Source organism: Piliocolobus tephrosceles, chromosome 5 (genome assembly GCF_002776525.5).
Source record: "Piliocolobus tephrosceles isolate RC106 chromosome 5, ASM277652v3, whole genome shotgun sequence".
Classification (NCBI taxonomy): domain Eukaryota; kingdom Metazoa; phylum Chordata; class Mammalia; order Primates; family Cercopithecidae; genus Piliocolobus; species Piliocolobus tephrosceles.
This window is the reverse complement of record NC_045438.1, coordinates 19697689-19766303: the sequence shown is the minus strand read 5'-3', so window position 1 is coordinate 19766303 and position 68615 is coordinate 19697689. Positions and strand designations below refer to the sequence as shown.

Genomic DNA, 68615 nt, shown 5'->3' with positions numbered 1-68615 from the left:
GGTGGACCTGAACCCGCTGAGATGATCGTGCCTGCCCCTCTGCGGATGAGGCCCCCTCTCCCAAAAATAACGTTCCTCGGGGTCGTGCTGTGAGCATGGGCAAAGAGAACGGACGACAGTTGTGTCAGACACAGGAAAAGGATTTTCCATACACTTTCGTAGGCGACTCACCCAAAGGTCCCAGCGCTGGGAGCCGTGGCCCTGGCTCTACAGCTGAGGGGGCGGGGAACTGAGTAACGGGCTCCAGGCCCACAGTGCCCCCAGTGTGTAGCGACTGGCTCCAAAGACTTGTCTGTTTGCGAACTCAGGCTGGTGCGTGGCAGGGTCTGAGTTCAGGGACTGGTTTCTAGGAAGCTACAACCTGCGTGTTGATGGAGGCAGGCCTCAGAGGGGAGGCTCCATCTGGAGGGCAGAGGACACCTGGGACGAGGAGAGACGATGCCTTCTGGGGGTCTCGGCACAGGTGCTGCTTGTACCAGTCCATGCACTGTTCTTTATCAACTAGAGCTTTGTGTAGACTTTGCTGTATGTTTGCCGTATCCCAGTTGGAAAAAGAAAAAAATAGATTCATCCTCAGATTTAAACTTGGGGGTAGAACAAGCCAGCTTATCCCGTAATGAAAAGAGTTTCCTGACTCCAGCCCAGTTTCCGAGCAGAAGTGGCAGTGCATGTACTGTAGAAATGAATTCAGCCACGAAAGACTGAATGACCTAATACTTGTAAAAGGCTTGGAGCAAGGCCTTGGAACATATTAAGTATTATATGCCTTTATAAAAATTGCATTAAAATAACTGCGAGTGGATGGAGAAAGCCACTGCTGGTGATAAATGTGTGATGAGATACATCAAGAAACAGGCAAGTAGTACTAATGAATTTTAAAAGAAAGTAGAAAAGAAATGGAAATGGATGGGAAAATAAAATAAGCAAGTTCTTTTTTTTTTTGAGAGAGTCTTGCTCTGTCGCTAGGCTGGAGTACAGTGGCGCCATCTCGCTGCAACCTCCGACTCCCCGGTTCAAGCAATTCTCCTAAAATAAGCAGGTTCTTTTAAAAGTATATAAAACTTACAGCGGAAAACTGCTGTTCAAAACGTTTTGAATCAAAATCCAACCCTATGTAATTCTGCGGTAATGACCTCACCAGGGAACCCTATATAATTGTGATATTACGTTGTCTGAAACACGGGTATGAGGCAAGTTCTTAAGTGAGATGTTCTGTTTTAAAGCAAGCTCTGGAAAGAGGAACATGAAAATATCATTTCTTACTGAGCTTGCTGAATAAAGGTTGTCGTGGAAGAATCGCTTTGATGGAAAGGTGATAATAGCAGGGCTAAAGTCCTTCATTGTTGCAGCTAAAGATCAACTTGTCTTTATTCTGTTTTTTCAGAAGCTTCAGTGGCACCTTGTACCTCGAGCTAAACTTTAAAAGCAGTTCAAGTAAGTGTTTATCCTTAGTCCGATCTTGGATGAACCAGAGTTGGACAGAAAGGATTTTCTGTGCCCAGACATGAAAAGAATACAACCAACTGAAATTATCTTTGGAAATAAATCTCTCACCAATGTCATTAATGAAAGAATGAGAGCTCCTATTTCTGGGAAAAACATAACTTCAAGTAAGTTGCAGGGTTTGAAATGTCATTGTCACCCTCCCTTCTGTATTTTAGTCTTGTGAAGTTACACTAGCAGAAGGCCTTTAGCCTGTGCCGTGTATGTATCTTGAGTTCCTGCGTAACAAACTGCAACCTAGTTTAGTACTTAGGCACACAGACATTGAACTTGGTAGTATATTGTTTTGTAACAGCCAGGTTTTAGCCAATTGCAAGCAGTTGGACTTTAGCCGATTGCAGGCAGCCAACTCATCACAAGATAGTGTATTTGATGGGTATTACAGCACATGAAAATGAGAAGTATTATCAGTATTTTTACAAAGATTTTAACATTTTTAAACAGACTTTTCAAAGCAGTTGTGGAAAAGGGAGAAAGCAAGAGAGTGCCAAAGACTGGGAAAGAGTGAATTTGTGGATACGGTAAGGAGGGAGACATCAGCATTTGAGAATGTACTGAGCTGAATCGAGCCTATGGGAAGATGTTTGCAGACAATTGTGCTAATGAAAAGAGGAGCAAAATAAAACACACTGATGAAAAGACTGGACCATTACTACTGACATCTTGCTAGATTAAGGCTTAATTTGGCTTAAATTTTACTCGGTGATAATGGTCATTTTCCCCTCTGGAAACCATTTTCAAAAATTTGTGAGTAAGTAAAATTTTCTGCTTAGTAGCCCAAGTCTCTCGCCCCATCTCCAAAGCCAGGGAAGGATGGAAGTGTGCTGGCAAGCACTTTCAGATTCTGCTCAGAGGACACGACACTATTCTTAGTACTGCTGACTTATGAGGAACATCCATTGAAGTGAACCGTGTTGAACAGTTTTGAGACCAATGTTTCTTGGAGCCCAAGACCTCTAAAGTTCTGAGTATTCAAAATTTGTGCCCTGGGGATTGCATTTATCCAAAAGGAACCACCTTATGTGACTCCCTGCAAGGCTTCTGAAATAAAAAGGAGGCCTGTCGCACCAGACGCCATCAGCCTGGAGTGAAGGGGTCACTCTCAGGCCAGGTGGTCCTGACTGTCATTAGTTCCTTTGAATTGATCAATTACCCACATTAATGTGGATCTAGGAATAAAATTGTGACTGAGTATTTCTCTTGCTATTTGGCAATACGATTGTTTATCAGTTTAACAAAAGCCACTTCCCTGAGTCTATTTATAACTTTGAACCTTGGAATCTCTATCTCAGGGCCAACCTCAAATAAAATGGCTTCCCACCAGGTTTCCTCTCCTGCAGCCACTGGCAACATGAATTTATGCTGCCACCTGAGGAATCCAGAGAGTCAGTGCTCATGGTGCCATTACCAAACACCTGGGTTTTGGTTTTCCTTTGCTCGTCCTCAGACATGTCAGAAAATTTAATAATACAGGAAACATTGACAGTTGACATGAACTATAGCTATGTATTATCCATTTATAATAATTTATCACATGAATGTGGAATTCACAATGCTCTTTAGTTTCCCACATTCAAATCTTTGATTTATTTAATTTTTAAAGCATACCATGAAATAGGTATTATTTTCTATATTTTAAAGATAAGAATATTAGAACTTGTATCTATGCAATGCCACAAAGGCCATAAAACAGCCAGGACCAAATATGTATCTCATAACAGAGTAAGTGCTCTGTTCACGTCACACAACTGCTTTTTCCCTCAACTGTCCGAATGATGCCATTTAAAAACATTATAAAACTACTATTTTTAAATGTGAACTTTATAATACTGGTGCAGCTAGATCAGTGGAATGGACTAGAAAGCTAAAGAATACAGTGTGAGCTTGCAGCACGGTCAAAATTCTGAAGCAAAATTATCTCATTACAATCGTCCTCAAATAAATTCTCACATGTCCTTAATAAACATGTTCACTAAAAATTGACACAAATGCAATGTACCACTAAACTACATGTACAGATGCACATGTGATGCATGCATACACATACAGGTATGTGCACAGAGACACATGCATACACACATGCACAATAACACTGATCAGACAAATATAGATGGAAGAGAAATGAATCAGAGGGGAAAAGCATATAGAAAGCAACACACCTTCTCTCCATGAGCTTTCTAAATGGGCCGTTTCTCATCCTAGAAACGTTGCTCTCCTAGAGTGAGGGAGGGCCATGACTTTGGCGCCAGGCAGCCCAGGTTTGAATCCTGGCACTGTATTATTATTATTATTATTTTTTGAGGTGGAGTCTCTCTCGGTTGAGCCCGAGTTTCGCTCTTGTCACCCAGGTCGGAGTGCAGTGGCACGATCTCGGCTCATGGCAACCTCCGCCTCCCAGGTTCAAGCAATTCTCTTGCCTCGGCCTCCTGAGTAGCTGGGTTTACAGGCGTGCACCACCATGCTTGGATAATTTTTGTATTTTTAGTAGAGATGGGATTTCACCATGTTGCCCAGGCTAGTCTCAAACTTCTGGCATTTTATAATCTTTATTGCTATTTACAGCCATTGTAACCTTTTGGAAAGTTAACCAATCTGTGTTTAACGGCATCAATTGAAATATTGAAAAAATAACCACACCATCTCCTAGGGTTTGTAATGATTAAATGAGTGAGTGTTAGAACAGTGCTCAGAATAAGAACTCAATATGGATTAGCAATATTGTATTTTGGCAACACTTGAATATTTAAAAAATAGAGTTTACAAAATAGGAGAAATTAAAGGCAATGAGCCTGGTGTTAGTGAGACCTAAGTCCTACTCACAAACCCTACACACTTTAAGCACATCAATAACTCTCTATGAGCCTATTTTTCTAATATACATGAATAAAGATATTAATCACCTCATTATATTATGAAACTTATAACAAGAACAAAGGCTTTAAATGGTAAATGTGTGCTGGTGATTTTATTTTCATTTCTTTTTTTTCCATCTTACATTAGTATGGTGCATGTGGCAATTAATGGACCAATATTGATACATTCTTAATAACTCAGGTTGTACTTCATTCGGATTTCCTTGGTTTTTACTTGAGGTCTTCTTCCGTTTCCCGACCCTGCCCAGGATCCCACATGCTACTGAGTCCTTAGGTCTCCCAGCTTCCTCTCAGCTGTGAAAGTTTCTCGGGCCTTCCTTGTTTTGATGCCCTTGACAGCTCTGAGGAGCACTGGCCAGGTGCTCTGTAGAATACCTCTCTATTGGAATTTGTCTAGTGTCTTCTGATGGTCAGACAGGGCTTTCAGATTTTGTGTGTGTGTGTGTGTGAGGAAGACCACAGAAGTGAAGTGACATTTCCATCCCAGGATAACCCGGTTATGTACAAACAACATGATTCATCACTGTTGAGGTTCACCTTGATCACCTGGTGGAGGTGGGATTTCCTGGGCTTCTCCACTGTCATGTCACTATACTTGCTCCTCTCCATGTGCATTCTTTCGAAGGAAGTCACTATGTGCCATCCATACTTAAGCAATGAGGGTTGGCACTTCCCCCAATTGAGGGTGGGTTATCTACCTGTTATTGAGAATGCTTCTGCAGGGAAATTTGTCTTCTTTCATATTTATTTACTTATTTAGTCATTTGTTTATATTTTTATGGAATCATGGATATGTATGTTATACTTTGGGTTATAATCCATTACTACTTTTGTTTTGGCTCAAATACTTCTAGCTTAGCCACTGGGACCCCTTTCAATTGGCTCCTGTCCCCCTTTAACAAGTCCCTATCAGTAGGGTGCTGAGAGATAATGGCCTCTGGTTTCCCTTCTGATAATGTTTTCATCTGGTTTTGGCCTTAGCGTAATCCTGATCAGATAGAATTATGAGAGGTAGGAAGTGAGATCTCGGTTTCTATTTTCTGAAAGAGATTACAGAGAATTGGCATCATTTCTTACTTAAAAGGTTGGTGGGACTCACCTATAAAACCATCTTGACTTTGTTTTCTTTGTTTGAAGAGTTGTTAATTATTGATTGGACTTTTTTAATGGATATATGCATATTGAATCATTTATCTTTGAGTAAGTTTTGGTAGTTTGTGTATTTCAAGATATCAGCCCATTTCATCAAAGTGGTAGATTCACTGAGTATAGTTGTTTACAGGACTCTTTTACTATCCTGTTACTGTTCGTGAGATCTGTAGCAGACTACTCCTTCATTTCTCATGTGGGTAACTTGTGTCTTCACTGCTTTTTTTCTTGGTCAACTGGCTATAATTATATCAATTTTATTGATCTGTTCAAAGAAATGGCTTTTGGTTCATCATTTTTCTCTATTGTATTCCTGATTTGAATTTCACTGATTTCTGCTTTGACTTTTAAAATTTTATTTTCTCCAGTTGCTTCATGTTTAAATCGCCCATATTTCTCTAGTCTCCCAATGAAGAAAGTTAGATTATTAAGAGTTGTCCTTCTTTTCTAAGGTATACAATCAATGCTACAAATTTTTCTAAGCACTGCCTTTTTTTCTTCCCACAAAATTTTGTAATTTCTATGTCCGTTTTCATTGTTTAATGTTTGTCTTAATTTCTCTTGGGACTTCATGTTTAACACATATGTAATGTAGTAGCACATTGCTTAATCTTCAAATATTTTGAAGCATTTCAGCTACCTTTCTATAATTAATTTTATTTTAATCCCGCATGGTTAATACTCTGCTGCTACTAAACAAAGGCACTTAAAATCGCCAACATAACAGTGTATTTGTTGATTTCTCTTTGTTGTTACACCAGTTTCTGCCTCACATAACTTGAAGATCTTTTATTAGGTGCATATTTGTTTTCTTTGCAAAGAATTGATCATTATATAATGTCATTCTTGTTTTAGCTTTATTGAGACATAATTGATAAAATTTATATATACTTAATACATACAAGGTGATAATTTAATACGTATATGCATTGTAAAATGATTACCACAATCAAGCTAATTAACACACCCATCACATCACATAGTTGCCATTGTGTGTGTGTGAGTGTGGCAAGAACACCTAAAATCTTCTCTCTAAGCAAACCTCAAATATGTAATATAGTATTATTAACTATAGTCACCATGCTATACATTAGATCCCCAAAATGCATCTATCTTATAACTGGAAGTTTGTACCTTTTACCAACATCCTCCCAGTCCACAGCCCCCCACAACCAGCATTATACTCTTCATTTCTATGAGTCTGACATTTTTACATTCCACACATAAGTGAGATGATACAGTATTTGTCTTTCTGTGTCTGGCTTATTTCTCTTAGCAAATTGTCATCTGCATCTAGTCATGTTATTGCAAATGGCAATATTTTCTTTTCTTTCTTTTTTTTTTTTTTGAGGCTAAATAATATTTCATTGTATAAATCAGGTTTGCTTGTTTTTTTTTTATTGTTGTTGTCAGCATGGCCAGGCTGGCTGAAGTACAGTGGCAGAAACATGGCTCACTGCAGCTTTGACCTCTCAGGCTCAAGTCATCCTCCTGCTTCAGCCTCCCAAGTAGCTGCGACCACAGGTGCACATCACCATGAGGTCCTGGGCTTCTCTTTGATGAGAGACTTTTATCACGGCTTTGATTTTGTTACTTCTTATTTGTTTGTTGAGGTTTTCTATTTCTTTATGGTTCAATTTTGGTAGGTTGTGTGTTCTAGAAATTTATTCATTTCTTCAAGGTTTTTCCATTTTGTTGGCATATAGTTGTTCAAAATAGCCTGTAATGATTGTATTTCTGTGGTCTCAGTTGTTATGGCTCCTTTCTTGTTTCTAATGTTATTTGGATCTTCTCTGTTTTATGGAAGTCCAGCCAAAGGTTTGACAATTTTGTTTATCTTTTCAAAAAACCAACTTTCTATTACGTTGAGCTTTTGTATTTTACCTTAGTCTCAACTTCATTTATTTCTGCTCTGATTTTTATTATGTCTTTCCCTCTAGTAATTTTGGATTTGGTTTGTTCTAGATTCTCTGTCTCCTTGAGGTGCATTATTAGGTTGTTTATTTGAAGTATTTCTAGTTTTTGAAATAAGCTTTTATTGCTATAAACTGCCTTGTTAGTACTGCTTTTGCTGTATCCCAGAGGCTTTGGTATGTTGTATGTCCATTTTCGTTTGCTTCAAGAAATTTTTAAATTTTCTTCTTATGTTCTTCACTGACTCATTGGTCATTCCAGAGGACGTTGTTTAATTTCCATGTGTTTGCAAAGTTTCCAACAAGCGCCTCTTGTTATTGATTACCAGTTTTATTCTATTGTGGTTGGAAATTATTTTTAATATTATTTCTACTTTTAAAATGTGTTCAGACTTGTTTTGTGATCAAAGATATAGTCTATTCTGGGAATGTTCTATGTACTGATGAAAATGTTCCATGTGCAGAAGATTTGGGTGCAGCCTTGCTTGTTTATTTTGTTTGTGATGCCTGCGTTCTTCGTGACATAGCTAAATTCATTGCCACCATTAGTGTCAAGAAGATTTTCCCTATGTTTTTGTCTAGGAGTTTTATTATTCCAGGTCTACCTCTAAGTCTTAAATTTGTTTCATTTTGAGTTATTTTTTTGTGTGTGCGGTGTAAGACAAGGGTTTAATTTGTTTTTGCTTTTGTTTTGCATGTGGATATTCACTTTTCCAAACACCGTTTATTTGAAGAGAATATCCTTTCCACATTGTGTATTCTTGGCACCCTGACCAAAAATTACTTAGTAGTTTATGTGTGGGTTTATTTCAGTTCTCTCTATTCTGCTCCATTCGTCTGTGTGTCTGCTTTTATGACAGTCTCATATTGCTTTGTAATGCTGTATCATAGTAAGGCTTTAAAATGCTGTTCGTTATCAGGAACCCTAATGCCTCGGGCTTTGTTCTTCATTCCCCAGAGTGTCTTGGCTATATGTTTACATACTTAAGTGTTCCCATGTTGAGTGCATATGTACTTATAGTTGTTATAACCTCTTAATGAATTGACCTCTTTATTATTATATAATGACTACTTTGTGTCTTGTAATATTTTTTACTTAAGGTCTATTCTGTTTTGTACAAGTATAGCCACCCCTGCTCTCTTTTGGTTACCATATACATGGAATATCTTTTTGCATTTTTTCACTTCCAGCTGATATGTGTCATCAAAGTTAAAGTAAGTCGCTTGTAGGTACCATAGTGTTGAATTTTTAAAAAGTACTCATTTAGCCACTTACGTTTTTGATTGGCGAATTCAATCTGTGTGCATTTAAAGTAGTTATTGACATGTAAGGACTTACCACTGCCACTTTGTTGATTGTTTTCTGTCTATCTTAAAGATCTTTGTTTCACTTTTCCCTCTTGCTGTTTTTCTTTATGATTTGATGATTTTTCTTGTAGTGATATGTTTGCATCTCTTCTCTTTTTCTTTTGTGTATCTACTGTGATTTTTTTTAAGTGTGTGATTACCATGAGGTAAATAAAACAACTTGTAAATAGTCTACATATAAAATCTCTACATTTCACTTCTCACTTCACATTTAATGGTGTTGATATCACAATTTGCATGTTTTATATATTGTATGTTTATTAACAAATTATTATAGTAGTTATTTTAATAATTTTATCTTAAACATTTTTATTACAATAAAAGTAATTATACACCCCCATTACACTAACAGAACATTCTGATTTGACTATACTCTTTCCATTAAAGTGAGTTTTATACTTCCATATGTTTTCACGTTGTTACTTGGCATCCTTTCAAAGCAACTTGAAGAACCTTTTTTAGCATTTAACCTAAGGCATGTTTCGTGGTGATGATTGATCTCCCTCATCTTTAGTTTGTCTGGGAATGTTTTCATGTCTCCTTCATTTCTGAAGGTCGGTCCTTTTCAGGTAAAGTACTTTTGGTTAGCAGTTTTTCTTTAAATCCAACACATTAAAGCGATTATGTGTTATCCCTTTTCCCCTCACCTGCAAAATTTTGTCTGAAAAATTTGCTGATAACCTTGTGACAGTTCTCTTGTATGTGGATGAGTAACTTTTCTCTTGCTTCTTTCTAAGTTATTTTTGTCTTTGAGTTTCGACAGTTTATATATAAAGTGTCTCAGAGTAATTTTCTTTGGATTTTTTTATTGGCAATATTTGAGCCTCGTGAATTTGGATGCCCATATCTCTTCCAAAATTTGGGAAGTTTTCACCAATTATTTCCTTAAATAAGTTTCCTGTCCCTTTCTCTCTCTTATTTCCTTCTGGAACCTCCATAATGTTTATGTGTGTTGGTTTGATGGTGTTCCATCGCTTTATATGCTTTCTCCAATTTTTTTTCTATTGTTTCCTCTAACTGGCTAATGTCAAAGAACCTGTCTTCAAGAGTACTGAGTCTTTCCTCTACATGACTGAGCCTGCTGTTGAAGGTCTCCATTAAATTTTCAGTCTGTCATTGTATTCTTCAGTTCCAGGATTTCTAATTTGTTCTTTTTATGGTTTTGGTTTATTTATTCCATTTTATCCATGCATTGTTTTTCTGATTTTTGTTTAGTTGTATATATGTGGTTTTTATACCTCATTAAGCTGCATTAAGGTGATTATTTTGAACTTATTGCCAAATAATTTCTAAGTCTCTATTTCTTTGGGATAGGTTACTGGAACTTTATTAGATTCCTTTAGTGGTGCCTTATTTGTCTGATTTTTTGAGATTCATATAGCCTCTATTGGTTACTGTGCTTTTGAAAGAATAAACACCTCTACCAGTCTTTAAAGATTGGTTTTTGGCAGGTAAAGACCTTTCTCTGCCAGTTTCCTGGGTGGATGGAATTACTTCTAGGATTGCAGTAAAGTAGAGTTTGAGGCAGGTTTGGTGACCACCGCTAGGTCTGAAGTAGGTTCTGCAGTTTGCAGACCTGTTATCAGGGACTCTGGCAAGCGTGGATCCTGCTTGGTTTATGGATGAATCGGACTGCTTCTGGCACTTTGGTCCATAGGGCTGGTGGACAAAGGTCCATTTCAAAGTCAACGGTTAGGTCTATAGATTACCTGCCACCAAATGCACAGGCAGATGTAGTTCCCACTGGGTTACTGGGCAGATCTCTGAGTGGGCAGGTCTTGCCCTGGACTGTAGCTAAGTAAGACTGAAATTGGGTGACAGTTACTCTAAGATCTGCAGTGGGACTAAGTTTGATGAGCCTGTCTTCAAGAGTACAGAGAGGCATGTCTCCTGCTGGGTCACTGGGCAGGGCAGTGCACCTCTTTTCTTTGATAATTGTCCTTGTTCTAAAGTCTGTTTTGTCTCAATTTAATGTAGCTACTCCAACTTCCTTTTGACTAGTGTTAGCATAACATCTTTCTCTATCACTTTACTTGTGCTCTATGTAAGTTGCTGTATTTAAAATTGGGTTTCTTGTAGACCACATATAGTTGGATCTTGCTATTTTCATATACTCTGACCATCTCTGCCTTTTAATTTTATGTGGCTAGGAGTCAGAATATGTTAAATATTTTATCTAATTGTAGGTGTCTAATTGTTTCTAGTTTTCATGTTTTGGTCTGCAGCATATACTATAAGCTTCTGTAAATGCTCCTTCACAGAGAGAGTCTGCTCCTTGACACTCTTTCTGCTGTAACCCACTGTTATTATACCAAATCCCTGTTAATGTGGTGATAGAGTATGGGCAGATATTCTAAAATAATCTAGAATAAGTTATTTTATTCTAAAGTAACTGTTTCAGGAGGCCTCTGTTCCTAGACTGTGACTTTTCAAGTGTTTATTTGCTTCCTTTCTTCCTTAAGTGAAACATAAAAACTAAATTAAGCTGAAGTTGAAGAATTGTCCTTCCTTTAGCTCTGGAAAGGCTCTTGCAAAGGCCTTACCCTTTTGTTATGTAGAAGGCTCCAGTTGTGTTTATAATTGTTACTCTTTCCATCCCCCTGTCTGAGCCAAGAGAAGGTCTTTCCTGAGAAGACTTTTTTCAGATATTCGCCAGGAGAAACTGGTTTTCTTCCTGGCTGTAAAGCCCAGGAAAATTTTGAGGTCTCCATTAGAATACAGCTCCTGGAGTCTCTCAGTCTCATACTTGTCCAACCTCAGCCTCCAATAATTCATCAAAATGCCATTTAAGTGTTGCTACCATTGATAGCACCTGCAGCTTCTGCTGTAGGTAAGTTTATCTCAGCTGTGACACCCTGTATTCATCTCTCTTGAGAGAGATTTGAAGATAGCAATTTTCTCTGCAAACTTAATTCTCCGATTCATCCAAGGGAAGTCAGTGATTTTTAGTTTGTTATGCTTTTTTTTTTTTCTGTAAAAATATGACAGTGTCCAAGTTCTTTATATGTTGGGGCTGACATGTTATCTTTTTCTTTTTAGGGAAAAAATTACATTTTAAATCTTTGACTTCTTTTATTCAGTATTTTGGAGCTCTGTTTTATGACCTGTCATGATAAAAATGTATTAGCCCATTGTCAAATTATGAACAATTCCTTTCTAGCTGTTTCGTATGCTTCTTTCTATTTTCACAAAAGTCTCGTTATTGAAATAGTTAAGTTTATGCTAAATAATGTAAAAGTGATGAAATATTTAAGAATGCATTTCCTAAAAGGGCTGAAATAGAATTTAAATAGTCAAATGTTTGCACCAAATCTAATGAGGTGTTTCTATCTAATGGAAGCATAAAACATTGTATGTATTTCTTTCATGCTGTTTGCTTTGCTAAGTGCTTTTCATGTATTTTCTTATTTAGTACTAAAATGTTCTTGAGTTGTAAACTCTCATTAGCTCACTGTATAGAAGATTATTATCTCTAAATCAGCTAATTGAAAATTTAGAGGAAATTTCAGTGAGATTTATGACATTTGTTCTCCAACAACCCTTCAATAGTCAAGTTGTTTAAAAGTGGATGTGGCTATTAAAAACAAATATAACAAACCATGGATCCCCATATGGATTGTCTAAACATGTAGAGAATATATGTATACATACATATGCATGTATATATGCTTTGGGGGATATAGATTTGGGAGATTCAAAAACAGGTTATAACTGAGATCATGGGAATGCATGAAATCAAGTGGTGTAGAGATTGCAGAGTGAGAAAATGTGTTGGGTTTCGAATCCTCAGATGTACCTACATTAAACATGTTTCTACAGCCCTCTTGCAGTGAAAGGCCTAGGATTGGGATTTAAAGAAATATTAAAGAAACAAGAGTCTCCACCTGTATCAAACATGTGTGACCCGAGCCAGAAAGGACATAAAGGACAAAGTTAGGAGCATCATACTATCATTTTGAGGTTCACCAATGATTTGTATTTATCACTTGAGAAAATAATGCCATTTATCTTACTTTCATCCAAAACATACAAAATAAATTATGCCGTATATTCTATATTGAATACGTTTATTGATTCAATTCAGTAGACATAGTACTAATTTCCATTTTCTTAAAATTAGAAAAAAATAGATAGTTTCATTTGATCAGGCTTGGATATTCCTAAAGCGGATGAGTGGTATCTCTAGATCCCTTCCATCCCTAGTCTTTATATCTTCACTCTCCCACTTTCACCATTTGATTATGGCAGCCAATATTACAGAGTATGTATTACAAGGCCAGTGATTGTCCTATGAACAAAACAGATAATGAAAGTTGCCCATGAAAAAGTTGTACTTTATCAATTATCTTTAATTAATCATGGGCAGGGAAGATAGTCAGAAGAGGCTGAGAGAAGAGCAGGATAGGGCCAATGTCCATGGCAGCCTTGCTCAAATTTAGGTCCTGTTACTATAAATGGAATGCCAATTAGAAATGTTTAAGGAACGCCATTTGTTCCAGAGACTCAGTGACACCTCAGGAAAAATCTGGTCATTTTCCTAAATGCTCAGTGCAATGATCTAAATTCCTGTAAAATGTTTCAATGGACTGTGTCCTGAAAAGGCTCTTGAATATTCTAACATGTTACAACACTAGAGAGGCTTTGACGTTCCTTTAAGAGTGGAAAAAATGTTAATACTCATTTTTCTGGTTAAGAAAAAAGAAACCAAAATTTATTTATGGGAGTGAACTGAAGACAAAATTGTTAAGCAAAATGGAACAATATACATATACATATACGTGTGTGTGTGTGTGTGTGTAGAGAGAGAAAAAGGGGGGAAACGTTTGTGTTTGTACATATATGTGTGTATGTATATATATATGTGTGTGTATATGTGTGTGTGTATGGAGAGAGAAAGGGAGGAAATGTTTGTGTTTGTATATATATACGTGTATGTGTATATATGTGTGTGCGTGTGTATGTGTGTGCATGGAGAAAGGGAGGAAATGTTTGTGTTTGTGTATATATACGTGTATGTGTATATATGTGTGTGTATGTGTGTGTATGGAGAAAAGGAGGAAATGTTTGTGTTTGTATATACATATGTGTGTGTATATGTGTGTGTGTGTGTATGGAGAGAGAAAGGGATGAAATGTTTGTGTTTGTATATACATATACATATGTGTGTGTATATATATGTGTGCATGTGTGTGTATATGTGTGTGCGTGTGTGCATGCGTATGGAGAGAGAGAAAGGAAATGTTTGTGTTTGTATATACATATATATATGTGTGTGTGTATATGTATGTCCATGTGTGTGTATATATGTGTGTGTGCGCATGTATGGAGAGAGAGAGAGAAAGGGAGGAAATGATTTTGTCTGTGTCCCCTTCAAAATCCATATGTTGGTTGAGGTTCAAATTGTCAGTACCCCAATGTGATAATATTTGGAGGTAGGGCCTTTGGGTGGTGATTAGGGTTAGATGGGATCATGAAAGTGGAGCCTCCCTCATAGGAATTAGTACCTTTATAAGGGGATAAAGAGATCTGAGCTCTCTCTCTCTGTCTGCCATGTGAGGATAAAGCAAAAGGGAGCTGTCTACAAACCTGAAAGAGGGCACTCATCAGAATCTTATCATGCTGGTGTCCTGATGTCAGATCTCCAGTCTTTAGAAGTGTGAGAAATAAATTTCTATTGTTTAAGCCAACAGTCTATGGCATTTTTTGTTACTGCAGCCCAAATGGATTAAAACAGAAATTGGTATCAGATGAGAGTTCTGCTGTAACAAATATCTAAACATGTGGAAGAAGCTTTGGAACTGGGTAATGGGTGGAGGCTGGAAAAGTTTTCACGCCCATGCTAGAAAAAGCTGATACTGTTCCAAAAGGATTGCTGAAGGCAATTCTGGTGAGAGCTAAGAAAGAAAAGAAGGCTGCGGATAAAACTTCCCTCTTCTTAGAGATAAAATGTAATCATGTGTAGGATGTTGATAGAAATATGGCTAATAAACACTCTTCTGAGGAGTTCTTAGGAAGAAAATGAAGAACCTGTTATAAAGGGGATCTTTGTTACAAAGTGGCAAAGAAATTTGCTGGGTTGTGCTCATGTTCTAATGTTTTGTGGAAGGTAGAACTTCTGCGTATTGGAATTGAATATTTAGCTGAGTGGATTTCTAAGAAAAGTGTTGAAGGAGTAGCTTAGTTCCTCCTGACTGATGATAGTAAAATGCAAGAAGAAAGAAATAAAGATTGAATTGTTAAGCAAAATGGAACCAGAATTTAAAGATTGGGAAATTCTAAACCTGTACATATTACAAAAAATAAAAAAGCATGTCAACAAGAGAACACTCGAGGTGTGGCATACTGAGTATTTGATATGAGATTAGTGTGGACATGAACTCTGGACTTAGTCAACCACACTACCAGGAAAATTGCCAATTTTAACTGAAGGAGACAGAGATGGAACAGAACGAAGGAAGACCATTGAATTTGCAATCACAGGACAAGGCTATAGAGCTGTTTAGCTGCCAATGTGCATTATTTGTCAAGCAAAGGGAAGAATGACCCAAATAGTAATTCAGAGATTACCAGGGCTGCCTCTTTAGCTTTAAAAGAGGGGGGATATTACCTGGGTCTTAAGAAGCAAAATAGTCTATACCCAATGCTGTGGAGATTAGGTCACTTGCAGCCTAGGGGCAGGGCCACCACACACCGGAGTCCTGGGAGCGTGGCCCCTGCCCAGCAGAGCTGTGGAGATAGGTCTGATGCCCCAGTGGACCAAAAGTTGGGCCTCTACTTCACCAGGTCCTGCTTGGTACCCATGACTCCATTTTTGTCTTCTGTTTGTCCCTTTTGGAAGGACAATATCCACGCTATGTCTGTTCCACCACTGTGTTTTGTAAGCACTTAGCTTATTTGGTTTCACATGTTCATAGTTGGAAAGAAATTTTGCCTGGAATAAATTCTACCTCATGTGTCACCTAAATCTGATTTAGAGTTTATTTATTTGAAGCTTTAGACTTTGGAATTTAGATTTCTGATAAAACAAGTTCAGATTTTTAAAGCAGTTGAGATGAAATGAATATATTTTGCAAGTGAGAAGATGCAAAATTTGGAGGGACAGGGTGAAATGCTATGAACCGAAAGCTTGTGTCCCCCTAGAATACAGATGTCAAAGCCCTAATCCCCAATATACTGGTATTTGGAAACGCGGTCTTTAGGAGGTAATTAGGTGTACATGAAGGCATAAGACTGGAGCCAAGCCCCCATGATGGGATCAGTGTGTTTGGAAGGCAATCACAGCTCTCTCTCTCTCTCTTTCTCTCTCCACTATGTAAGGTTACAGAAAAAAGGCATCCCTTTGCAAGCCAGAAAGAAGGCCCTCAACAGACCCTGGCCATGCTGGCACCCTAATTTTGGATTTCTAGCCTCTAGAATTGTGGAAAATAAATTCATGTTTTTGTTATAGCAGCCCAAACTGACAAAGATTGTGTGTGTGTGTGTGTGTGTGTGTGTGTGTGTGTGTGTGTGTTGGGTATATGTCTCCCCAACCCAATCTAGTCTCTCTCAACTTGTGTTTATATAGATACATCTCCATGATCTGTCAAAATCACAAGGGCTGACCCAGTCAATGGCACAAAAGGCTCTTCATGACCTGGTTCCTCCCAAACCCTTGAATGCCAGCTCCACCACTTACTGCCATGCTGGGCTCCACTGATCCAATCTACTGTTGACCTTAACATCCAATGCTCAGTGCTTTCATCACTCTGTCTCCTGTCTCTGTAATATATCACCTCTTTCAAAACCTTGATAACTTCCTATCACACTCTATTTTCCTGTAACATATGCCCATTACAGACTCATCAGTGGGGTGTATTACAGCCCATGATAACTTCCTAGCACACTCTGTTTTCCTATAATGCACGCTCATTACAGACTCATCAGTGGGGCTGTATTACAGCCATGATAACTTCCTAGCACACTCTGTTTTCCTATAATGCACGCTCATTACAGACTCATCAGTGGGATGTATTACAGCCCATGATAACTTCCTATCACACTCTGTTTTCCTATAACATATGCTCATTACAGACTCATCAGTGGGGTGTATTACAGCCCACCTGAGCAGGTCATTAAAGCTGGATATTTTAACACTGAATAGCAGACCTCTTTGCTCCTAGAAGTAAACTTTTCCTAATTCCCTTTTCAAAGTGGAATGTATATGATAATCACGTACTGGGATTCCTTGCCTTTTAACTTCCTCCAATGTCCTTTCCCTCAATCTTTAAAATTTCTATTTTTCTCTTATGCAGTGCATTTTAACTATCTCTTAATCTAATACAGGTTCCAGATGATACTTAGGAAGCCTCATAGTCATAACAAAATGCATCAGTGATAGAATGATTTTTAAAATATCAGTTATTTTCTTAAACATATTCACAAGTTGCTCCCCTTTTTTTTCAAGACATGGGAAAATATACTATTTTATCTCCCAGGATGATGGAATTTACTAAATTACCTAGTGACAATTACCGAAAAAGCTAACTGATCACTTCTTATCTCAAAGATTCGTGTAAGAAAGGCCTTACAGTGAATTAAAAAGTGTGCAGTGTTACTTCAGAAATGGTAACTTTGATATGAAAATTGGATGTGTACATCATACATTTTACAGAAACAAAACAAAAAATTCATGACATCAAAAAGCAAAGCAAAAATTTAAAAACAAATAAAGCCAAAGGAGCCCAAGGAAGAAACAAAAACAAAACAGGACTCAGTGGAAAATACTCAATGGAAGATAACAGTCTCATTTTTTATTCTCATTTTTGGAAAAAGCTTTGGGAGGTGGGTTTGATTTCTCTCTTTGCCATTTGAGTCACTTGCAGAGCCATTAAAGCTACAGTCTAGTCTAAGGATAATCAGTTCTCAATGAACTTTTGCAAATATTTTATATGTAAAGTGTATAGTCATTTTTTCAGGGTTAAAGTTTGGGACTATTTCTGAGTATGTCTGCATAGAATATTTGTTTTTAATTTTAATGATAATTACAATACACTAAAAAGGATTATTTCTATTTAATTTAAAGTTGTGTGTATAGAAGTGTGTCCATGTGTGTAGAAGTGTGTCTATGTGTATGAAGAGAGAAAGAGATACCATTAAGATGTTTAAAAAACCACAGCAGTTTGTGAGCTTCTATCAGTCTTGTTGTGCAGCACTTAGCGTCTTCAAAAACGCCAAAGATGAGGTGGAAAATCCACCCCTATGTCCATTCCATTCTAAGCATAACAGGTATTCTAAATTTCTGCCATAATTTTTTAAGGCAACGTTCAGTTGAAATATCTGCATGTTGTCATTCTTGAGGGATTTTGCAGCACATGAGTTATGCTAGCTTATAAGTTATAGTAACTTTCATCATTTTGGTTCTAATCAAGTAAAAATCTCAGCAAGTATTTTAAAATAACTTTTCAAATAGAAATAATTACCTCATCATAAGTGTCCATGTTTAGAGACACAACATCAATTCCACAACATGTGAGGAAAGCCTACTATGAATGAAGCTCCGGGCATTTTAATACAAACATGATTTGACAATACAAAAACATATTGCTCTGGACTAAAGGACTATATTTTGTGTCACTGAGTAGTTTCCTTGCCAACCATCGAACTTCAACTAAATTTATGTAGCAATAATATCTACATAATACCAGTATTTATATAAACGTAATCATTTGTATGAAGACACATACATGAGCAGGCATGATTCACAGACACACGTGTGCCGACGCACGAGCCACAGACACGCGTGTGCCGACGCACGAGCCACAGACATGTGTGCCGATGCACGAGCCACAGACACGCGTGTGCCGACGCACGAGCCACAGACACGCGTGTGCTGACACACGAGCCAGACACGCGTGTGCCGACGCATGAGCCACAGACACACGTGTGCCGATGCATGAGTCACAGACACATGTGTGCTGATCTATCTGCATTCTGTCACCCAGTGTCTCTTCAGTGAAGTCAGCCAAGTGAGTAGAAAGGGGAATGTCATGTGCAACTGGAGAACAGGGTGAAACTAATTGGTCCCACGTGATGAAACTGCAATCTCGACTTTATCACCATGGCGACCTAACAAACGGAGTTACAGCCACAGCTGCTTTGGTAAATACTGACACACTCATGCTCACGGATAGTTATTTAGAGTCTATTTTAATAGAAAACAACACTCTGTTATCACCTGCCAACCTCACAGAGTCTAGAGCTACTAACATTGTACAGACAATTCAAAACGTATTAAAGTTTGCTCAGTACTCTGAGTAGTAAATATAAAACAAGATGAATAGAACCATCACCTATATTCAAGGTCAATTTTATTATATATAATTTTTAATGTTAGTATATGCTCTTATGTTACACATTGATATTGTAAAACAATATATACTTGTAATGCATGATTGTGGAAAGAACAACAAACATTAAAAGAAGAATGGATGTATAATAGCTATCCTTTTCTATGAGAATATTCATGGATGGTGAAAAGAGACAGGCATTGTTGAACTGATTGAGACAAGAGAAACGCTTTGTAGATTATCAGAGATCCATGGCAGTTCCAGGGGACAAAACACAGGTCTCTCAGTCATGGAAGCAGCATGAGAGGCCTTTTAAAGAAGACTAGACTCTCCAAGGTCAAGGTAAGTTCAGCCAAGCTATTAGCAATGGTGGACATGGTGGGATGGATTAGAATCTGGAAGATTACCAAAGGAAACAATAATTTGTTTATGCTGAATATTATCCATGGCACAACATCAACTTTATGGAAAAAGGAAAAAGAAAAAGTAAGTAAAGCAGAAACTGAAAATCAGAATTTGCACAGTCTTGCTTATTCTCATGGTGTGTGGAATTGAGGGCCTGATACAGCTGAACCCAGCCTCTTTCTGGATCAAACACTCTACGATGAAAATATAATAGACCAGTCCTTCCACTGGGGCCACAGTGGGGATGTGGAAGGCTTGAGGCTGGCCTCAGTGCAGGCAAATTCATTCTTATGAAAGTAACAGCGTAGCACTGGTTCAACATGACTTTTGGTGAAACCTGATGATTACTTCCTCATTTTACTCCACAGACACAGAAAAGAGCTCACATTCTCTGGAAATAAGATAAACACAAAACATTAGAATATTTCAATGCCCTTCTATATACAATGTTTTATACACCATGAAAAATTCGGAGGGTGTGCAAAGTGACATGAGGCTCACAAACGAGAAAAAAAAAAAGACACAAACAGAATGTTCTTCTGGTTCCAGAACTGGAGCTAGTAAATAGAAGTTTGAAGATAATGATCATAAAGATATTCAAGTATTTATAGGGGGAAAAGAAAGGAACAAGTGAACAGATGAAGAATGAGAACAGAGAAAAGCAGGTTAGAAAAAGGAACCAAATGGACATTCTAGATCACAAAATTGTAACATCTGAAATCCAAAAAACACATTGATAGGCTTGACCACAGAATGGAGAATGCGGAAGAAAGATGATTCAACTTGAAAGTCTATCTGTAGAAGCTGTGTAAATTAAAGCTTAGAAAATAAAGATGAATAAAAACTGAGCTGTGTGCCAGTGTCAAGAGGCCCAACATACGTGTAATCAGGTTGTCAGGAGGAGAGAGTAGGGAAGAGAAAACCATCTGAAGAAAGAAAAGTGGAAATGTCACAAATCTGATGAAAAGCAACGGACAGGTACAAGACACCAAAGCCCCAAGGGGATAGATGCAAATAATTCCACAACTATGCACATCATAAACTGTGAAAAACGAAAGATGAAAAGGAAATCCTGAAGATAGCCAGAGAAAATATCACTTACAGACAAGGAATTTTTTTTTTAATGTGAAAAGAAAGGGAGAAAACATCTGTCCATTTAGAATCTATTGCCAGGAAAATTATCCTTCAAAATGGAGGAATGCAAAGTAAACCATTTTCAAATAATGTAAGCTGAAACAATTTCTTGCCAGTAGACTTGAATTTTATGAAGTGGAAGAGATGATTCCCCAGGCTAAAGGGGACTCGTAACAGGTAGAATCCAGAATCCTTAGAAAGAATTCCAGAACTGGTAAATGCATGTATAAATGTAAAAGACTGTTTTTTCTCTTATTTTTTTTTTAAAGTAAATTGACTTTAAAAGCTAGGACACTGTATTGCAAGGTTTATTTTATATGTACTGGTCAAATAAGAGTGAATGTATGCATAAATATAAAAGATTGTTTTTTCTCTTTCCTAATTCTTTCTAAAAGTGAATTGACTTTAAAAACTAGAGCACTGTATTGGAAGGCTTATTTTATATGTACTAGTCAAATACATGGAAAGTCTGAAAACATCTTGTGTAATGCCTACATTTCATAATACCGATTCAAGATTGACTGAGACAAGTTGAGGTACACCTTGTAGTCCTAGAAATATCTATAACATAATTCTGCCCAATCAGTTTATAATCAAATAAGGGAAATAAAATGGAATACAGCTGACCTTTGAACAACACGGGTTCCCACTGTGCATGTTCCCTTGTGTATACATTTTTAAAAATACACATATTAGAATATTTTTGAAGATTTGAAATAATTGGAAAAACTCACAAACTGTGTCACCTAGAAACAGAGAAATTTAAGAAAAAGTTAAGTATTTCATGAATGCACAAAATGTGTGTAAATACTAGTCTATTTTATCATTTACTACCATAAAATATACACAAATCTATAATAAAAAGCTAAAATTTATCAAAACTTATGCATGCAAACATCTACAAACCATACATGATATCCTTCACAGTCAAGATAAATGTAAACAAATGTAAAGATGTGGTATTATAACTGCATAAAATTGACTCTAGTAAATACAGTACTGCTGTAATAATTTTGTAGCCACCTCCTGTTGCTATTTGGGTGAAATCAAGTTTTGCCAGTATCTAAGTATCTGCTTAAAGCACCATGTAACACTAACCATCTCCATGTGGGCAGTTCATTGCTCCTGTAAATTGCACAACACAGAAAAAGTGATTTCTTGCAGTTCTCACGTGTTTTCCACTGTGTTTAGTGCAATGACATAAACACTGAATAACACCATGAGACTCATACAACGTGCCACTAGTGATCCCAAGAAGCAAAGAAAAATCACTTTATTACAAGAAAAAGTTGAAGTCTTGATATGTACAGTAAATTGAGCTCCACACTTGTGGTTGCTGCTGTTTTAGAGATGATTCACCTTGTAAACGATAGGCCATGAGTAGTTAACATTTTTGGAGGAATCAAAAGTTATACATAAATTTTCAACTGCATGGAGTGGTTGTCATCCCTAATCTTGCATTGTGCAAATGTCAACCATACTTATAATTACTTCACTAAATCAAAAGAAGACAAAAAACAAGTATAAAAACAAAACAAAACAAAACAAAAGATGTAAGATAAAAATACAACAGCAAGATGGTAAATTTAAACTAAGCTAAATCAATGATTATAATAAATATAAATTGGTTAAAGTATTCAGATTAAAAGGCAGAGATTGTTAATGAATTTAAAAAATTGAGACTATTGTCAGGAGGTTATTCCCATAAAATAACTTGCTTTGGATTTAATATCTGCTAATATTTTACACTTTAAATTTTTATTAAACATTTTCCTGGGTGTCGTTTTTCAAAACATTAACATAAATGTTACAGATAATGTACTTATATAATATCTGGAATAATTAATTCAAAGTTAGAGAACTAAGTATCTGCCATAGTCAGTAGATGAAGCTGGTAAGTAATAACTCCAAAGGACAAAGAACTTTATTTTAACAAAGTTTCACCGGGCAAAATGGCTCACTCATTATTCTCATACTCTCAGAAATGAGACCTGTGTGACGAATAACATATTTAATAGGTCTTTTAGCCTGTGGTACTTGGTCCCTCTCTTGCACTGGGAGTCAAAAACTATGTTTCCACTTTGTGAATTTTTTCCCAAGGAATTGACATAACCAAGTATGGAGGCTGAACTACAGCTGACCATGGTTTATTCTTGTCTTAATTTAATGGGGTGTCTATATGAAAGACCTTCCTGGGAATGTATTATAGAAACTTCTCTTACACTTTATTAATACTTTTATGGGGATTAGCAGAGAGGGCACTAGGCTATTCTTTTAAATTTGATTCATTTAAAATGACTCATTGACCATGTCTAGTTTACAAAGTAGTTTATTCTCATCACAGAATTTGAAAATTTTATAGAAAAAAGTCAAAATCATTATCATGATGTTATCACATTGGTATGATTCTTAATGTTTTATGTATATATAAATATATACACAAAATATATATACACACAATTATATCACACTGTATATACAGCTGCATATGCTTTTTATGCAAAGTATATCAAAGTATATGCAAAATATAATTAATTGAAAACATAATTATAAAATTTTTATATGTGGATAGACAATACTTTGATTACTCTTCCTTATTCTTGCACTTTTAATATGTTACCAATTTTAACTCTATTATTTAACATAGTTATGAACATCATTGTACTTAAAGTATTGAATCTCTCTCTGACATATTACTTACTTTTATTATTCTTAGTACCATATTGCACATGTAAAATAACATATAAATGTGCAGTTTGTAAAATAAAATAAAAAATAATATGCTCAGCACACAGCTTAAGATATGTAGTAGTTTTGGTACTTATGAGGCTCACACTGTTCATCTTTCCAAATACGTTATCTTTCCTCCACTTTCTCCTCCACCTTGATAAAAGTGATTCTAAATTTTGCATAAATCATTCCTTCTCTTTAAATAACTTTGTTATATATATGATTTCTGAGTAATTCATTATTCAGTTGGTTTTTGACTAACAAATAAAGATACACTATACACATTCTTCTGGAACTTGTTTTTTACTCATTTGGTTTTTGAGAAACATCTGAGATAAGTACACCTATAGTTCACTAACTTTCCTTCATATTTAACATTCCATTTTATGACTGCTCCTTTTAACCATGTCATTTGTGATAGTTCCACTTTTCTCCTCTTGCTGACATTGCTTTGCACTTTTTTGTGTTTCTCTCAACGAGCACAATTCTTCTTCTCAGGGAGCATTTTTCAGATTAAGAGTTTGATCCATTAGTGGATCATTAAATACATTTAATAGGTGGTGAAAGTATTATTTAATTAAATAAATAAAATTCAGTGGAAGAGAAGGGAAGGGAAGACAGTGGAGAAAAGAGGAGAGGAGAGGAAAAAGAAAAAAAATAAAACTCAGATTGCATTCCACAAAGTAAGCAAAATTAATGTTTTCCAAAACTTTTATATTATATAACTGTGTTTTGTCTTATGATACTAAATGTTTTCTGCTTTTTATCACTAAAAAAAGGTTGAAAGCTGCGAGTTGAATTTATATACTTTGGAGTGGGATTTCTAGCTTTCAATAATGCCAATTTAGTTAAATAAACTAATTTGGTTAGATAATGCAAGTAACTTTGCTACATAATGGTATCAATTTACATCCATAAGAGGTGTGTGTCTCAGAGCTTGCTTTATCTCCATTCTCAACAACTATCTTGTAGTTACAATAATAAAGTACCCTAATAATAACAATAACTGTTTTTTACTAACTTCCAGAAATTTTCATGAGTGAGTTCACCTTTTTGGGTCTGTTTCTTCACCTGCAATAAGTAAAGTCTGCAATATGAGAACTTCTAAAGTCCCTGTGTAAAATGTTTTAATTACAAAACACTTGTAAAAGAATCATATTGGTCATTCTCAAGAAACAGCAGATGTGACTATTGGAGAGAAGGGCCATTGTGGTTTCACTGTTCTAACCAGCACATAGTAGTTGTTCAATTTGCCTGGATTAAATGAATGATTATGCGCTTTTCACTTGGTAAATACTTAGCATATAAACGTAGTCCTTTCCCTAGCAGTGGGAAAGGTGCCAGCTGAGCTTATCATTATCCTTGATCTGATTCAGTAACAAAGGTTTGTAAAACTTGCTGGTTATATGTACGTTGGGTACTTAACTGAATGCAACATAATTCACTAAACATAAGCAACTTGTAGTTTCTCATGACCATTGAACAATTCAAGTGACTTGAAAAATATCGATTTTCCACCAACTGCCAGATGGCTGAGGATTTCACCATGAAGATTTGGCCTGAATACACGAGTGAATAAATCTAGAAACACATTTACGAATGGACTTTTCAGAAGCATTCCGATTGTGAAGTGAGGAGAAGACTCATCACCTTGCCCCAGTGGCTGGCTGGCCTGTGTTACGTGTGCTGTCCACGATGCACCTGGAGCAGGCAGTGCCTCTCTCCTGAGCATCCTCACCCCCAGAGCTCTGCGTTCTGCAGTGATGGGCTCTCTCTTTGTTCTCCACCTTCAGCTATATTCTAAAAGCACAAAGCCACCCAGCTCTTTTTAAAAATGCTTGAGGCTTAAACCACCTATTGGAATGCTCACTTTATTCATGAAAGATCATGTTGATTGAGCATTCTCCTGTGCCATTATAAATACACAACCCACCAACGAATCAAGAAACCATCCATGAGTGAGGGTCAGAGCCTTGTCAGGAGCTGTTTCTGGAAGATGTGAGGGTGGCAACGTTGCTTTCGCCAGTGCTAGTTTCTGTCCAGATGGCAACTTTGCCTCAGTGTAATCCCAAATGACACGTCCAATTTCCCTTTCTCAACTCTTGAGTTTTTCCAGGAAGAAAATGTGGTTTTGCCCTCCTTTTAGAAAATTGATGTTTCTGTGCTTTTGCTTTGCTAGTGCATCTGAAAACATATAGACGCTTCTGGCTAAAAAAAGGAAAAAAAAGTCTTTTCTGATTCATCTGGCTAAACACATGAATTTTCCAAATTCAGTAAAAAACCCTTTTATGAGACACTTTTGTCTACCGTAGATTCCATTAGACCACGGAGCAGAGCTTCTCCCAGTACACACAGTCATGTTGTCGTCACAGTTCCCAATGTTCCAGAATGGTAGACACTTCCTGACCTTTATGTCTGATACATTATTTGAGAGAATGTCTCTACTGACCCCATCACCTGGATTGGATCACCAACCTCTCCCAAGAGGAGCCTGGCTTCATCTTAGCTGGGGAAATGGTAGGGAGCTCCCCCAAGTAAAGCCTCTAGGGAGAGTGACCAGGGCCCGGGTCAGGAAAGGTTCTGGTGCCCAGAGGGCTGCCCACAGAGCCTGACGTCCCTGCAAGCGCACAGGGAGGAGAGGTGAGATCAGATTCCAGCTAGTCAGGCTTCCATGTCAGACTGGGTGTGTTTATGCGGAGGTACAACTTAGGAATTACTGAGGAAAAAGTACAGGGCCAATTTAACCACCTCTGAGAGACCTCTATCCCTGCTCATCACCACTCCTCGCTAAAAAGGGCCCTCTCCAGGGAAGAACCCAGAGGGAGAGCGGGAATTCTCCTCCCCTTGGAGGAAGAGTGCTTCCTCTACCCTTAATGTATGAACTGACAAAAATTCAAACAGAAGGAAACTGGGGTGTGAGAAATAAAGGAAGCCGTTTCATGCTCTATGTTCACTGGCTTCGGGCAGGTCCCGGTGGAAGTCCAAGAAAAAGAGCCTAAGATCCAAAAAGATGGTTTGAGCCAAAGTTCTAAAGCATACCAGACATGAATTAAGGTATGTTAATTCTAAAAGCAACTTAAAGAAAATAGAAACATGATATGGTTTAGTCTCAGGTATTAAAAAATGAGCCGTCTCAGAGTGGAGACCAACTGAAAATCTTCCTGTATAACCTCTTTTATAACTCTTTGATGCCTCTATGTTTGATTGATTTTTATCAGTTTACCCAGTCTCCAATGAATCTGATTCTATAGGCAGTTACTCTGTGTTCTTATTGATGGGATTCTAAGAAGTGAAGAACAGCATAGGAAACAATTTGCTGTGTAAAATCAGAGAGAGCTCGACTCACCATGGGTTAGAAACGGAGGGAGACTCTGCATTGAAAATAGGCTCCCTGACAGCAGACTCAACTATAAACTGGTTAGGAATTTATTATGAACTTCCTCTACATTCTAAAGCAGAAGGTTTAAAATTAGGCTGTAAGTCAGAGCCCACAGTACCCATTTCCCACAGTATGACAAGTTTATATGGGCAACACATATATTTTAGAGTAATTTGTTGTCCCAGGAACTAATCTTGAGTGCTTTACACATGTAGCTGTTTAGCTGTGGACCCTTAAGGTCCTCTGGGTTGGAATGATGAGTTGCCAGAGGGTGACGTCACTTCCGGATCTTCAGGAACACATGGAGAATAGGAAGACTATGCCAGAGGGAGACGTCACTTCCGGATCATCACAAACACGTGGAGAGTGGGGCGTCGACCCTGGGCTCGTCTTCACATTTTCCGTGTTGTCACTTGCGGGTTCTTTGGAAGCCGACCCTAGATGTACACTGTCTTGCCAGGACCTTTCTCTTCTCTTCCCCTATGACCACACAAGTCTTTGATTCCCTGCCCCGTCTCCTCCCAGCCCTAGGACCAAGCTTCTGAAGAACTGCACACGGGAGGATATACCAACCAGTTTAACTTCTTCAGAGACAACCTCTAACGCTGCTCATCACCATGCTAGCTAATAAACGGCCCTCTCCCAGGAAAATCCCTAAGGAAAAGTGGGAATTCACCAAGAAGTGCTTTCTCTACCCTTAATTTATGAACCGAGAAAAATTTTAACAAGCCTACTATGAAATAAAGATGCCCTTATCCCATTTATGCCTAGTGTTCCATTATTGGAATGCTAAGCTTGTGGGAATTATTTATATACTACCACTCAAAACCATTCCCAAGGTCTGACTTTTCACAAAAAAATTTGCAGCCTTCTTATAAATGGGTTAATTCCAAAACCTAAAGCAACCTAGTGTGTCCGGAATTGGTGGGTTCTTGGTCTCACTGACTTCAAGAATGAAGCCACAGACCCTGGTCCTGGTGAGTGTTACAGTTCTTAAAGATAGTGTGTCTGGAGTTTGTTCCTTCAGATGTTCAGATCTGCCCAGAGTTTCTTCCTTCTGGTGGGTTTGTAGTCTCACTGACTTCAGGAGTGAAGTCACAGACCTTCATGGTGAGTATTACAGTTCATAAAGGCAGCATGGACCCAAATAGTGAGCAGCAATAACATTTATTACAAAGAGCAAAAGAACAAAGCTCCCACAGTAAGGAAGAGAACCTCAGTGGGATGCCAACACTGCCTATGGTGGCCTGCTTTTATTCCCTTATTTGGCCCCACCCACATCCTGCTGATTGGTCCATTTTACAGAGAGTTGATTGGTTCATTTTACAGAGAGCTGATTGGTCCATTTTACAGAGCACTGATTGGTACATTTACAAACCTTTAGCGAGACACAAGAGCACTGGTTGGTGCATTTACAATCCTTTAGCTAGACAGAAAAGTTCTCCAAGTCCACACCCGATCCAGAAGCCCAGCCAGCTTCACCTCTCACTCAGTCCACAGTGAACCCAGCCTACAGCTGCAGGTGTTGGCTTCCATACAGCACAGGACTAAGCAGTTTTGTGCTGAGTCCATCTCTGTGGCCACCAGCCACCCGGTGTTGGGTTGGTCGTCAACTTATCTGCACAGGGGCAAACCCGCCAGTTGGTGGAAGGGGCCAGAGGCAGCCTGGGCTGTGAATTCCACTCAGACCTGGAGAATAGACTTGGTAGGGGAGCGAATGCCGGGGCTGCTGGTGGCCTTGCCTCTTCTGCACGGCAGCAGTTGTGGTGGCCTGAGAGTAAGGAGTTACCATAAGGACGTAGAAATAGATCACCTGAGCTGCATCCACACCCAGAGATAGGCTCACACATCTGTGGTGTGTTCATTTCAACAAAGATGCAGAGATAATTCCATGGAGGAAAAACAGTAGCCTTTCAACAAATGGTGCTAGAACAATTGAACATCTTACGCAAAAAAAATTAACTTTTATCTGTATCTCATATTACGTAAAAATGGAACCAAAATAGATTATAAACATAATGTAGAATACAAAAGTAGAAATTATGGTAGAAATCATAGGAAAAAAAATATGTGCTACCTTGAGTTAGGCAAAGATATTTTAAATTTGACAGCAAAAGTACAATCCCTAAAAGAAAAGAAACTGATAAATTGGACATACTCAAAATGAAGCACATATGCTAGTCAGAAGACACTACTGTTAAGAGAATAAAAAATATAAGCCACAGATCTGGAGAAAACATTTGCAAACCATATATCTGAAAAAATGGCTTGTACTTCACATCTAAAAAGACTCAAAAGTCAATAATAGGAAAAAACAATTTAAAATGGGCAAAATAGTTGAAAAGACAGATCAGCCAAGAAGATATATGAATGAAAATTAAACACATTAAATACATCCGATGTCAATAACCTGCTATCTGCTGGTTAGACAGCAGATGTTGAAAAGGCCAGCTCCACTGCGCATGCACGAGCACATGTGGGCGGGAACAGGAAGTGCCCCGAGGACGCTGAATCAAACCTGCCTACGTGAAGGGCTGAAGACATGACATTTCCTGACAGACGTCACCATGTCTAGCAACACGAGCCTCTCCATGAAGGCATGAGGGGAGAAGACCTCTTCTCTACCTTGTCGCAGGTCCTCCAGGACAGGTGTCTCCTTTGAGAAGTAGGATTGCTTTTATAAGTTAGAAAAATATCGGTTCTTCATTTTCAAAATGACGTCTCAGATACGTGCCCAAGTGTGTCACATTGCAACAACTGCCCAGCTATGGGGTTGGACTTGGGGAGCAGAGGGGACTAAGGGGCCTGCCTCGTTACGAGCTGCACAGGAGGGCTGAGCTTGCATTAGCAGCCTCTCCCGCCAATGCAGGAGAATGCATTGAGATTTATGATTCATCCGAAAGTAGCTTAGAAAGACACCATATGCACTTACCATCTCTTGCAGAAGTTGCAGACAAGTTATTTAAAAGTCTCGTTTTCTTAAACTGTCTTTATGGCAAAGTAAAGAGTCTCTGGGATCCACTTCAAGTGGTCATTGTGGAGGGTACAGCAAGCCAGTCCCGGGTTAAGCATTTACCCCACTGATTCACCACCACAGCAAGGTGGGGAGCCTTGAGTTTTTGCCAGTGCTTCACAAATGAGGAATCCGAGGCCTGAAGTGACCTGTCCAGTACGCAAGAGTGAACCCAGGGACAAAGCCAACCCGCTTTGCTGGGGCCAGTGCCTTTCCACACTCCTCTGTTTCTATATTTAAACCAAGTCAAAGGAGACCTGGAAAGTACATTAGCCCATTTGGAGGTGAATTTGATACACTCTCATTTGTCATAGAGGGTAGAAAAAAATGGAAAAGAGAAACGGGCTGGTAGGGAGGAGGAAAGAGCAGAGACCAGGGCCTCAGCCCAGCCTCCATCTGCTTCCCATTTTCCCTCCCTGTCCTTTTCCTGGAGGCCTTGCTTGCTCCTCACAAAACTGTCATTCTTAGGCCTTGCATGGATTTGGGTATTTTAACTTGTCTATTAAAAATCCAATTCTGGCCCCATATATATACTTAATAATATCATGTATCCCCTTCAAAATACTCTGTGGCCAAAGTGTGTGCCCTTTTATGCGGGATCAGGAATGGATTCCCTAATAAATGTCTTGCATTTTTCCCATCACAAAATTTAGCGTCTCAAAAATCTAGTTAAATTAGCGTGTCTTCATCCTAATTTTATTTCTCCATTTAGACAAAGCATCTTCACTTCCAACAGCTGAGCTTTTCAAAGAGATTTGTCTCTGTGTAGAATTTTTAAAAAAATACTGTATATTACCATTTCTGAAAATAAGTAACTCAAAAGTTTCCTTTAAAATTATTGCAAAAATTTCATAAATTCAGTTAAATACATGCTTAGGGAAAAATACAGAGTTTGAAGGAATTTTTAAAAGACCACATATTCTGTAATTCTATTTATACGAAAGTTTTAGAACAGGCAAACCCATGGAGACATCGAGTAGATTGGTGGTGGCCAGGAACGGGTGGAGGGAGATGGCGGGCAATAGAGTGGCTGCTGCCGGGTGTGGGGTTCCTTTCAGAGTAAAAATGTTCTAAAATTATCTTATGGTTGTGGTTGCACAGCACTGAGACTATACTAACTGGCATGTACAGTTTATTAATTATATTTCAACAAAGCTATTAAAATGTTCAGTTTCCAAAAATATATCAGTGCATGTAATTGCAATATGTTTAGATCTACTGGAATTTATTTAATGAAATTTAATAAGTAATGTCTCGTTAATACACTTTGATGGGGATTTGAATTTTATATGTGTTTCAGTTACTCGTCTGAATTTTTTTTTTTTTTTTTCAGTTCTTATCAGTGCTTCACAAGGTTGGAATTCCAGCTGTTAAACTTACTATAGGCCGGGTGCAGTGGCTCACGCCTGTTATCCCAGCACTTTGGGAGGCCAAGGCGGTCAGATCACTTGAGGCCAGGAGTTTGAGACAAGCTTGAGCAACATGGCAAAACCCCGTCTATACTAAAAGTAAAAAAAATAATTAGCTGGGTGTGGTGGCACGTGCTTGTAGTCCCAGCTACTTGGGAGCCTGAGGCAGGAGAATCACTTGAACCCAGGAGGTAGAGGTTGTAGTGAGCCGAGATCATGCCACTGCACTGCAGCCTGGGCAACAGGAATGAAACCCTGTCTGAAGAAACCAAAACAAACACACAAAACCCAAAAAACTTACTATGTAGCCTTGGGCAAAGTGATTTTTCAAAGCCTTGTATTCTTTATTCTCAAATAATACAACCAGCACCTCCCCCGTTACACACATACACCAGCGTACACACACACACAAACACAAGCAGCACCTCCCCCGTTACACACATACACCAGCGTACACACACACACACAAACACAACCAGCACATAATTCTTTTTTGTAAAGACTTCTTAGACAAAAAAGGTAAGTACTAGTTTTTCATACATATGTATGCTACAAGAACCAATCAATAAAATAAAACAACAAATAATATATATTGTAGCTTCTTAAGAATCTTCAGCTTTTAAAGTCTCAAGTCTCTCCAGGGCTCCCAGAACCCCAGTGACTCCTCCTCAACAGAGATGGGATCCCGGAAGAGCCCGGATCATAGTGGGAGGGAGGAAGATAAGGAAACTCCAGTCTGTGCTAGAAGAATTTCCTGAATTAACGTTTTTGTCAGGATTAAGTGTGAATTATCAACTACACAGGAACCAGAGTTTGCTAGAATAAATGGTAGGTTTAAGTGATTCTTTTAAGATGAAAATTGATTGAGATTGGGTAAAGTCTGTGATGTGATCATGTAAGGTTTGCGGACAGAAGACAAGAGTTTTGAAGTGAGCCTTCACAAGAACATTGCTGTTTGGTAAATGAACATTTTGCTTAGATTAGCAACATGCTGTCCTGATAGAGAGAAGTTTGCACAGGTAAACAAACTGTTTATCTTGATAAACTGATTTATAGGAATGCCTTGAAACAAATATTAGAGTTGCATGCAAAATGTCACTTCATGTTTGAGTAAAATTACCCAGAAAACCAACGTATATGCCACAAGACACTGATACCAAGAGTCTGGCTGTCGCACAGAGATAGTGAGACCAAGCCTAGGAATGATTCTGATTATCAGAATGAGCCCCATTGTGAGAATATCAAACCAGAAATTAGACTCATGACAAGAAGCCACTAGGGATGAACAAGGCATAGTAGGGGAGGAACATTATAGACACCATTGCTGAGAGGCAGCAGGTGCCTGTTAACAGTGCAGAACCGTACATAGGCAACATGCTAAGAAAATGCCCAGGAAAACAGGGAAGGAAAGCCCCCAGATTTGAGGATGACACTCTAGAGCCAGTCATCTGGCTCACTTACAATGGGTATTGACAGAAACTTCACTTCTCACAATTTTCTCCTTCTTCTGAAATAAGTTGTCTTCATTTGTGTAACTTGAGTTCTCCAGAACGTCTCTGCTCTGGTACGTTCCTGACCATCTTTGCTGTAAAGTTTTCTGATGGGACGGGGCCCAGGTGTTGTTGTACCTGGGTGACATAACTCTCAGGTTAACTGTGGACTAGTGGCCAAAAGCAAAGTATGGTGTTCCTTCCACGTGACTCTAGGGCGTGTTATTTCTTTTCATCTTTCCTTAAAAGACAACATTTCCAGGTCTTAGTCTAGTGGATGCTGCTTTGGAGCCATGGATAAAAAGCAGCCTGTGCCGATTGACCATGATCCTGAGTACACTGCATGAACCTGTGGAAGTACCTTTTCTGTGTCTGCCTGAAGTAAGATAAAGTTGAAAATCTGGGGGTAAATACTTTGCATAATGGCGAACCTGTGATAGTTTCACAGGGTGAGAGTTTATAGGGCTGCCAGGGAGTGTGGACTCATGAGACAAGTGTGATGTCTTCACCAGGGAAGCCATGCCAGATGCTTTGGATGGCTTTAACTCTGTGGTACCGCTGGATGCCTCAAGGTTCTGAGCAGGGAGAAGGCTTCTTTCAGAGCTCTTCAGTGACAACGCCAGCAAAACTAGAACAATGAATCCATTCTTTACATTGGGAGCCAGCATAATTATGCTTATTTATATATTTGCTTTCCCAGCTATACAGTCCATAAATCTCCGATCAGTAAAATTCCAAGTAAATTCTGAGAAAAGTTAAACAATGACCAGGACACAGTCAAAACTCATTATACAGTGTAGTCATATGAAATTCAAAAAGGGGCCCAGACTCTGTGTGTAGAGGGTCGGGCTCCTGTGCATTTTCCATTTTTCAGTGTTATTGGTGTCGTGCTGTTGACCCATAGACATGCTCCAACGTCGTGTTCAGTAAGTGGCAGTGTCGTCACTGGTATTGATTGAGTGCCGTGGCTGAGCCTTCTTTGCTGTCTAGGTAAATTATGTAAAATCATGTGCAAGGTTCTATTGGAGGTCCTCTGGCACCACCAAGTGGCTGGCCTGACAGCCCCCAGCCTGCCTGGCTGAGTTCCCCACCAGATTCACACTTCTCTTCTCTGATTCTGCAAAATTTCTGAGTTTGTAATCAGTTAGATTCATTTGTCACAGTCGTTCTTCTAGTTTGAGATTCCCTCAAATCCTAGTTGAGCTTTTTTTAAAATTTGCATACGATAAATTTGACTTTTTGGCTTTTCTATGTCTTTGCACAACTCAGAAATGCAGTCAAAAATCTTCCACCCACTACCACACAGAAAAGTTCTATCACTCATCAACCCATCCCCAAACTCTTAGAAGCCCTGCACCCTTTTCTGTTCCACACTTTTGCTTTCTCCAGGATGTGATATAAGTGCAACATATAATATGCAGACTTTGGGGGCTGCCTTTTTCACTTACCAAAATGCAGTTAAGACTCATCTAGGTCATGTGAGTCGATTGCTCACTCCTTTCACTGTTAAGTAGTTTTACATTGTGTGAACACACCACAGTCTGTTTCTCCACTCATGTGTTGAAGGACAACTTGGTTGTTTCCAGTTTGAGGTGTTATGAATAAAACTGTTACAGACATCTGCAAATTGTTTTTTGTGTGAACGCAGTTTTCCATTCACTTAGATGAACATCTGGGACAGGACTTCGTGAGCCGTGAGATGAGTGTATGTGTATCTTTATAAGAAATAGGCAATCTGCCATCCAAGGTGTATGGACATCCAAGTAGAATACTACTTTTGCATTCCCACCAGCAATGGGAATTCTTGTGGCTTCACATACCTATCAGCATTTGGTGTCATCAATTTTATTTTAAGCTTTAATTTTAGCAGTACTTGAGGATGATAGAGAGAAAAAGAATTCTGGATATAAGTACTTTATCAAATATGAAATTTGCAAGTAATAGCTCCAAATCTGTGGCTTGCTGTTTTACCATATTTACAGGGTCTTTTGCAAAGCAAACACTTTAAATTTTGTTAAAGTCAAATTTTAAACATTCTTCTTTCATTGAGCGTGCTTTTGGTATTGTATCTTAAAACTCACTACCAAAACCAAAGTCATGCAGCTTTTCTGTTATGTTTTTTTAGAAGTTGTATGGTTTTGCATTTTACATTCAAATCTATAATCCACTACGAATTAATGTTTGTATATGGAAAAGGTATATATTGGTTGTATTTGGGACATTTGCATACTAATTGTTCCAACACAATTAACTGAAAAGATTCTCTTTCTTTCCTAACTTGACTTGTACCTTAGCCAAAAGTCACTTGTCAATATATGTCTGAGTCAATTTCTCTGCTCTTACTTTTGTTCCATTGATTGACTGTCCCAATGCCAGTACCACATTGTATTGTTTACTGTCGCGTTATAGAGTCTTAAAATCAAGTTATATGAGTACTTTACCTTTGTTGTTTTGTTTGTTTTCCAGAATTTTGTTTTGTTTTTCTTGCAGAATTTTTGTGATTATTATAGTTTCTTTGCCTTTCTATGTTAATTTTGATTCAGCTTGTTGTTATTTACAAAGTAGACTTGCTGGAATTTTATTGAGATTCCATTGCTCAATTCAGGGAAAATGGGAGAATGGACATCTTTGAAATATTGAGTCTCAAATCCATGAAACTGCATATTTCTTCACTCACTTAGATGTTTTTTCTTTCTTTCATCAGTGTTTTGTAGTTTTCAGCATACAAACGCTGCACCTATTTTGTTATATTTATACCTAATGCTTCATTTGTTTTAGTGCAATTTAATGCGTTTTAAATAGTATTGTGTATATTTTAGGTTTACAACATGATGCTACAAAATATAGATAGTAAAATGGTTACAGTGGTGAAAAAGATTAACGTATCTATTATCTCACATTTTTTTGTGTGTGACAAAGACAGCTAAAATCTACTTATTTAACAAAAATCCTTAATATGGCGCAATTTTATTACGTTCGGCCCTCATGTTGTGCATCCAGTCTCCGGAACTGTTGGCCCGCATACCTTCTATGATATTTTGATTCCCTTGACCTACATCCCGCCTTGTCCTCTTGTAATCCCCACCCATGGAAACACTGTTACACACTCTGTCTCTGTGTATTTGAGGGTTTGTTTTTTTTTTTAAATCTCACATATAAGTGAGATCATTCAATTGTTTTCTTTCTGTGTCTGAGTATTTCACATAGAATCATGTCCTCCAGGCCAAGCCATGTTGTGCAAATGACATTTTATAAAATTCAAATTCCAAATGTTCATTATTGCAGGTAGAAACATTTTTAATTTTCATGTAAGTTATTTCCTTTTGGGCATAGAGGTGCTTGTAATATTACTGATTTTAGGAGTTTCCTATTTTCTATTACAAGCACTTAGTACTCTACATTTCCCTCAAAGCACTGCTTAGCTATATCCTGATAATTTTGATATATAGTATTTTAATTTTTATTTGATTCAAACTATTTTTAGTTTAGTGTAAGACTTCAGTTTTGACCCATCGTTGATTTAGAAGTGTGTTGTTTATTTGTCATATATTCACGGATTTTCCAGATATGTTTTTGTTTATTTTCAGTTAATTTCATTATGGTCTCAGAACATACTTTGCTTGTTTTCTACTCTTTTATCATGTTTAAGGTTTAGTCTGTGGCACAGAATATCAGCTATCTTGGTAAAATATTTCAGTTTAAAGATATACGTTGCTGCTGTTTGGAGAAATTTTCTATAAATGCCAATAATAATTAGTAGCATTTATGGAATAAAAATAGGACAAAGGATTAGTGATCTTCTGTTTGGCAAAGTTTTCCTAAAAAGGACACAAGAAATTATACATTATAAATTTTAAAAAATGAAAATTATAATATTTTATTCTTCAAAAGACATCATTAAAATTATTATAATAGATTGAAAGGAAGTATTGCAAAATAAATATCTGAGAAAGAGCTTTTGTTCTGAATATACAAATAATTTACAATGCAATGGTAAGAAAACAACTCCGTACATTTGTGGACTGAGTTGGACAAATATTTTAATGGATATTTCAACAACAACAACAAGAACAAGAAAAGATGCACAAATGGCAAATAAGCAATGGAAAAGATGCTTAACAGTATTAGTTTTTAGGGAAAAGGAGGTTAAAACTATAAGGGCAATACCATTGCACACCTGTGAGAATAGCTAATATTTAAAAGTATGACCACAGCAAATGCTGGTGAGGATGGAGAGCAATTTCAAATCTTATACACTCCAGCTGGGAATGTAAACCGTTTTGGAAAACAGTGTGGTCAATTTATAAAACATTAAACATTCACCTACCTTATGGCTCAGATATTCTAATCCTACAGTTAATACATTTGAGACCCAAATTTTGGATACAAATGCTCATATCACTTTTTATTTTTAATAACCAAAACTTGAAAATAATAGAAATGTCCATTAGCAGGTGAATGGGTAGATAAATTGTGCTGTGCTTACGCAACGGGCAATGACTCAGCCATTAAAAAGCAACAAGCTACTGGGGGACGCAGTGAGTGGATGATGCACCCAAAGTTGTTAGGTGAAATTAAAGCAGCCAGATTCAAAGTAAGAAAGAACATGCACTGTAAGACTCCATTTACATGAAATTCTGGAAAATGAAAATTACTTTACAGTGGCAGAAATCAAACTGCCAGTTGCCTCAGACAGGAGCGGAGGGAGAAATGGACACCAAGGAACATGAGGAAGCCTTTAGGCTACAGAAACACACATTTTCATGGGAAATCAATATGTCACTGTATTAGTGTTCATCAATACGTGCAACTTATTTTACAGCCATCATACCTTATTAAACATAAGATGAAATAAAGACATTTCAAGTCAGAGAAGAGCTGACCAATTTCCTGCCACAGAATGACATCAGAAATAAACAGTAAAAGAAGTTTCTTGAGCGGAAAGAAAAGTCCAGAAGATCCTACAGGTAAGCAGAGATCATCAGGAAGGAATGAAGCACTCCAGAAACTGTAAAAATAACAAGAACTGTTTAAAACAACAACTATTACGATTTAGTGTAAGTTTTATAAGGTGTGCATAAGTAAAATTTTATATTAGTGCAAAAATGGAGTTAACTATTGGAAGCTTCTTGTATTTTCAGAGAAATATTAAAATTACTACTTTAAACATTAGCTACTCAAAGATGCTTAGGGTAGTTGCTAACAGAATAATAAAATAATGTACTAAAATATAATGAAAAAGAAAAATCAATGCATGAAAAGACGACTTATCTGAAAGAAATTAAGAAAAATGGAACAAAAATAAAAACAGACAAGACAAATAGAATCATTTAGTAGGATGGCAGGCTTACTTAAACACAATTATTTTAGTAATTAAATGTATAAAACTGAACACTCTAATTAGAAGACAAAGATGGTCTGTATGAAAAACCAAGAATCCAACAATATGAAATTTGCAGGAGGCACATTTTAGATGAAATAATACAGACAGGCTGAAGATCAATGTCTATAGAGTGGGAGTCATGGACACACCGTGTTTAAGAGGCAGCTGAGGTAGCTATAGCACTACGAGACAGTTGATTTTAATTAAGGCAAAAATATTCCTAAAGATAAAAACTGCATTTCATAAAAACAGGAAGATACAAAGCTCATAATTGTGTGCGCGTGCCTAATAACATTGCTAAACATGTATAGGAAAAAAAAAAAGACCTAATTAAGCAGAGGAAGATAAATATTCAAAAGCATAGTTGAGGATTTTAACACCTGTTTCTGAAGCTGAGAGAATAAATCAAAAAAAAAAAAAAAAACAAAGTATAAAAATAGCCTTTGAGGGACACAACTAAATTTTCCAGAACACGGCACCCAACAACTGCAGTGTAAACTCTTTATCAAGGGAACAAAGAACATTTACCAAAACAGACTCGACCATAAAACGCATCTCAACAAACTAAAAAAAAAAAAGATAAGTAAAATCATACAAACTCTGGCTTCCTGCACAACACAATCACACTGTAACACAACAGAAAGGTAACTGAAATAATCGCACAAACACTTCCACGTTGTTAAGCATAGAAGGAGCACGATGGACATTGAGAATGTTTTGTATTGAAAAATGATAAGAAGTGTCATATCAAAACATGAGGGACGAGCTAGAGCAGTGCTTAGAGAAAACTGTATAGCTTTAGTTGCATATATTTAATAGGAAGAAAGTTTTGGAATAAAGGTTCAGAGCTTCTGCCCCCAGAAACTGGGAAAAGAACAGCAAATTAAACCCAAAGATATAAGGAAGCAAATTATAAACTGAGTTGGAAAACTAAGAATTTTCTGGTTTGAGCAGGTAATCGTTTGATGTTTCATTGCTCCAATTAAAAAACAACCAAAATTCTTTTTTAATAGTTCTAATTAAAAAGCAGCCCAAACTGTTTTTCACTCACACACTTACCTGTTCCAGGCATCGTGTTGAGCTTGCAAGAACTATCAAGCATAGTCTGTGTGAGGAGTCAAAACGAACCCATTAAACCTTCAATAACAGCACAAGAGAGTAAGGGATACAAGAGTTTCCACAAGGCGAAATTAAAGAAAACAATAAATCCTGTTGTGAACCATCCGACATTGCAGAGGGAGTGTGTGAGAACAGCTGGACTGGTGAGGGGCGGCTCCCCACCTTGCTCTGCCCAGGGCTGCTCTGGGGACACAGAGCAGGTCTGGCTGTGCTGCCATCTGTCCTGTCGGAGACAGGTCTGATATGTCCACCCAAGAACTGTTGGCTTTTTCTCTATTTTTAAAATCTAAAGCACTTTCTTTGATATTCCACCACACCCCTGCTTCAGGATGGGGAAGAAAATTGCTCTCCCCACTGTAAAGATGAAGAAAGTGGGATGTGTAACGGTGATAACCCTGCACACCGCACAGTCAGAGTCAAGAGTCAAGACAATCTCCTGCCCTGCTCCTGTCCCCTCATAGCAATGGCACTTGGAGCTCAGCAGGAGGTGAGGAAGCAGCCTGGAGACCATTCAGAGGCAGCCATGGAAAATCCAGGCTTGAGCTGGACTGGGCAGCTGCCAAGTGCCGGGGCAGAAAAGCGCGCAGGCCGGGCCAGTGGGGGAGCACACACAGCTGCACACAGGACAGAAGGCCCACATGTCTCAAGACGCACACGTGCATTAGGTTTCTTCCTTCATAAAAAGTCACTAACTCGGTAAATCTGTCACATTTATTCAACATCAGCTGCATCGGTGCCTCAGAGTTTGACCCAAATATGTTGTTCTGTCACCCAGGAGACTTGAAACAGATGCTAACTCAGTCATGGCAACTTCACACTGCAGGATCGAAATCACAGGGGCTCTTCACAGAAGGGTGCAGGGGTCTGGGTGTGAGCAGGGCCGAGAGACCAGAGCCACGGCCTCCAGGGCTGCACAGCCTGTGAAATTCACTCTGGCCATTTTTGCTTAGGCCAGCAATAACCTCCCTCATCAGAGGAACATCTATTTTGTTTTAATATGCCATAAGTCTTTTGTTATCCCTGACTGGTGACTAGACATAGATTATTGCCATATTATATGCCATATTGCAAATAACAAAAAATAACCAGGCTCTATCACTGTGGTGAAATGCAAATCCTAGATTTAAAACTGTTTTTCAACATAAAGTCATGGGAATGGAAGTTCAAACACCAAAACAAAGTTATATAACAGGAATAATAAATTAAAGATGTCAAGCAGCAGACGCAGAGAGAGAAAGCACACACACTCACTCACGCCTGCTGGAACCACAAAAGCTAAGGCCTGTTGCCACAGTTTATTTAAAATGTATACGCACGCATAACTCCCAAACCCGGCAAATCACTGCTTAGGCATTTTGACAAGCATTTAGATAAACAGAAAGAATTAGCTGTTGTAGTTCTTTTTTTTTTTTTTTTTTTAATAACTGTCTCAACAAACAAAAGAAAAATATTGAAAGTGTTTCACAGCTGAGGCTGCAGGAATTAGGGCAGTAACAACGCTCACAACTGTCAGGTTCGGTGACTTACAGGAATAGTAACACTGTGAAAGCAATCCGTGGACTAAGTACCAAGAAATACGCAATAACTTTCACTGCTCCTTTGCTCTAATACATACAGCTCATAGCTGCTTTGAAGGAATGTATTCCTTATTTTCATGTTTCATGAAATTTTATAATTGTTAAATTTTTCTAATCCCTGCCCTGACGTTACTGGCTGTTGGATCTTGGGCAATTTAATTCCTTTCTCAAAGCCTGTTTACTGATTTATAAGACAAAATAATAGTGTCCACCTCATAAAAATACCATGAACATTTACAGAAATGATGCATTTAACACCATCTCAGTATGGGGCTTTCCAGCTAGAAGATCTTTACCAATTCAGCTTTTATTGTTTACAGTTTATGGTGTCATGTATGATCTGCTTTCTTGTTTAGCTACTCACTTTTGTTAAGTTATAAATTATGCTTTTCTATGTGAAGTAAGGCAAGATAAAGGGAATCCAGGACATTGCAGTGGGAAGTGGATATATTCTAACTTTAAACAAAATGACCAGACTTGGGAGTGAGGGTGTTATCTGATGTGGGGTCCTGATTAGGAAAAGGAGCCAGGGTAGGGGAAGCAGGGAAAGCAAAAAGACAAAGCAGATAAATTATAAATCTGCCTTTCTTCATGGTGCAGGACACACAGCCCTCCTGCACAAATAGTCCATCTAACACACAATCTCCCTATGCCTGACTTACCAGCAGACACCTCAGCTGATAGAAAAATGCAAGTGAGCTCACTGCAATCTTAGTGTTACCAGTACTGCACAGATCCCTCTCCAGCACAAGCACCATCCTATAAAATACTCAGCAAGCTTTTGTCTCCTGGAACTCAGCATCTTTCCTGCTGATCTACCCATTGGGTCCTTGCAACATATTTTCATACTTTCTTTAATAAATCCTCCTTTCTTTGCCTTGTAGGTAAAGGTAAACTGCCTTTGTAAATTCCTTTACTGTATGCACCACTGCCCCCAGTTAGTCACTATCCACAACACTCAATCCTTCTGTTTAGAAAGCCTGGAGAGTGATGCACATGGATGTCTGGAAGCACATTCCACGTAGAAATGATGACAACTTCAAATTCATGCTTGTTGTTAAAGTGATAGGAAGGAGGACCACCTGGCCAGGCCATGAAGACAACAATAGGGAGATGCATAGCAAAAAATAAGTGCCCTAGCAGGAAGCAGATGGCACATTCAAAAGAGAAGTGTGGAGGTGTGATCAGTTAAGCAAACCATTCCAAACCGTTGGCCTGAAGCAATATGACCATGGAGCCCCACAAGAACCTGGGCTGTAGGGTGCCCACTGGACAGGATCTGTGAACACACAGAAGAGCAGCCTTTGCCAATACCTGGCCAAGGAGAAGGGAGAAAGAAAGACTTCCCCAGCTTCACCCTTCTCCCACATCCCGAGGTCCTCCTGGTGTTTCCAGTTCTAAACCCAGCAGAAAACAGAAAGCAAGGAGCCTGCACCTAAAGGTCATGAGGTTCAGCCTCCTGGCACGTAGCAGTGGGGAAGAATGGAGAGCTCTCTGAGATGGGCAGAGAGGACACACGCAGCATTAGATAGAGGAGAGGTTGTGGGGTGTATTACATGAGGTCTTGAAAACCCTGCAAGAGATTTCACCCTGCTGGAGTGGGAAGTCGTAGGAGACACAGTCAGGAGAGGGACTGCTTCTGACTCAGACTTAAAAAGATCCTTCTGGCTGATGTGTTGAAAAGGGCAGAAGAGAGAAATGGGTGCAGCAGGATAACATTAGGAGGCTGCTACCATCATCAAATGAGAGGAACAATGGCCTAAGAAGATGGCTAGTTGGAAAAATGCAAAGGAGAGGTTAGATGCTTGATATGTTCTGACAGTAGCATCAACGGGACTTTGTGATGATTGGATCAGAGTGATGAGATAAGGAGAAGCATCAGAAGACGACTCCAGGACCTCTGACCGGAGTAGCTGGAAGGGAGAAGTCATCACTAACAAATGTGAGGGATCTGCAGGAGGAACTGGTGTGCAGGGAAGATGGAAAGTGGTTTGGACACGTTGAGTCTGAACTGTTTATGTAGCAAAATAGAGACTTTCATGAGGCAAAAGCTGATACAAGCCTGAAGTTCAAGAAAGAGGTTAGGTCCCGATGTATTAATTTAGGAATAGTCAGCAAAATGGAACCTAGATTCCTACAGTCAGGGAGCACATATGCATGCACATAAGTGCGTATGCCCAGCACAACATCAGTTCTACATAAACCTTCGATATTATTCTTACTCTTGATTCTTCTTCTTCTTTCCCTTCAGTACACTTGATTAGGATTTATACACTATTTTTTGTTTTGCTAAAATAAACCTTGACATTCTGTGAGACTGTAGCTTCAGCAGAACTTTTGACCGGCTCAAGCTTATATAGACCTGTATCTTCCTGCTGATACCAATAACTACAACCAGAAACTCTGAAAATAATGCAAGAAACAACCAAAGGAGAACTCTGAATGGTGGCTGGATAAAGGTGGAATGGTTTGGTACCTAAGGACTAAAAAGAGGAAAACATGAGCACAGCAGCAGGGCATCCGATTTACCCCTACCCATACAAGGATACCCAGAGGCACCATTTCCAGACCCCCAACCAATGGCAGAACCAAACCCAGGTAGATGTACAAGCGATAAACATCATTATTACAAACATTTTCTCGGGCTGTTATCTTTTTGTCTTGGATGCTTTCCCTTAGAGATGCTTTACAATGGAATGTTGTTCTAATCTGTGGATCACTGACTTTCCATGCCTTCGTGGTTTTAAAAACGTTAGTCTTATCTAGACGTGCTTTTCTCATTGCACAGATTAACTGAGTTAATGTGTGCACAACTAACGGGGGAAGGACGATTTGAGCCGAATCCCACAGCGCAACACACACCTGTAGGTAATGAACACAAAGAAAAAGCATCTTGAAATTGACCAGAAAGGAACCCATTACGTATAGGTGAACAGCAGTTAAAATGTAAAGGATTTATCATCTGAAATGATGAAAGCCAGAAAGAAGCAGCCCAATAGTTTTTTTCTTGTTTTCCCCATACCATTTAACCGCTGAATGAAAAGAACTTTCAACTCCAAATAAAGACACACTCAGATGAAAGAAAAGTAGAAAGATATTTGTTGTTCCTGGAAACAGAGATAAGCCCTAACATATCAATAATTATATAAAATGTAAACGGCCTAAATACATCAATCAAAATACACAGATTGGCAGAGTGGATAAAGAAAATGCCACTCACCTACATGCCCTTTATTAGCAACTCACCTTAAATTCAATTATATGGCCAATTTGAAAGTAGAAGTATGAACAAAGATAGACCATGCAGCATTAATCTAAAAATCAGAAGAGACTCTATTAATATCTAATAAAGTAGACTTCAGAGCAAAGAAAATTACTAGAGACAAAGAGGAGCACTACAAAAATGATAAAAAGATAAATCTACCAGGAAATTATAATAATTCTAAATGTATATGCACCAAACAATAGCACCTTAAAAGGCATGAATCAACAACTGAAAGGAGAAATAGACAAATCAAACATTATGGTTGTAGATTTTAATACCTCTCTCTCAGCAACTGATAAATAAGCAGAAAACCAGCCAGGATACATGGGATCTGAATAATCACAATCAATTAACAGTATCTAATTGACATAAGCAATACATCCCATACGACAACAGCAGGATATGCATGTTTACAGGTGTTCACGGAGCATTCACTAAGATAGACCACATCCTGAGTCATAAAACAAACCTCAATACATTTAAAAATTACAGTCCTATAGTCTATTATCTGACATAATGAAAACAAACTAGAAATGAATAACTAAAAATCAACAGGAAAATCTCTAAACATAAGGAAATTAAACTACAGACTTTTAAATGAGCCATTTGTCAGGAAAAAGTCTCCAAAGGTTTAAAAAATACATAGAATAGAATGAAAAGGAAAATACAGCATTTCAAAATATGTGCAACACAGCTAAAGCAGTGCTGAGAGGGAAATCATAACATGAATCGCTTATACTACAAAACAGCAAAGGTTTCGAATTAATTATCTAAGTGAATGCCTCAAAAAAGTAGAAAAGTACAACAAAATAAACTAAAATCAAGTAGATAGAAGGAAATAATAGGGAGCAAAATCTGTGAAACTGAAACAGAAATTTAATAGAAAAAATTAAAATCTAAAACTGTTTTTTCAAAAAAATCAACGAAGTTAACAGACACTAGCAAGACTGACAAAAGAAAGAAGATACAAACCAGAAATATCAGGAGTAAAATAAGTGATATCACTACAGATCCTACTGTGATCTAAATAAAATAAAGGACTGCAACAACCAATTTATGTTCATAAATCTGACCACTCAGAAGAAATAAATCACTTCCTTGAAAATCACAAACCAAAACATCTCAACCAAGATGAAATAGATAATTGGAAGAGTTTTATAAACATTAAAGACATTGAAGCCTAACTAAAAATCTCCCAAAAAGAGATTTTCAGGCCCACATGATTTCACTGGAGGATTCCAACAGACATTTAAAGAAGAGCTAACAGCAATTTTATACAACCTCTTCCAGAAAATAAAAGAGGGGAAAACTTTTCAACTTTTTTTATAAGCTCAGAACTATCCTGACACCAAAACCACCAAAGAAAATACAAGAAAAAAAAATCTATCACTGAAAGCTTTTCAAGGGGAAGACTAGACTTTGGCATTGGGAAATTTTAATTTCACTAACCATTCTTCCAATTTATTTGCAATTGTTTCCTTGTATTTTAGTCGCATATCTTTTTTAATCCCAAGATATATTATTATTTAATTATTGTTTATATCATTATGGTTGTTTACATTTAGTCACACAATTATCACTCTCTTTTCTCTTAATGTTTTTTTAAATGTCAGATCTTCATTCTAGGATTATTTTCTTCTTACTGAAATCCTTCAAAATCATCCTCTAGCACTATACTTAATAATAATGTTCTCCCTATAGGTGACTTAGTTTTTTGTTATCTAAAATGTCTTTATATTGCTGTAATTCTTGAACCTAATTTTGCTAGGTACACCAACCTCAGCTGGTAATTCTTTTCTTACAGTGCTTGGAAAAGGTTATTCTTCTGTCTCTTAATTCTCATTGTTTCTGTTCACAAATCTTATGGCAGTTGAATTATTTCATTACAGATGTTTCTCATGTCTCTGTAGCTGCATTTAAGATCTTCGCTTTGTTTTTGCTGTTCTGAAGTTTTATTAGAAAATGCGTAAGTGTGGATTTCTTTTTTATTTTCTTACTATTAGTTCTTCCATAGTATGGCTTTCACACCATTCCCTTCACTCTTTCATCTGTGGCTCAGCTTAAACTGAAGCTAGAGTTTTTCAATCGACTTTTTACATCTCTTAACCTCTTTTATATTTACCATCTCATTATATTTCTGGGTATCTCTGCGTAATTTCTTCAGAGAAATCTTCTATTTTACTTCTCTCATCGTTCACTTTAACAACTATTGAGTTCTTAATTCACTGATTTTTTTTTTTTATTTCTAAAAGTTATCTATTCTAATTATGTCTGGTTATTTTTAATTGTCTCTTTCCTTGGGCTCATTTTTGATTTGGTTTCTGTGACTGTCATTTCTGGTGCCACTTTTTTTGGGTTTTTCTGGTAACTTTTAATTGTGAGCTTCTTTGTGGTTCGCCTTGCTACACAGACATACAAAATGGCCGAAGAAATGCTCTTCTTTGGAGAGGATTTGCATTTGCTTCTGTTAGAAACCAGGGAATACCTTTAGTGTAGGAGCACTCTGGCGCTAGGAATCTTCAAGGAGCTCTGACATAAGTCTCTGGTGCTAGGACGTGCAGGGTAGTGGCCGTCTTAACTCGAGCCCCAGCTGGGGTCATACACATCCAAAGGTATCTGAAAGATTGATGGGAGGCACCTGCTAGGATCTTGCTTGAAAAAGAATCTAGGAACCTCCTGGGAAAGAACGTATCCCAAAGAAAATAAAAGCAGGAGTGATAACTGCCAGTCGAGGGGTCTAGGTGGTCAGGGGTGGAGCATTGTCGGTGGAGAGCGCTGTCTGTCTCCTGCCCGTCTCCCCTTGGCCAGCCCCAGCTGGCTCCTGCATGGCTCTCCTGGAAGCGCAAGTGCAATGGGACCCAGGCCTGGGCAGCTCTGATGGAGATTGTGTTCTTGCAGGTGTTAAAACTGTGCATCTGGATATACAGCTTAGACGGCCTCTGCTGTCACCCCAGAGGTGCAGTCTCCACTCCAGCTCCAGGGTTTTAAAATGTGCTTCAACCCCTAAGGGAAGTCTTTTGATAAATATCAAATTGGTTCTAAGCTCAATACAGGGGCTCTGTAGTCCCTGCTCTCCAAACGCTGTAAAATGTGTGCTTCTGCTTCTCCAATGGCATCAACATTTGAGAGGCCATCCAGGCACAGCTGCACAGCCTTGGTTTCCTCTGATGGTGCCTGACCCAGAGAGATGAGGGAGGCAAGGGAGGTCTCCACTCTGATGTCCAGCCAGTCAGCCTTCTGCTCTGAAATCTGGGGGACTGTGCCATGCGGATAGGAGTTACGGCTCCATAGCTAGTTGGCTCAAACGCTTTCAAAGCCCGTGGGAGAGGGTCATCTTGCAGAGGGCCAAGATATATTAAACTCCCGTACAATCTGGTCTTTTATTGTTAGCATAACCCTGTCTCTTTATTCGCAGGTTAATGAGATATCCTGGGTTATCCTGATGCTGTGATTTTATAATTGTGTGTGTGTGTTTAATAGAATCCTTACTTCAAACACAAATGGAAGCCCAATGTATAAAAACAGATCCAGTACTCTGCTTCCCTCTCTCCTTGCTGTCCCTTCCTCCACCCTCTTCAGTGGCTCACAGAGGAGCCATGTGTAAGGCACAGGGTCTGTTGACCACGGATGGGAACCATGAGCCCAGAATGATGTTATCCAGTGGAGGGCAGGGAGTCACCCATGGCAGCCATAGGAAGTGTCAGGGCATCCCTGTTACGCACAGTGGGATCTGCCCAGAGCTTCAACTCCAAATATAAAGTGTGTCTTCTCATCCAGTGGGGTTTAAATTGCACTTCTGTAACCACAAATATATAACAAACCTGCAAAGACAACTCAAAAAGGGATAAAGACCAAGATAGATGGAAAACCAGAACAGCACAGAGCTACCCTCCTCAGTGAAAACTGCAGAAAAGAAAAGATTCTCTGTCATGAAACTGATTAAAAAGCTGCTCCTTCAACACCACACTTGGAAAATGTGCAGGAGCCATCGCCAAGGACGTTCTGTAATTTCTGGTAAGAGAAATAGCAGGCAAAACAGCCCAAACCGTAAATACCAGAGACATGCTATTACAGCTACTTTCTGACACATGTATGTGTCATTGAGATGGGCACAGCATAGGTGGGTATTAACCAGGGTGGATGCATTGGACACCATTGAGATGGACATGTCATAGGTGGGTATTAAACAGGGTGGGTGCATTGGACACCATTGAGATGGACATGTCATAGGTGGGTATTAAGCAGGGTGGTGCATTGGACACCATTGAGATGGACATGTCATAGGTGGGTATTAAGCAGGGTGGGTGCATTGGACACAGTTCTGATTCACTGTGCCTGACCCATCAACGCTTGAGGCACAGAATTCTTCCACACATTTTTCATGAGAAACCTAGACTAAGTGGATTATGCCCAATTACCACAAATATGTGCTTAACGGGAACATGTTTAAGTGGCACAAATACCAAGCTAAGTAGTGCCTTCCTGCGGTGTTTATAGGAATGGGGTCAAAACAGGCTGGGACTGCACTGCAGAGGACCAACCTTGGTGACAGCAGTCAATGCACACATGAAAAGCAGTTCACGCGTTTTATTTATTAACAGTCATCTCCTAATGCTGTGCGTGTTTACTTTTCAGGAGAACTTTTCCATGGCTTTCCCACACTCCCTGAGAGCATGAGCCGGGTTTTTCTTCTCTGCAGAGTTGCATGCCTGGTGGAGAGGACATAGTGGGCACCCGGTAAACATGGATCAGATGCCCCATGAGAGGATCCAAGCCATCAGCACTGATGATGATTTAGGCTCTGTCATTGGAAGTTTGTAAAACCCCACTTTTAGTGAAATCTTGGGCTTCTCCTGAATGAAATGGGCGAAAGCCTGAATCCTCCAAGATGTTGGTCAAACCTAAGCAAGGACAAGAGCCCCGAGTTTAGTTGTAAATAGTGGAGAACACTCTCCTGGGATAAAGGGCGGCGAGAAAAATGAGACCACGAGGCAAGAAAGTTTGGAAAGCGTTGTTGCCGCCACCTCTGCTTCTCTTCCTGCTGGTCTCTCCACATTCTGCTCGTTAACAGACCTTCCTTCATCACCGTTGGGTGCTTCATCCTCAGGGTCACTCACAGAGGCTGCCGGCTGTAGCCGGGCACCAGGCAAGGATCCCTAGGGTCAGTCACAGATGTTGCCAGCCGCAGCCGGGCACCAGGCAAGGAAGGGCTGCTGGCCAAAGACCCTGGCACTCAGCAGCAAATGGCTCCCACTGACGGCTGGGTCTCCACCTCCTGTGCTGTAACTCTGTCAGTTACATGGAATTCAAAGTGAAAGGAAAACTACCAGAAGGATGAGAGGTTAGAATGGCATCTCAGGATTGATTGACTTTGCCTTGAACCCATAAAAGGTCATTTTAATGCCAGGTCACTTAACTCTCCTGGAGGATGGCCAAACTCTCTGCGAGCTCTGGACAGGAGAGTGAGAATAATGCTGTCCACTCAGGTCATGTCGACATTTACAAAGTGAGAAAGAGCCTCCTGTTTCTCGGTAGGGAACAGACGTTTAACTCCTCACTGGGCAGATCACACCAGAGTGAAATGTGGCTCTGTGTCTTGGACCCCTGGCATCTGTGCACCAGTTTGTGACACTCTCCGACAGCTGTACCTTTGCCGACCCTCTCTTACAGTGGAGGCGAGACAGCAGCTTTCGGGTGACGGGTTTGTTAACAAAGAAGTGAACCCATCCCGTATCACGGGTGAACATGTCCAGCCGCTGGGGCCCAGCGGCTGTGGGCATAAGCCCTCCTGATCCTCAGCTTTAATGACTACAAATCCCATCTCAAGTTTCTCAACAGCCAATTATGGATTTTCTCTTTTCCTCCAATAAACCAGATATCATCAAATCATGAGATGACAGGATATGTTAGAATTTTCATACAGTTACATCGGAACTTTTTAACCAGTTGGCTTATGAAATAATCTATTTTAAAATCCAGACTTTTAAAAATATAAAGCTTGGCTTTATATTCTATTTAGTGGATGCAAATACTGGCTTTATTTTAGAAAATATTTAGTGTATTTTGGGAGCAATACCAGCTCCTGAGTCAGACAGACCTGGTATAAAGCATAGCCTTGTCACTGATTAACTGTGCATCTGACAACTTGGTTTAATACTGAGCTTCAGTTTTCCTATGTGCAATAAGGAAATAACAACGTCTAGTTCAGAGAAGCATTTCTTATGTTCTGAACAGATGTTTCATTTTACTATAATCCAGAAAATCTTAATTTGGAACTCAGAATGGCATCAGAATTACCTGGAGCACTTGTGAAAATGCAGAATCGTTAACTTCCTTAGAAACTTGAGTTTTTAAAGAGGAAATGAATGTAAGCAAAAAATATTTTCAGAGTAAGTAGGCCGGGCACAGTGGCTCACGCCTGTAATCCCAGCACTTTGGGAGGCTGAGGTGGGTGGGTAGCTTGAGGAGGTTGAGGCTACAGTGACCTGTGATCGCGCCACTGCATTCTAGCCTGGGCGACGATGCCAGTCTCTGAAATCTTAAAGCAATAGGTAAATAAATAGGTAAATAAATAAATAAATAAACTTGTAAAGAAATGTTCAGTCTCATTATCACTAAAGTCTCAAAGATATTGAGGTATGATTTTATCTTTTTTTTTTTTTTTTTTTCATTTTTGAGACAGAATCTCGCTCTGTTGCCCAGGCTGGAGCATATTGGTTCAATCTGGGCTCCCTGCGACCTCCACCTCCCATTTTGAAGCAATTCTTCTGCCTTAGCCTCCCCAGTAGCTGAGACTACAGGGGCATTCCTCCATGCCTGGGTAATTTTTGTATTTTTAGTAGAGACAGGGTTTCACCATGTTGGGCGGGCTGGTCTAGAACTCCTGACCTCATGTGATCCACCTGCCTCGGTCTCCCAAAGTGCTGGGATTACAGGCGTGAGCCACCATGCCCGGTTCTACTTTATCTTAAATAAGTCACTGTATTGTGGTAACCAACACTGTTGCAATCTGGTAGACATCTGTGTTAAGTTCTTTCAGTGATTTTAGCAAATTGGACCTTCCAGCATTTAACTTTAGACATCTCTTCAGTCCTGACCCTGCCGGGGGCCAGCTGCTCCGGTGGTCAGCCCCACTGCTGGGGAACAAGTGAGGTGCCCACAGAGAGGGTGTCTCGGGTACTGGATGGAGAATGCATCTGTACCGCCAGGCATGCAGTAGGCATGCGGTAGGCATGCAGTGAGTTATGATTTAATTACAGGATTGTTTAAACGAAGTTTCCCAATCCTTCCAAAGAGCCCCTCCCCACTTGCTCAGACACAGCACAGGCGCAGCTCTCTAAGGGCTGAGGAGGTGAGGAACGGAAGTGACACTGAGAGCCTGGACCCTGTCTCCGCGCTGTGCTGCAGGTCTCAGGCCTGTGGAGGTGACTTTTCCGGAGAGAAATCACGTTCTTCCCAAACTTCTGATCCCTCAGCATCACTACGTATATGATTTGTATTAAAGCAATGTCCTGATTGAAATTCCTTACATCTTTTTAAACGCCTGGTACCCTGTGACGTGGTTAACCTTGGCTGCATCAAATGAAGGGTGGTGCATCAGCCACTGTGTCCAATACATGGATAAAAACTCTTCAAACACGTTAAGACGTAAACGCTGCAAACGCTCTGACAAAAGTGGAGAGACACAGAGCCAGATAAATAATAGTACATATTTTTGAAAAAGATGAGCTTGAAATTAAAAAGCAGCGCAAGCACAGACCCCCTTGCAAATTGCACGTGTGAGAGCTGGCGCCAGATTACTGTAGTTCCCAGGGACCTGTCCAAGACCCCCAAACCATGTACACTGTGGAAGATAAGCGCAAGAAGGCAGCTAAGCATTGGCCCGGTTTCTCTTCCTAGCTTCTAATTGCAGATTTTACTTTGGTGGTGGAATACTTTCCTTTGTTACACAGTTTTTATTAGGACCTGCCTCATTACAGGATCACACACTTTTTAATGAATGTAGGTTCATCTATATCCTGTTTCTTTCCTTCTTCATTTCATAAATGTTTGCATTAATAAATATTCAGTGAACACTTACTCTGTTTGGTTATTTCTTTAGCTATTTTGGGGGAAAATGAATTAGGCATAATCCCTGCCCTCAAGAAATTTCTTGTCTCCCACTCGCAGGATCACTGACTTGTCTTCACTTTCATCTATGGGAAGATTTCCTCCTCCTTTCTCCTTCCTTGACACAATCTTCTTCCCTTCCCTCTGCCTCTAAGTCATGAGCATAAACTCTTTAACAGGACTAGTCTTAGGCTGAAACCACAAGTTATTTTCTGTCTTGAAAACATACGGAAAACAAAAAAACCCTCTAAATCAATAAATGACAAATGGCTTCTATTCCTATCTGAAACTAAGAGAAAATACTATGAAGAAAGAATGTAAATTTACATTTTGTACGTTTTTTTCTGCCAAACCAATTTGCCTGAATCCGAGGCAGAAACTGTGGTGTCTGAGTCTGTGTAACCCCTGGATTTTCAGAAAGAGGAAAGACTCTGCCGACAGCCAGATCTTGCTGTTCCTAACTGAGGACCAGCCAGGCTCAGAGGGCAGCAGTGATGCTGAGCTGAGACCACACTGCAGCAGGGCCTGGAGCAGGAGGGAGGCAAACCCACCACATATCAGATACCACCATGCAGCCCCTCGGACTAACAGGGACACTGCCACTTCATCCCATTTCATGTCCTCTGCTAGTGGCTTGTACTCATCTGTCATCTGATTATTCATAACTGCTTTGAAATATTTCATTAGACCTTTAAAATAAATACAGTTGGTCAAAGGGACAAGAGGTTCAGTGACTGAGCAATAGATAGAAACAAAGGAGAGAATCTTAAATGGATAAAGAAACAGGTCCCTATTTTTGGTGTATGCTCTGAACATAACATTATTTCAGAGTATAAATTGGAAAAACTCCCCAAAACATACCACAAAATTAAAACAGTGTTTTAGTATGACACAATCAATAATGGTTAGTTGTTTGGCTTTTGTTTTCGTATTTATGCTTTTTTATAACTTCATTTTAAAATATATATGCTGTTGGGCTTCACAATTTCTCTACTGGCACAGGATGAGAAATAGTCAATGAAATAATTCATCTAAGTAACTTTTACAAATTAATTAAAACGTGAAATGTAGACAACCTTCCCTTCCAGTCAACCTCAAGGAGACCCAGCTGCTGACGAGAGCTGACCTCAGTGTCTGGTTGAAGACGTCAAGAACAAGCTGTTCTCATGCATGGTCCTTGTTTCTTTCCTCCATAAAACAACTAATTGAATTTGTCTGGGCTTGGTTTTGTCTGTCTCCACCCAATCTCTGGTGCCTGTTGGGGGCTTGGCCCACAGTAGGTGCTCCCTGTCCATTAGCTAAACAGATGACAGTGGACATGGCAGCCGATGCTGGTTAGAAGCTGGCACCTGCCGGATGGAAAGGAGAAAGCCCAGGCAAGACACCGCCGTCCCCCGGCTCTCAGGCACCATCTGCACGCACAGTGTATGAGAGCCTCTCCAACCGCAGTCATGATTTGTACTAGAGCCGTGCAAAGAGGGAGGGTTTTGCTACTTTCATTACACGAAATGCCCAGATGTCTCTAAGTTCCTAAATAAATATTCTATTTATAACTAAGTCTAATCTTTAAATTTCTGATACTCCTGAATATTAAAGAATGTCATGGGCCTGGACTATTACTACCAATAACAGTTATTTTGTAAGCATTGAAGTCTTTTTCAACAGATGACCAGAAAAACTGTGTAGATGGGACTATTTCATTTCATTCCACAGTTTCCAGCAGCTCTTTTCCTGAGCTGGGCCTGCAGCCACAGACCCTCAGCTCAGGTGGGAGGCATAGGAATCGCCACCATGTGGAGCCAACAGTTCTTTGTCTGAACCCACCTGTATTAGTGTTTTCATGCTGCTGATAAAGACATACCTGAGACCGGGCAATTTACAAAAGAGAGGTTTAATGGACCCAGTTCCGTGTGGCTGGAGAGGCCTCACAATCATGGCAGAATGTGAAAGGCATGTCTCACACGGTGGCCAACAAGAGAAGAGAGCATGTGCAGGGAAACCCCTGTTTTTAAAACCATCAGATCTCGTGAGACCCACTCATGATCATGAGAACAGCATAGGAAAGGCCTGCCTCCATGATTCCATCACCTCCCACCAGGTTCCTCCTACAACGTGTGGGAATTCAAGATGAGATTTGGGTGGGGACACCCAAATAATCTTATTATTTTTCAGCCCCTGTGTTATCCACATGACACCCTCTGTTACTGATGCTTAAGGAGTAGCTTTCTCATTTCCATGGCATGTGTCTTCATCAGCTCCCTGAACAAGGGGTCAGCTCGAGCTGCACTTCCCCAGCCTGCAGGGTTTTCGCACAGGAAGCCTCAGTCTCTCTCCTGAGCAGAACGTCCTTGACAAATGCCAAGTAGGACATTTTAACAGGGCCATCTTGCTTCTCCTTCAGAACATGAGCACACGGAAAAGTTGGCAGCAACTCAGATCCACAAAATGAGCAAAGGTCTTTCTGCGCAGGTGATCTGTTTGGCAGCTCATTTACCTGTGCAAAGAGAGAGTTCCAACGCATGCTTCAAGAGCACAGTGAATTTGCCATTACTGTTATTTGGTCTTATTATAGATGTATAAAAAAAGAAAATATTTTGGAAAGTGCTCCAGTCTTAATGGGAAATAAGGCCTATAAATATAAAAAGATAGCCAAGCAGAGCGATCCACAAAGTGGCAGCAATGTGAAACCTCTTTTCCTAAATATACATTATGTCTTTAAAACAGTACACATGCAGCGTATGCCACTCATTGCGTCTTGGTCATTGAGGAAAAAATTCAGATAGATAAATATAGATAATTAGTACATGTAGACATATTTTAAATTATTAAAATAAATATATGGGCAAACCACATCTTTGATTTAGGTAAACATTGAGCATCTACTAAGCAGCATTTAAAAGGTTTTTGAAGCATTCTTCCTAATTCTTTTCTGCAAATCCTTTTTAAATATCTGATTCCATTAACTTAAAACCCTGCCAGTGTTACAGTTTCCATGGAAGAAGGCATTTTCATTACTCTGACACTAAATTAAAATCTTTCTTTGTCCTTCTAGCTAATGGAGAGCACCGGCGTTGCCAGCCAGCGCAGTGGCGCTGGATGACAGGGATTCCACCAGAATCATGAGGGCAGCCATCCTGGGACCGGGGGGAAAAGGCACAGCGTTTGATTGGTGAGTCTGTTTCTTGTCTCCAGGCTGCTTTGTGCTTTTCCCTCGGCATGGTGGCCCCTCCGTCCCCAAGTTTATAGCATTCTGCGAGCCTTGGGTAACAGGCTATTTCCATCACTGGCCCTGATGCATGAAAGCCACACTGCCAGCTTGTCATCATCACCAATCCGGGTTCCTTTCCAATGGAGTAAGGGAAACTCCAGGCCTGGACTGGAAGAAGCTTATCTCCATCGGGGAAATGTCTGCAGGTGACTGAAGCTTTCATTCCACCATAGCATATTTCAAGAGCACACACTCACTCACCCTAACACTTAGTAAGGACCTGTTTACAGGAAAACTTTTATTTTGAAGCCTGCATCTCTGCCAAAAGATAGAGAGTGCTAAGATGTTCCATTCCTTTTTAAGGAGATTCCACTGGCCCTTTAAGCAAGAAATGACTTCACAGTCGAAACTTTGGTTTGGAAGACTCTTGTTTCAAATCTCGGCAGCATCCAATAAGCCCACCTCATCAGCTGGTGGTAAGCACCTAGGACTTGGGCCAGGAGAACGAAGGAAAGAAACACAGTAATTTAGTAAAAAGGTATCATAAAACATCAGATCTGCTGTTTGTGGCTGTGGGTGCTTTGGAATGTGCACACACACGAGGTTTTCCTCTCCCTGCCGCTTCCTCCTTCTCTTCTCCCTCTTCACACAGAAGTAGCTGCATATCAAGAATTGGTCTTTCCCAAAGCCTAGGCCTTCAGGAGAACTTGGAAGTTTTCAGACAAAAAAGAACAGTGTTTGTAAACCAGGTAAGTCTTGGAAAGGGCATCTTGGAAACGGGTGGGATAGGAAAAGGGCCCCAGTGCATGCCAGCACCATGACAGACCGAGACCTCTCCTCTGTGTGCGGAGGGGAGGGTTAAGCATTTGGAGACAGTTGGAACCAGTTCTTTGCTTCCTGGCCTGAAGTAAAGAAGCATCAGACAGGAATATCAGGTGTGTTTAGGAAAACCGGGTTGACAGCCACTTTCACAAAGTATTTCTGGGTCCCAGCCTGGTGGGTGTTGTAACTAGAAGGCCAAGCGAGCAGAGAGATGGTGGCCTCAGGAGGTCTGACTGAGAGAATGAGCTTTGGAGCCAGGCAAGAAGTTCAGGTGCCACTTGTCTTCCTAATGCTGTCTCGCCTTGGGCAAGTTACTTCACATCTCTGTCCTTAAGCTTCCTCATTTATAAAATCACACATCCCTCTGAATTTATTCTGCAGATTAAATGAGTTAATATTTACAAAGCATTTGAAGCAGTGCCTGACACCTGGTAAGCATTATATAAATACTAGGTACATAACCTATTGGCCCCGTGCAAGTCTCCTAAACTGAGGCATACATCCCAAGAATAATTAAAGTTAGGTTCACCCCAATCTTAGTGAAATTTCAGCTCAGAAATACAAAGAAATAGCATTTTCAGTAAAAAGGCTAGCGATAGTTATTGCATACAGAATGCATGGACTGAGATTTACAGTCAATATCATTGCGGGTGCAGTGGCTTTGCAAGTCTTCCTCCGGACAATGCCTCAGTCTTTTAGTTGTGATGTGAGTGTGTGGGGGGTGTGTGTGCACTGTGCACACTGTGCGTGCGTGTGTGGTGTCACATGTGTACGTGCTGCTGTGTGTGTGCATGTGTGGTGCCATGTTACATGTTGTGTTTGTGTGCGTGTGCATGTGCATCATGCACACTGTGTGTGTGGTGTCACATGTTACATGTTGCTGTGCTTGTGTGCATGTGTGTGGTATCATATGTGTATGTGTTGCTGTGCTTGTGTGCATGTGTGTGTGGTGTCATATGTGTACATGCTGTTGTGTGTGCATGTGTGTATGTGTGCATCACACACACTGCATGTGTGGTGTCACATGTTACATGTTGCTGTGCTTGCATGCATGTGTGTGTCGTGTCATGTGTGTATGTGTTGCTGTGTGTGTGTGCATGTGCATGTGCATTGTGCAGACTGTGTGTGGTGTCACGTGTACGTGTTGCTGTGTGTGTGCATCGTACATGTGTGCATGTGTGTGTGCATGTGTGTGTGCATCGTGCACACTGTGTGTCTGTGTTGTGTCACATGTGTGTGTGTTGCTGTGTTTACATGTGTGTGTGTGTTGCAGGTGTGTGTTCCTGCATGTGATGGTGCCCACTGCTGGGCTCATTCTCAGCCCCTGAGAGACAGTGCTCACAGCTAAACTAAAATTCCCACTCCAAACAATTTGGTCAGAATCAATTTACATGTGAATGTGTGGGTAACGTTTCCTCAACCAAAAATGTGAAGAATTGTGCTCTTCTTCTCATGCTAACAGGCAATAATTAGCAGTGCACTGGTTAAGCTAGTTTTGTTTTTCCCTTGTGCTTGTTTAAGTCTTTGTTGGTCAGGGCCTAAAATGTACCTCAAGAACTGCAGAAGAGCAAAATTCGGCAGAGGGAGGAAGGAGCAGAAGACGGAAGGAGACTGGAAACATATTGACAAACGCATCAGACTCAGAAGTGGCACCCGGCCTGGCTGTGTTTTCACAGAACCCATTCCCAGTCTTTCTTCACCGCACCATTGCAGCCTCCTCTTTCACAGAGATGGCTCCACTTAAGGAACTTGCCTTTGGAAATGGAAGACACGAGGGAGGTTAGAGGTAGGTCCCGAGACAGACACTGAAGATAGAGAACAGGAAAGGGTGAAGCTGAAGAAGACCAGCACATTTGTATTCAGAGCTGTCTGTTATCACAAGAACAAGCTCAGTCTCCTGCAAGAACAGGCTCAGGCTCCTGCTGCCAGAGACTGAGGTGCAGTTGTTTGGCTTCTTAACAAAAGAAATTCAGCAACCAGCTTTTTATTTTTTTTCCCATACCCATGTGTGAACATGTACATATATATTTGTTTAATTGTATTAAAATATCTTTTTGCTTAGCGAAACGTGTCTAAAGTTTTGATAGGTTTATGAATAAAGTTAAAAGTGATCATCCAATTTCAATTAGTAAAAAAAATTCAAAACTTACTTCTTGATATATTGCTTTATTTTAGCAACTACCCTGTTCCATCTTACGGTTTGACTGCAGTTACATATAACTGTTCTTGCAACCCATGTTAAATGAAGACAACCAGACAGAATTTGAAAGCACTGCATTAATTGGATTCATGTGGCTCACTGTATGGCCCGTTCTTGGGTTACCATCAAGGAATACCTGAGACTGGGTCATTTATAAAGAAAAGAGGTTTATTTGGCTCATGGTTCTGCAGGCTGTACAGAAAGTGTGGTGCCGACGTCTGCTCAGCTTCTAGGGAGGCCTCAGGAAGCTTCTAATTATAGTGAAAGGTGAAGAGAGGATGGACATCTCAGGGGGTGAGAGCAGGTGCAGCTGTGGGAGGCGCCACATACTTCAACAACCAGATCTTGTGAGCACTCATTCACTATCATGAGGACAGTGTCAAGAGGATGGGGCTAAGCCATTCATGAGAAATCCACTCCCATAACCCAATCACTTCCCTCCAACATTAGGGATTCCGTTCAACGTGAAATTTGGGCAAAGAAATATCCACACCATTTTAGTCACGAAGGTAAACGTGGATTTTTGGCCCAGCCATTTTTTATCAAGAGACCTAGTACCCAAGTAAGTTATTTTGTACTGCAAAATGAATACAATAAAAAGACATCAAATTTATTTACCAGCACTCACTATAAACACAGATCTTACTCTTTAAAACTTATCATCCTGTCTCAGCCGGGCATAGTGGCTCACACCTATAATCCCAGCACCTTGGGAGACCAAGGCAGGCAGATCACTAAAGGTCGGGAGTTCAAGACCGAGCCTGGCCAACACAGTGAAACCCCGTCTCTACTAAAAATACAAAAATTAGCTGAGTGTGGTGGTGCATGTCTGTAATCCCAGCTACTCAAGAGGCTGAGGCAGCAAAACTGCTTGAACCTGGGAGGTGGAGGTTGCAGTGAGCTGAGATCGTACCACTGCACTCCAGTCTGGGTAACAGAGTGAGACTCTGTCTCAAGAAAAATAAAAATAAATAAATAAATAGATAAAATTTATCACCTTGTCTCAAGGAAAAAAAAAAAAAAAAAAAGCTAAATGGAGGAAATGGGCCCAAACCCAATAAGAACATGTTTGAGGCTGTGCTTAGGTACAAGATACAAAGTATCCATTGTAGTTGTTCCAGAAGAAATGACTCAGTGCAGCAGGGGCCAAATAAAGGTGATGTAATTGACAGGAGAAGAGCCCGGGGCGACCCCGTCCTGGGAGAAGTCTCGGCTGGCTTGCTTGGGGGTTCCTCAGATGGGGAGAGACTGATGTGGCCTCCTTTTCCCATGAAAAGTGCTCCCTGAGCACCATCTCCGTGGGCTTGAACGGGACCTTGGTCTCTCGGGGCCTCCCTGAGTCCTCCTGAGGTCAAGGATCAGCTTGTGACTTGAAAGAGGCAGAACTAGCTCCCAGCCTTGGTGGGACGGCATCTTGATTTGTGCGAAGCAAAAGGAAACCACATAATATGACTTTGTCTTCAAAAAGGAAGTTGGAGTGAGTCTGATTCCAGGGCAGGACTCCTCTGGGGATGTGAACGCCAACAGCAAGGCTCAGATGTAAATACGAGACCACCTGTGCCCACCATGAGAGGAGAGCAGCCCCGCCCCTGGATGAGGGATCTGTGGAAAGAAGTCTTTTGTGTCAGGGACCCCGGTCTTCCCTTCACAAGGTCAGGAAAGTCGATGAGGGAAGACGAGCAGAGATTCATCTCCACCCACAATAATAAAACATCAGAGTTGGATTTCAGTTTGAAAAGAGAAAAAACAGAAGTTTTTTCTAAAAAGCATATTTCAGTGAAACTATATTGTTGATCTTTTAGTGAAAACCTTTTTTTCAAACTTTTAGAAACTATGCTTTGTTGCTTAATTTTTTTTTTTTTTCTGGAATGTTGGAAGAGTTATGTCAAACCCTTGTAACCCAAGGTGCTATGGCTTCTTCCCCTGGGAAGATGGTGTGGCCTGCAGCTTCCCACCCCACACTGTCCTGCCTTCAGTGCAGGCTCAGAGCCCGGCCTCCCTGGGGTCTATGGAGACAATAATACTCATTTCTGCATGGTGAGCTGTAAGTTGTGGATGGGGTCAGATATCCCTCCCTGAAGAAAAGGGCAGAGTCCTACAAAGCAAATGCTTTTGACGGGTTTTTCCTCATGCTGGGATGCTGATGTGATGCCTGGAGGTGTGGCAGCCATTCTGAACCTAAGAGACAATGGGGTGTGGACAACAGAAGACTCACAGTTCCGCTGACATCCTGAGTGCACAGAGCCTGTCACTCCCTCTTTCCAATTTCTTCTAACAAACGGTTAAGAGGGAAAAATATTGTTACTTAAACCATTCTTTGTCAATTTCTGATTGTCTACAGTTGAATACACAACTATGTAAATACAATTGATTTGTATTTATGGTTATAAATGCAGATTTAGAAAAGACGTGGAAAATGGCCATGACATGGGCAGTTAAAACAGGTTAAAATCCAGGGCACCTGTAGGTCGCAGTAAGCAGCTGTGGTTAGTTAGTACCTGTTCCCAGGCCTGCACTTTGCTTGCGAGAAAGCACCATGGCCAGCACTACCTCAATCTTCCAGGAGTGGCCTTGATAACGTTAAAAAACAGGATGAAACTCACTGTAATAATGTTTGATTTAGCCCAGTCTATTCCTAAGATTACTATTCCAGCATGTATTCAATATGACAATATTAATTCGATACTTTACATTCTTTCCTATAGAGTCTTTGAAATCGGTGTATGTTACACCTACAACACGTTCCACATGGGAGGAGTCACCCTCCCAGGGTGAGACAGCCACACAGGCCTCCTGGCCACCCACACAGGTAGTGAGGATTTGAGTTTCCACAGTTACCAAATCCCAAACCTTCCCCTAACCATACAATACCAGAAGTCGATAACTAGCTCAGAGCATGAAATCAAAAATCTAAAGTGATAATAATAATTTACTGAAAAATATATTTCGATCTTCAAAAGTTTTAACAAGTATGACCTCATGTAATTTCTTTCCCTATAAATGTAAGTAATGGTAGTGCTCATGCCTTAGCTTTCTGCAAGACTTAAATAAGATGCTGCTTGTGAAGACATTTTTGTTGCTGTCTTACAAGCACTTCTGAAACGTTTGCTAAGCTTGACCAAACTCTGAATCCCACTACATTTTAATGTATTGGCATCATAACGAGCACATTCTTTGACCACAGTGTAATAAACCAGAAATTAATAACAAAAAGATGACTAGAAAATATGCATATGTTTTAAAATTAAATAATACACTTCCAAATACCACATGCCAAATAAAAAATGTAAACTAAAAAGTAATATAAAGTAAATGACAAGGAAAATACTCCACATGGAAACTTACAAAATACAACTACATCCATGCTTAAAGGACATTTATGGCTTTGAATGTGTACATTAGAAGAAACGAAAATGCAGGTATAAGCCAGTAAGTGAACCCTATCCAGGAGTTAGCACCAGCCAAGAAGGGGGAAAAATTATATTGAGGTCACATATACACTAAGAAATTATTTTCACAAAAGACCCATTAAGAGAGTAAAAAGGTAAGCCACTGAGAAAAAAGAAATACTTGAGACTCATTTAACAAAGGATTCTTATCAAAAATACATAAAGATCTTCTGCAAATCAACACAGCAAAAGCAATCAGTTCGAAAGAAAATTACGTAAGATACGGATATCCAGTGGACAACTCATATAGGAAAATATACTCAATCTCAATAATTCTCAAGGAAAGAAAACTAAGTCAACAGGAAGGTGTTATTCCACAACCCCCACAATGACTGATGGTCCCAGGCATTCACAAGAGGGTGTGTGGATGAGAATTATCCTCTCACACTGCTAGGGGGATAAAAATTGGTGAAACCACTTTGGAAATGGTTTGGCGATATCTACTAAAGGTGAAGGTGTCTACACCTGGGTTCTAGCAGTTCCACTCCTGAATGGGAATTTATGTTTACGGGCGTGGAGAGACACACACGATTATTTAGAGCCATGTTATTAGCATTAGCTGTACAAACCTACGTTTTTCTCAACCAGAGAATAGATATACAAACTTCGGAACACGGATGCGATAGAACAAGACAGTGTACAGCAGTGACACCAAAGGAACCATGGCTACAGGTAGCAGCAGGTGAACCTCACAAGTAAAACCGAGAGAATGCAAAGGACTGGACTGTATGACGGCATGTCTGTAACGTTCACAAGGAAGGCAACGCCGTCGTACTTAGTGATGATGAGTTAAGCCTCTGGAGAAAGGCAAAGCTCTGATTGCACGGCAGCCCGTAGCATAGTGAACTTTGCAATGCGGGGAAGGGCACACAAAGTGCAGGCCTTGTGGAGTCCTGGCCATTCTGTGCACTGGCCTGGGTGTGGTCACATTTCTTGATTAAACAATTGAGGAGCACGTTTTTGCCTTGTGCCTATTTTTTATGTTATATTTCACAATATTAAAAATATGTTAAGAAAGAAAGTGAGCTACTAAAATCGTAGTACATTCAAAAATAAAACAAGCATTCTCATGAAGCTGGGATCAAAGAGAATCTGAGAGCAGGGAATTGAGGCTCAATCTGCAGCCCTGGGAAGCTCCAGATCCGATTACAAGGAGACTCTGAAAATACAGAGCATCGGGCAAAGGGTGGAGGCCAGGCTCATTACTGGGCTTACGGGAAGGATCTTCTGCCATGTCATTTTAATTCTGTGGGAAATGTGTCTTCCTCTGACTTGTCTTTTCTGCCAGGGTGCAGGCAGAAGGACTTGACGCCTGGTGCTCCAGCAGCTGTTATGCCACCGACGGGGTAAGGCCAGGGAAAGTGCAGAGTCAATAGCCCAGAACGCTGAGATCCTCCGGCCACTGGAGGATCAGGCACCATCAACCTCTGGTCTTCTCAATAAATCAAAAAAGCCTTATGGTTTCCAGAAGATTAATTTGATGAAGTGTCTAAAAACTCTTTTTCAAAACATTTGTTAATTTAAAAAAAGTTTCAAAACAGGTCTGACTTGTAAGTTTACACAGCGTGAAAGCTGAAGACACGCTGTCTTTGTATGACTTTTGTTTCAAGCTTAGTAGTCATAAGAGTTTAATCAGACTTTTCTACAACCACGTTAACTGTACTCAACCAAAACCTCAGGTCGCTGTGTGGAAAACAACCACTGTAGCATGAAAATTAACACTCAGAATGTACCAGAACGCTGTAATTTGAACACTCAAATGAAAGTAGATACAGCATGAGAGCAAGGTACAAGACATGCTAAGAGGAGGTTTTAGCCTCAAACCCAAGTTTCCTGGACTGTGGGTTCAAGTCACATCTGCAGTGTACTTTAACATATTTATGTGGCTTAATTTCTGCTGGTTTTCTTTACAGTCATGGTTTGAAGAAATGGATGACCTGATCTGAACTTGCTTTTTTAACATTTAAAAGTACAAACTAAATTCATCTAGCTAGATTTGAAAATTGGGGAAAAAAAGCTTTATAATTATTTTAAAAGTCGCCTCACTTTTCATGAGGTGATCATGATTATTTCATGAGAAACACAAAAAGAAACGCCGCTGAACAAGGATGCCATGTCATTGTAATGGAAATACTTGGTTATCTGTGGTCATACAGGTATTGTGGGATTTCTTAGACTCATTTTGTTAGATAATTTTTGAAATGAATTTAAAATTTCTTGTAGAACACATGATCACCCCTGCAGTACCAGAAATGGTGACTTTATCCGGAAATCAGAGCTCTGCACAGCTTACGGGACACCTCAAGCCTGCAGGATGAGCCAGGGCGCCCTCTATGGACCAGCAGGTCTGCTCAGGGATTGCCACATAAAATACAGGACACCAGTTGAATTTCAATTGAGGGTAGACTGTAATTTTTTTAGCATAAGTATGTCCCAAACATTTCACAGGATATAATGACACTAAAAGAGTATCCCTTGCTTATCTGATATTTGAGTTTAACAAGGTGTCCTGTTTCGTTTGCATGTTGATCAAGTCTGTCAATCCTAACTACAGACATCCCAGGGCAGACAGTGGGGGCCTCTGGTGAGTTATCTCACAATTATTTAGCTTCAGTGAACAATTCCCTTAAGGCTTGGCTGTCAGGACACCCCCTCCCCCATCTCCTGCCTGAAGCCAGTTTTAAACAGCATATTCTTCAAATCACTACTTATGCCTCATTCAATGCATGACAAAACACACACACAAAAATGGGACCATATCTGGCCGTCTCTAAATTAATCCATAACTTATCTTTTCCACTTCTTCTACAGTTGCAAAATACTGCTCCAACTAAGAAGCTTTTGGGAGAAATATGAGTGGTTGGTTCCTTGTTGCGAGAAGCTGTTGCGACAGGCCCACCCTGTCCCATCCATCGTAGGGTGGCTGAGAAGCCACAGCAAGGCAGGGCCCAGAGCAGAGAGGAGCCACCAGGGAGGCCAGACGGGCCCCGATGCCTCACACAGGGACACACTCCCTCGTGATTTTATGTAATCATTACAGCCCTCACCAGGAGTCCAGGGAGGAGCAGGACCACCCTCATTTTTACTGATGAAAAAACTGAGGTTCAGAGAGACACAAGACCTGCCTGCATCTCTACAGCGGTGGCTCCTGGGAGCTCGGCTGCAAACTCACACTGGTCTCTCGGCCCCCCGGTCTCTCACTGCCTCTCACTGCTCTCTTGCAATATACAACATTTAAAATCGATCCCTCATTTCAGGAGTTCGAAACCAGCCTGGCCAACATAGTGAAAACCTGTCTCTACTAAAAACACAAAAATTTACCAGGTTTGGTGGCGGGTGCCTGTAATCCCAGTTACTCGGGAGGCTGAGGCAGGAGAAATGCTTGAACCTGGGAGATAGAGGCTTCAGTGAGCCGAGTCCACACCACTGCACTCCAGCCTGAGTGACAGAGCGAGAATCAGACTCAAAATAAATAAACAAATAAATAAAAATAAAAACACTCTACCTCATTATCTCAATTTTCATAATTAAATAAACATTTCTTTTTTAATGTAATGCTCAACTATAATCCTCATTTAAAAAAAGAATTTTATTTTATTAATTTACAAGAAAGAATTGTACATAGTCATGGGGTGCCTAGTGATTTTTTTTTTTTTTTTTCTAGACTGAGTTTTACTCTTAATGCACAGGCTGGAGTGCTGGCACCATCTCCGCTCACTGCAACCTCCGCCTCCTGGGTTCGAGCAATTCTCCTAGCTCGGCCTCCCGAGTAGCTGGGATTACAGGCATGCACCACCATGCCCAGCTAATTTTTGTATTTTTAGTAGACACAGGGTTTCATCATGTTGGTCAGGCTGGTCTCAAACCCCTGACCTCAAGTGAGCCACCTGCCTCGGCCTCCCAAAGTGCTGGGATTACAGGCGTGAACCACCGTGCCTGGCCCTCTAGTGATGGTTTGATAGATGAATTTCTCATATCATCATCACTAACATGTAGTTCTTAATATATTCCGCAATAAAGGTTCCTGAGGTTAAATACATTTCTCCATAGGAAAGAGGTATCGCTTTGAAGCACACAATCCCTATTGCTAAATTAACCATGGAAGATGAGGCCCTGCACGAGAGTTCATAGAAGGCAGCTGTGATTTTGGAGTGTGTGCGCAGGGGGAAGGCACCACGTATCTCTGGGAAACCCTTCCCCTCCTCTTTAAAAGCATCGGAAGAAAATGATGCTGTTGGCCCTTTAATAACTCAAAGCCAGGCCCTGGCAGAGTTTGATTGTGAAATAATAGAAGGGGAAAAGTTTTGAAAAAGAAACATTAACTGATGCAGAGTGGTTTTTCCCCAGCTGCAGGCTTCAAAAGCCAGGAATTTGGCAGCAGGGAGGCCTGTGGATTAGAGATCTCGCGACTGGCAAATGCCATTTCCGGGAACAGGCCTGCCCTGGGTGGCCACAATTTTCCTCTGATCTGGCAAAATCTAAGCCATAGGATATGAAGAAATTCCTCGATTCTGAAAAGCAATGTCAGAAATCCTTTATATGAGTAAGAAGCATTCAAGCAGCGGCTTAGAAATAAGAGGAAGTGATAGGACAGCTGCTTGTCTATCTGAAGCCGGACACTGAGCAGTGGGGGCCCAAGGGCAGCTTGGTGGGGCTGCGTCTGCCAGGAGTCCCCCAGGTCCCCAGGGATGATGACACACTCCTGCATGGGGTCCCCTCCACACCCTGCAGCAGCACCCCTGACTTGACTCGGGAGGGCCACGGTCTACACTGTGACGCGTCTCTGTGCACCCAGGCAACACCTCCCAGGCTCATCTCCGAGGGCTTCAGAGCGACATCATAACACAAACTTCACGAAGCATCTCAAGGCAGAGGATCAGTGCGTGCCCGTTTCACACGCTTCTGACTATAAAAGAAAAAGTGCGACGCTAACACGCAAAACCTCATATATCAGGTGATGACTTCCCATGTTTGTGATTTGGGTGTGTAGGATTTTGTTCAAGAATAAAGGTATTTTTAAACTCTTCACTTGTTAGTCATGTTTTAAAATTTGATTGACAAAATCTCTCACTCTTCTTCTATATCCATACATTAAGCTTTCTTATATATGTGGTTTTCCATTTCACAGGGACACCCAGACCAGCTTTGTCACAGCTGGTGCTCCATGAATATTAGGGATTCAATGAATGAATTGTTCTTACGTAATAATAAATGAGTATGTTTGCTTTTCTATCCTTTTTCTCCAGGCCAGTATAGCCTGTTGTAAAGCGGTATGTAAACAGTACATAATGATAACTTATCTTGTCCTAGTTACCAGTATAAAGCATCCCCTCCCCGGACTGTTTCTGTAAGTCCTGAAAGTCATTTTATACATGCTTGTGGGTGATCCCTGGGGGCCGCTCCTGAGTCCTCTCCTGTCCCTGCTGAAGCCAGCAGTGCAGCCGGCCTCTGCCTGCCGCAATGCTCCTACCTCTGTAGGCAGAAGCCATGCTCAGGTGCCAATGTGCTGCTTTCTGCAAGATTCTGGCTTGCTGCTGCTAAAGCTGTGTTCCAACCCTCAAAAATCTCAAACACGTCCTAGCTCCAGGCCCTGCTATCTGGAGCCAGGTGCGAGGCTGGGTCCTAGGGGGCCTTTCTGCTGCCTCCAGCTCAGCCCTGGTGCCGTCTTGCTGTGGGGCTCCCTGGCTCCAAGCCGCATGTCTGTCAGCTCTGCGGTGAGTGCCGCGTCCCAGGATCTCAGCAGGCGCCTGCACTGGAGCCCTGTGTGCACCAAAGCGAAGGGATGCCCTCACCTCCCCATGCTCCCCGCTCTGTCCTGCGGCCCTCACACAGGCCTCCCCTGCCCCCTGGGGTTTCGGGGTGGCCAGCGGCACCCATGTCCAGCAGGAGAAAGGGAGGAAGCGGAGGGAGGGATGGAAGGCGGGGAGAGAGTCAGGGAGGCAGGAACTGAAAGGCCATTCTGAAATGAGCTACAAGGTGGGGAAACTGAGGAGCCAAAACAGGGACATGGAGGCTCGGGAGGTCCTGGGCCCTGCAGGACTGGGGGCGGCCTCTGGGCTTCTGCATGGTGGGGTGCGTTTCAGCTGGGAAGTGACAGCTTTGTTCTCAGCAGGTCTAGTGGCTTCACTGCTGCCTTAGAGACCGGAGGTCACAGGAGGACACTCTTCTTACACATTTTGCAACACCCGTAGGCTGCCCAGAGCTGACCGCCGCGCGGGAAGAGGTGGCTCAGACAAGAAACGTACGTGATGAAAGGAAACAGAAACGGCCATGGAAATCAACCAAAAGTGATTCGGAAGCTGAGTACCATATGTCAAAGAAGCACGCGTGTAAAACAAACCAAACAAGGGCAGCGCTGCGCCAGGCCCATTGTGCTGCTTGGCACAGAGGTCACAGGTGAATTCCCGCCCCAGCAGAGTCCCACCCCATGGGTAGGGGTTCCTACCAACTCCGCAGTAAATAGTTGGATGTCAGAGCTCCCTGGAAAACTTCCAGGTTGGCAGTGCACAGCCACACTGGAGCACAGGGATGACGGTGCACACCCACACTGGAGCACAGGGATGATGCTGCACACCCACACGGGAGAACAGGGGTTGACGGTGCACATCCACACTGGAGCACGGGGATGACGGTGCATACTCATACTGGAGCACAGGGATGACGGTGCACACGCACACTGGAGCACAGGGATGACGGTGCACACTCATACTGGAGCACAGGGATGACGGTGCACACTCATACTGGAGCACAGGGATGACGGTGCACACCCACACTGGGGCACAGGGATGACGG

At 40.2% G+C, this 68615-nt stretch overlaps 1 long non-coding RNA gene across 1 annotated transcript; it reads left to right on the top strand.

Annotated features, from left to right (window-relative positions):
• The first annotated feature begins 25792 nt into the window (after nt 1–25792).
• On the top strand, nt 25793–55819 carry LOC111530918. The gene is made up of 4 exons (XR_002728053.2): nt 25793–25917; nt 32954–33072; nt 37514–37658; nt 55716–55819. It is a non-coding gene; the product is annotated as an uncharacterized LOC111530918 (long non-coding RNA).
• Nucleotides 55820–68615: the final 12796 nt, after the last annotated feature.